General features: G+C 36.1%; 2 protein-coding genes across 4 annotated transcripts in view; both read left to right on the forward strand.

Annotated features, from left to right (window-relative positions):
• LOC129269738 (cystine/glutamate transporter-like) overlaps window positions 1–2302 on the forward strand; it is a 23238-nt gene extending 20936 nt beyond the window's left edge. For all 3 annotated transcript variants that reach the window (XM_054907244.2, XM_054907237.2, XM_064095420.1), the window contains one exon: window positions 506–2302. In XM_054907244.2, coding sequence (XP_054763219.1) covers window positions 506–570 — 65 coding nt within the window. In that variant the 3' untranslated portion in view covers window positions 571–2302. The remainder of the gene's footprint in view (window positions 1–505) is intronic.
• Window positions 2303–20470: 18168 nt separating this feature from the next.
• Window positions 20471–49465, forward strand: LOC129268702 (probable phospholipid-transporting ATPase IIB). Its single transcript, XM_064095421.1, has 22 exons — window positions 20471–20623; window positions 22578–22728; window positions 27093–27206; window positions 28498–28665; window positions 30902–30953; window positions 31437–31531; window positions 32049–32205; window positions 32493–32659; window positions 33066–33136; window positions 34107–34272; window positions 34701–34997; window positions 35780–35941; window positions 36488–36580; window positions 36814–36897; window positions 37676–37846; window positions 40280–40468; window positions 40983–41127; window positions 41729–41793; window positions 42384–42604; window positions 43127–43235; window positions 43985–44246; window positions 44571–49465. The coding sequence occupies exons 1-22, from the start codon at window positions 20514–20516 to the stop codon at window positions 44705–44707; spliced, it is 3186 nt and encodes a 1061-aa protein (XP_063951491.1). The 5' UTR covers window positions 20471–20513; the 3' UTR covers window positions 44708–49465.
• Window positions 49466–72089: the final 22624 nt, after the last annotated feature.

A 72089-nucleotide genomic window follows, 5' to 3' on the forward strand; every position in this document is an offset into this window, starting at 1 on the left:
GCCGGCTTTGCCCTCCCCCTGGATCCGCCAGTGAGTCAAATCATTTAATTTACCAGTGGCTATAAAATAGCCTAATACAAATGTGTATTCAGTTTTAATAGGATAATGTGATGATGTAATTTATGATGATTGTATTACCATTGTCATGACTGCAGCAGGGAAGCTTCTTTAATGAAAAAATGGTTCATAAAATTTACCCTACCGAAACCGGGTCTGTTGATGCCACATGCCGTCCCGAGTCAAAATGACCAGTAAAATAATTTCCGATTTGACAATTTGTGGGTCACTGAGATCTGAACCATCTTACCCTATACCATGTATACCTGCTATATCTGTATCGAACCTTATTCCGGGCCATATATTACCCTGAATGGACCAGGTTATATACCTTGTTGATCCGACCCGGGATTTTGAATAGATTTCGTTGTCATGTTTACTTTCAATATCTTTTCATGTTAATCTTATCTTCCTATTTCTAAACTTTCTTTTATAATTGTTTATACAGTGAAAGTCAACCTGTTATTCCAGAAGTTTTTCTTTGCTATCCGACAAGAAGAGAAGACCTATTAGAAATACCAGCGGTGACGAAGAAGAATTCCACCAATTTCGTATTAATGAAGATACATGTACTTCGAATAACCATAGTAACTTGGGAGGCTGACTTTATTGCTCAATCAAAACTCTCGGTTACCATACTTTAAATGTGTTTTTAAAGTTTTGGTAGCCGAATAAACAAAAATATTTTATATAATCATAATGCAATTAAGATTCGTCAAAACGACAAATGAAAACATGGAAACGCTGGGTTTTGTGCTCCTTACTTTTACTACATGTACGAGGCAAAAAGTACGTTGGCTGTCCGGGGGACCACATCAGTTATTTCACTCCGGTGGTAAATTTCGTGTTCAGCAGTATATATGCTGGGTGTTTTTACAACACCCTTTGTTATATACTTCTACACTCGTTGATATTATGTTTAATTTCTAGGGTGTAATTTCAACACCGCTCTCGGTGTAATCGGTGTAAGTTATAACGTCCCAATTTTGGGCCAAGAAACACACACAGATGACTTTAGTTTTCTTGTCATAACATTTTTAATAGTTCAGTTTATAACACCATGCTAAAGGTGTAAAATCCCGGGCCGGATAAATCGCCTCTGTTGTTGCAACATGCGGTTCCGAGTAAAAAAAAAGAAAAAAAGATCCGAAATAAGATCTGGGGCCATGCAGTAAAACAAAGCTTAGCATTTTAGAACATTTTAAAACAATGTAGGTAGGCAACGTAGCAATGCTGTAGAATATTGTATAACATTTTTAACGATTGATTGCACTGACTACACTGTTATCGATCGTGAAAATCAAGCTTAAGAAAATGGGAATGTTGGGAGGAGTTGTGAAAAAAGAAGCTTACGATTGATCGCTAATCTTTGTGTTACAGACTGACCCAGACCCATTTGCAGGTCATACCCGGAATGGGGTGTAACGCCAATAAAACCGGTCTCATCAATCTGCCCGAGGATTTGTTTTTCTTTAATGAGGGTGTCGGGATTTACAAGTATTATTTAGGCCTATTTGTACATCAGTATTGTTCTAAGCATTGAATTAATGTATACATAATAAGTCGTAACATTGTATGTGTACAACAAAAAATCCCAGTATGCGATAATGGTAATAAAATAAACGGTTATAAACCCGTCACCAAGTAAACAGATAGCTACATACAAACCTTATCAAGCAAAAGAGACAGTGCTTTAGTGCAGCAATTATCAACTCATTTCAGAAAAAAAAAACGGCTTTCCATAATTACATACTATACTAAAATCGTTCGTAAAGTGATGCACAACATTTTATGCCCCAGTATTGATGTCCTTAGACTCGGTAGCTTTAGATATAGAAGATTCTTGATAGAATTGTTAATATGATTATGGTTCTCGTATTCGTGTTTTTTTACTTGCTAAAAAGCTGCGATAGATTTTTTCAACATTTTATTTACTTTTGAACTTTTCTATTTCTATTTTTATGGTTCCAAGAGAGGACGAAAGAAAGAAATTAGTACAATGAACTTACTCTTTTCTCAGACGGTATATAGTTAGACGACATTACAATTTGATTTGATTTTATTGTTTTCTTCTGCATTCATATTCGTATAATTCATTTTTCCATAGCATAACTTTTATATTTTAAAAACAAACTGTTGTCGACATGCATCATAGAAAAAATTAAATTTCAGTAGCCGGGCCTTGACCCATGTTTTTTGTTCTGTTTGGAGAATACATTGATATAAATAAAATATATTTTCATTCAAAGGTAACGATTTGATATTTTTTGTATCCGTCCAAGTGTAAAGGGAAAGTTGCTAATGATGGGTCCTAAATAGGGGCATTGAAAAACAATATCAAGCTCAATCGGTGGCCTGGGAACGATTTACCAATTAAAAAGAGGGGTTGTGGATTAATAGGGTGTTTCATGCTTCAGCAACCCTGCTTCCCAGTGCCATGCTCACCCATATTAGGATGAATTCAAGCAAGTTAACAGTGGTCAATTTGAAAAAAAAAATGAAATCAAATGGAACAGAATATGATCAGTTAAAAAAGATTTAATTGAAATATATATAGGAGTTAATGATTAGTCATTCGGAACCCTCAGGTTATAGTTTGATAGCAGTTTGGCAGTTTCAATGAGTGTCGAAAAGTGTATGATGTTATCAAATAATTATGACGGCCTATCGCATACCAATGGCCTATCATACTTCCCAATTTCCCGGACTGACCCCTTCCCGATATACCCCTCAGCTGAACCAACAAATAAACAAGAAATAATAAAAATCGTTTCGGATTTGAAGAATAAAAACAGTTCAGGATATGATGAAATCAACAATGTTATATTTAAATCCATAATACCGTTTATCGTCGACCCTTTGGTCCATATTTTTAATCTTTCACTATCGTGTGGTCAATTTCCCAATGCAATGAAAACTGCGAAGGTCATTCCACTTTTTAAAAAAGGTGATAAGCTTGATGTTGGAAACTATAGACCTATCTCTTTATTATCTTCGTTTTCAAAGTTATTGGAAAAGATTGTATATACTCGTGTAATTTCGTTTTTTAAGAAGTTTGATATATTTTCTCACTTTCAATTTGGCTTCCGTGAGAAGCACAGTACCGTACACGCTTTATTGTCTTTTGTTGAGAAAGTCTCTCACTCAATTGATTTATCGTCCCACACTATAGGTATATTCCTGGACTTCTCCAAGGCCTTCGACACCATCAACCATGACATTTTACTTTATAAACTGTCGCACTATGGTGTGCGTGGGAAGGCCTTGGAGTGGTTCAGGAGTTATTTACTAAATAGGAAACAATATGTATCTCTAAATGAATATGAATCTGAACTACGAAACACTAGTTGCGGTGTACCGCAAGGAAGTTTACTTGGCCCTCTTCTTTTTGTTTTGTACATAAATGACTTCTATAGATCATCAAACTCCTTATCATTTATATTATTTGCTGATGATACCAATATTTTCTTTTCACATAAAGATCCAAATATTTTAGTTGATACAGTTAATACTGAGTTATTAAGTATCTCGCAATGGATACATGCAAACAAACTTTCACTTAATTTACAAAAGACAAATTACATGCTATTTAGCAACTCTTTAGATTCATTACCTTCAGATATAATTCTAAACAACACACCATTAAAACAGGTCTCTCATACTAAATTTTTGGGGGTCATAGTTGACAACCATCTTACATGGAAAATGCATATTAACAATTTATGTAAAACTATATCAAGAAATATTGGTGTTATCAATAGAATGAAATTTCTTTTACCGCAATCCTCATTATTCATGCTTTATTCGTCATTGATTTTGCCATACCTGAATTATGGTCTCTTGATTTGGGGTAATACCCATCAAACATTGATAGAAAAGATTTTTATACTGCAAAAAAAGGTTATCCGGATCATTTGTAATGCTCCAATACGCTCTCATACTAATTCTTTATTTTTCGAAAACAAGATTTTAAAAATTAAGGATTTATATTCATTCCAATTAGGTCAGTTTATGTATCAATATAATAGCAATAATTTACCTATTGTTTTTCATGACATGTTTCATAAAAATGAGAGCATTCATAAATACCCAACTAGGCAATCAGATGAATTCCATTTACCGCTTTTCAGGACGTTCAAAGCCAAAAATACTTTCATTTATGAAGGCCCAAAATTTTGGAATTCCCTTCATAACGACGTAAAAAATTCTCCCTCTCTGTACACTTATAAAAGGAAGTTAAAATCTTTCTTACTGAAATCCTATAATCACGTCTAAAAATACATCACAGATTTATATTTCTATTCACCGTTCCTTCTCACTCATGCGCTACTTCGCTTCTGTTTGTCTACACTCCTCTCTCTCTGTAGTTCATATGCAGTTCTCACATTCCTTCCTCACCCCCCCCCCCTTTCCTCTCTCGCATTCATCCGCTTTCTTTCTTTAGTTTCTCATTCCTGAGTTTTTTTGCGTAATTTTCGTATATTTTGGTTATGTAATATTTTCTTTTAATGATGTCTCCTGTTGGCAATCATGGTTTATACTTTGATTTGTATATATAAAATTTATTTCTCGCTTGTCATATTTTGAGGAGCCCACAATATACAAGCTTTTGCTTTTTAGTGGGATCCTCCATTTTCACAAATTGTAAATCACAAATCCTTTACGCAAGATTATTTTGTATGTAACTTTCTTATAACATGTCTTTTTCAAGTTGATTCTATGACCTTGATATATTTTTTTTATGATGTCGACTTGTTATGATTGTATTTGATTTATATTTTGTTGAAAATGAAATAAATGAAATGAAATGAAATGAAAGGTGGTGGTTGATGGCCGAATGTCCCCCCCCCCCTTGGGCATCTCAGATGATTTCAGACTATAAATTTATTTTCATTTATCTATTTTATTGTTTATTTTTATTTATTTCATTTCGGGGGGGGAGTATAATCCAGTACATTGTTGGGTAAGACTTTGTGGTGGTGTTTGAGGAAAGGTGGGGGAGTGATACAGTCAAATGCGCTCCCTTTGTACAGTCCAGTAATATTTTCAGACTATAAAATGTGGTGGCGGTGCGTGGCCGAAGGGCAGCTAGGGCCGCAGGGGTGTGGTCAAGGACCCCCGGTGGTCGGTCAGTTATTGTTGGAGCGGTTGATTTTAGGCTGTTATGTCTGTCTGTTTTGTTTTGATTTTCGTGACTTGTAGTGAAATGCTTTTCATTTTTATTTTTTTTTCTACATTTATTTTTTAATACAAGTGAAACTATGAAGTACAGTATCAACACAATCTAAAGAGGAAGTTCACCTTGCCGATAAGTTATTTTTGACAAAAAAAATAGAGAAAAATGTTGAAGATGAATATCCATCAAAGAAGAGATTTCAAATTGTTTAAATTGTTATGTCACATCATATGCGAGCTACTCTCCTATTATCATGAAATATAAATTCCGATTTTGAATGGAACACGGATGAACAGTGACGTTTTTCTTATGTAGAAGGTGTGTGTCTAATGATCTATTCCCTGCACAAATACAATATCTTTCTTTTTCTTGAGAAAAATACATGGAAATTATATCATATGGAGGAGCTACTTGTCTTTGACGAAACACACACACCCTCGCCCTTACACACACACGCAAAATCATAAATCCGTAGTCTCCGTATAGATGGAGAAAAACTGGATAAAAACAAGTTACGATCATCATTTAATAATTGGCCTACAACCATGGGCGGAAATCTGTCCCAAAGGTAGGGGGGGGGGGGGCACGGGCTGGAAACTTTTACAAGAAAAAAAAAGGTTATCACCCAAAATGTAAGGTTATTCTAACCACCCAAAAAATTGACAAGCAAAAAAAATAGAAGAAAGAAAAGGTTTTCACCAAAAGTGTAAGGTTATTTATTCCAAAATACATACATAATTTCGATTTTGAATTATGTAGTTTTCTCCATCATAAAGGTAAAAAAATAGTAGGGGGGACATTTGATATTGTGTCCCCCCTACTATTTTTGGTAGGGGGGACGCGTCCCCCTGTCCCCCCTGGGATTTCCGCCCATACCTACAACACAAATTAAGCCAAAAAGCTCGTCCTGTGACGATGCTTCCTTAGAACAACGCTTTAAAAACAGCGATTTTTTTTTTCAAAGAAAGAAAAAAAAAGGAAAGGTACCCTCTTGTGGAAGGCACTGACTACACTTTACATGATGTAGTTTCGAGTTCGATATCGAAAAGTATATGTATTTTTTGCCAGGATCCAATTTTATTTGGCCCTATATCTTTCCCCCTTAAATGGCATTCACCCCTCATTCTCATGGGTCCATGGTAAGACATATCTTTGATCATTATATAGGGATCATCAATGTAGGCCTATTATAATCGACCCTTTCTCTGTTTTATGGTACTAGCGAACCCAAAGTTTCACTGTATTTATGGATATTATAGCGACACTCACTCATAACAAATCCTATAATTTTATGAATAGTGACACTTTCTGCTTTATGATCAGGATTTAGTCATCTTGCAATATATGAAGACCTGACATGCAAAAGCGGCTAAATCCATTATTCATTTGGTCATTTGGTCATGATCATCACACCGACTATAGTCCAACTCCAAAATCTTTCAAGAAGTATGTTGATTATATGATAATTGACTTGAATTTTACGTTAATAATGCAAAAGGTACTAAATCCAGGTCTGCTCATTTTTTCATAAATAGATACATGTATATATATATATATATTATATTCAGTATGATTTTTTTTTTTTTTTTTTTTTTTTTTTTGGGGGGGGGGGGGATTTAGTCCCTTTTGCATTAAAAGTCCCGAGGAGTAATATACTGCACAAAAGGTTTAACAGTAACATAATCTGTCTAGTGGTTTACTGTAGCTGTTTACTGGTTACATGTTGTATATTTGCCCGATGTAGCAACAACTTGAAATTAGTTATGCCAAAGGGACTAAATCCAGAAAATTATAAATACATGTATAAACAATTATATGAAACAAAAGACATCTGCATATTTTTTTAATTGTCATATTTGTTACCTATACTATAGGCCTATAGCTTTGGGCGAGATAAAAAATATTGATTTATGAGTAATGAGTAAAAATTTTCATGACTACAATAAGCGACCCCCCCCCCCCCCCAATAAAAAAGAGACGGGGGGCGGGGGATCGACGTGGCCCATGCCACTACCCCCTGCCATGCCACAATCTTTAACATGTTTAATGAGAAGACGATATGGGATAGGCCATGGGCCTGGGGCCGTTGGGAGAGGCTGGGGGAGGGGGGGGGGGATATTTGTCTCGATATCCCATCATGCATCATGATCTAGCGAAATAACCGGAAGTTGACTATGGCGGATCATTATTCGACACGAATTATTGGTTCAAGGAGGAAATATCAACCGAGTTACTCCAGATATCAGGAACTAGAAAGGTAATTACCTCACTTATTATGAATATCTGTAAAAGGTTAGCATGCTAGAAACATATTTTGTTATCAGAAAGTAAAATCATTGTGTTATCAATTGGAAATCGCGAAAAAAGCCTGTAGTTTTGTCATTTTGGAGCCCCTGTCAATGAAGGGTGTGCCTCGCTTTGCGATCGTGGGAGGGTTTCGGGGGAATCGATTTTGCGTTCTCGTGGTCACGTCATGGTCCATGGAGCAGCTGGAGTCTGATGAGACTGAGTCGAGACACTGGCACTGCGACTCCGTTAGTAGCACATTAGAATACATCATGAATGTGTTCTATGGATATGCCGATGATGGGGGGACCTAACTTTTGACCAAAAGCTTGAGCTTCGCCTTTGACTTTGAGTTTGATCTCTGTTAATAGGGTGTCTGAAGCCACACTGAAAAGTGTCAGCATAAAACAGGCTGATTTAGGGGGAAATATGGCACATTTTTTTGGGGAAGTTCAGGCTACTAGAAAAATGTGATCTGAATTGATTATTAACTTGTGTTTGGCATGTATGGAAAGAGAAAATTCAGGGGCTTCTTTTGACAGTAAGGACAAGTTTATATGATCATTTTTAAATAAGGATTTAGAGATAAATTGCAAACCCTTATTTTTGTGTGTGTTGAGATTTCTCCATGCGTTTTCTATGGGAAAATGAAATTTCTGTTTTGCACAATTTTTTTCACTTTGTCGCAATTTTTCATTGTGATCTGGTTTCCAAATCTTTATAAAAATCATACCATCAGATAGAGCATAAAAAATCCTATTGGACTCTTTATGGACAAGTTTTTGGCATTAATAATAATAATAAATTTACAACATGCAACAGCTCTCGGAAGCTAAAAATTTGGATTTGTGTGTGTCCGTTTCTTAACTACACAGTCTACGGCAGAGAAATGCTGAAAATTTACCTAATTTCATTCTTCTTTTTTGCAGCCAATAATTTGATTTTTTTCAAAAATGTTACATTTCTGTCAGTCTGAAGGTCATTTCTCTTCAAATTCACAAAGAAAATGTGATATTTTCTTGAAATAAGAAAAATATTTTTTTTCTCCAGACACACTTCTGTTAATGTTGGCTGTTCCGCTCACTCCACTCCAGTCTAGCCTGGAGGAGTGGAGGCTTCTGGGGAGTAAAAGCCATCTACTCTACGTAGGCTTACTATGGCTAAGCCTACGACTTAGAGTAGATGACTTTTACTCCCCAGAAGCCTCCAGACTACTCCAGTCCTAAGTCTAAGACAAGCGATGCGATGTTTGTGCAGGCTCCACTTCACTACCGCTACGCTACGCTCCACCTACCCGAACCTCGAGACCAAAAACTCGCTCTGATACTCCGAGTGACTAAGTCAAAGGTGGGATTTTATGGGGGGGGGGGGGAAATTCATGCAACATCACGCTCTTTAAAAACAATTTAGGTATGTGACAAAAAAATAAAAATCATGGAATTACATTGTAACCTAGTCCATTGGAAAGGGCTGAAAAAAACATTTAAAATGGTAAATTAACCATTACTCTAGACTAGGCCAAATATCAAGAGAGTTATGATTTTTTTAATATTAAAAATCTGATTTAATTATTGCCATTGTCTTACCATTACGACCATTCAAAATGTGTGACCGACTGGCCAAAAAAATGATTTTTACAAAATTATACAAATTATTCATTTTATTCTATAAAACTGAGTAAAAACAGGTGATGAGAAAGGATATCAATATTTGTCTTAATTGATCAATGTATTAAATATTTGATTAGTAATTATCAATTAGTAAATTGATATGTTAATTGTTCATAATCTCATTACCGAACACATACAAACTTATATAATTTCCTTATTGTTTGGAATTTTTTGACAGGAACTTCTGCAACAACACATCTTCTAAATACAAATTTCAGAATGATAAAACATTGAATACTTACAGAAAGATCTCAGTATTGCAGTATTTGATAAATGTATTGATTAGTAATTATCAAATGATTAGTTATCTATTCAAATCTCACTGCTGCTGCTGCTGCAAAAAAAAATCTGGGCCTATAATTAAAGCGACCAGAAACTGGCGAACACTGGTTGATGCCATCTACGTCTTACTCCATTCACTCATAGGTAACATTTTTCGACACACGTCGTGCGCTAGTCTGACGCACTCCGTGTGGGCTGCCCGGGGGGGCCACTTACATTGACGAGTGGATACCATGCGCGACCAAAAAAACACGTAAAAAGGATGTCTTTTTCAAGATAGGGCACGTTACGTACGTAACGTGATAAGGGTGTCAAAAACACTAAAATAATGAAAAAAGGGTACCGTAAGTAACAGACTATAAACCCCACCCGTGGATTAACCGCACCCCCAACTTTGGACTAAAAAAAAAAAAAAAAAAAAAATCTCACATTTACATGCATATTTGAGGTACGAAGAAACAAAAACTAAGTTAAAGATTTCACAGTATCCAAAGAGATTACCAGAGCTGCCAAATAGTAGGATTTTGTCGTATTCCGTACGATTTTTCACTTAAAATACGACACTACGATTTTTCTAAATAAAATACGATTTTACGAAAATATAGCTATGTGCATCCGTGTATTATGTGTGTGTATATCTCATTGGCATTACGTACGTAATACCGCGCTCGTATATAGCGAGCGCGGTATTACGTTGTGTGTGTGCACAACAGGCAAGTACGATGTTCCCAGCGCTAGCGCAGCCATGGCCAATCCAGGACTCTTGTGTGCGCGCGTGCATGCTTATGCATGTACTGTGTGCGAATCTCGCGGCGCTTTATCATCTTTGGTGCGAAGCTAAATTCACTGTGTATGTAGCTACCGGTACGGTATGTACTAGCGCGCTGGCCTGGCTGACGATACCGCATGTTCCGGCCGGCCTCGTACTCGTCTTGAGCACCGTCGTCGTTTGTGTCTGTGATCATATTGTGAACAACGGACAAAGAGAGTTAATTCTGTAATATTCATCATGGCATCGAAAGGATCTGGATCATCACGGAGACAAACATTCCTATCCGAATATACGACTAGGTGGCCATGCATAGTGGCCAGCAAGAAGAACGATTACACCGCTCGATGTACGGCATGTGCATGTGACTTCTCGATATCGCATGGCGGTGCGAAGGACATCAGCTTGCACCTAAGTCGGCAGAAGCATCGACAAGCTGTGGAAGCCATGAAAAACGTGACAACACTTGCTACATTTTGGACAAAAACAGATTTTTCTGTTATCAGAGCGGAGACGCTGATGGCGAATTTTTTTATAGAACATAACTTGCTCTATTAAGTAAGTGCAAAGGAGCAGCGACATCAGCAGCTGCATCAGGGTCCCACATGTAAATGAGGTAACCTATCAGTCATGCATGTAATTATGTTACTATAAAATGAAGAACCTATGAATTTACCCCCCCTAATCCTATTCAAACCTGTCGTATACATAATATACATGTAAAAATTACAGTTGGCACAGCAAAATAATGAGATGTATGATAGGAAAGTACACGATGGGTATGAATAGGATTTTTTGTCTAAAAATAGGATTTTTGGGGTTAAATAATAGGATTTTTGTTGAAGTGTGGTTGGCAGCTCTGGATTACCGGTATGCAAAAATCTGCTGTTCTTGATCAATTCATCTACAAATGTTAGCAAGAAAGAAAGGTCCCGACGATTTCGGCCACTTACACACTCACCTCACAGTCACAGTGTACACACACACAGCACTGCCGTTCTTGTACATTGCAAACTATGATACGATACCAGTACATCTTATCAAATAATGATCTGTGTCTTTCCTGCCTCACAAACTCACAATCACTTTCAGAATTTGTCTAGCATTCAATGTCTTAGCATGAAATTTTGGATACGGGATTACAGGAAGGTTCAAGAAACAAAGAAATTTGCATTTTTTCCAGTTGTTTTTACGGCTTCGTGCCGTCTCTCTCGTGCGTGGTGTACATGGTATCTTATGAAAAGCAAACAGGAAAGAAAAAATAAGCTGGCGTGAAACGGGACTTTGGAGGGGAGGGGTTAAAATGAATAGCGCCAGCTTAAGTCACACTATAACCACAATACAACGCAAGGTAGCTCAGCTCACTCAGCTCTCGCTCAGCTGTGACAAAATGTTACCGAGTATGCTTGGCGTCTCTTTGAACTTAGCAAGGGAACTTTGAATCGAGAATAAAGTCGAAATTAGTGTCATGAAGGTGGGTGCGTTTGTTATGGACAATATTTGATAAGATCGTAATAATCGCTTCTCATTACCCGCGGCTCATACCCCTCTAAACGACATTGCCCTGGGCAGCTATGCCCGGCCACTCGATGTGTTGTGAACTGGCAGACGTCTTACATGTTCGAGAGGGGTTACGACCGGCTGGCTCAGACCCGTCACCGTGGATAGACCACACCCCCGACTATTGCTTCTATCCCACCAAGAAAAAGGTGCGGTTAATAGACCGTTACTTACGGTATCTATTTTGCTAGGAAAGCTACGTGTTTAGGGTCAATTTTGCTGGGATGATAAAACAAAATTAAAATGTACGTGTTTAGAGTCCGATTTGCGCGAGGTGTGGAAGGTGGGGCCGTAATAAACCAAATGGTGTGTAAAGGGTAAAACCGACGACCGACGGACCCGTCACATAACAATAAAACAGGGCTCCACACTAACCCTTTTTTTCTACTGGTCCAACCTATTCATGTCGGACCAGTAGATACCCAGTTTTTCAATTTTTTACTGGTCCGAACCTAAAATCTACTGGTCCCAAAAAATAAAGAAAACATTAAAAAAAGGCGTGAGTTTATTTTGCTGTCCTTTCTTGTTACCTCCCCCCCAAAAAAAATGAAGGAATGAATGAATGAAAGACAAAAAGAAAGAAAGGAAGAAAGAATAAAAGAAAGGAAGGAAGGAAGAAAAAAAGAACTAAAGAAAGAAAGAAGGAAAGGAAGGAAAGAAAGAACAAAAATAAGAAAGAAAGAACAAAAGAAAAAAGGAAGGAAAGAAAGAAAGAAAGAAAAAAAAAAGAAGGAAAGAAATGATGCAAGCAATAAAGAAAGAAAAAAACAAAAAACAGAAAGTAATGAAAAAAGAAAAAGAAAGAAGGAAAGAAGCAATAAAACAAGAAAGAAAGGGTAAAAGGAGAGATGGAAAGAAGGAAAAAAGAAAGAATAAAAGAAACGAAGGAAGAAAACAGTAAAGAAAAAATGTGAAGGAAGGAAAAAAAAAACCAAAGAAGGAAAGGAAGGAAAGAAAGAACAAAAGAAAAAAAGAATGAAGGAAAGAAGGAAAGAAATGAAGCAAGCAATATAGAAAGAAAGAACAAAAGACAAAGTAATGGAAGAAAGAAGGAAAGAAGGAATAAAAAAAAAAAGGGTAAAAGGAGAGATGGAAAGAAGGAAAACAGAAAGAAAGGATTGAAAGAAGGAAGAAATCAAGAAAAGGGAAAATGATAGAAGGAAAAAAGAATGTTGGGAAGGAATAAAGAAGGAAGGAAGCAAGCAAGCAATATAAAAAAAAGAAAGAAAATGTAAAAGAATAAATGAAAGGAAGAACAAAAAAGAAAGACCAAACTTCAAAGAAAGAAAGAAAAGGAAGCAAGCAGTAAATAAAAGGAAGAAAGAAAAGGTAAAAGGATAGATGGAACAAAGGGGAAAAAGAAAGAACAAAAGACAAAGAAGAAAGGAAGGAATGAAAGAGAGAAAGGGCTGAAAGAAGGAATAGAAACAAGAAAGGGTAAAGAAAGGATGGATGGAATGAGGAAAGAAAGAAAGTAAAGAATGAAGGAAAGAAAGGGGAAAAGAAGGAAGGAAATGAAGAAAGAAAGAAGAGATAAATATAGGATGGATGGACTCAAGAATTAAAGAAAGAAGGAAATCAAAAAAGAAAGAGCATTAGAAATAGAGAAAAATATTAACAGGACAGAAAGAATGAAAGAACGAAAGACAAAGAAAAAGGGAAAATTAAAAAAGAATGACAGTAAAAGAAGAGAGGGAAGAAACAAAGAAAGATTGAAAAGAAAGAAGGAAAGAAAGATTGAAAGAAAACAAAGGAAGAAAGCTAAAACTATCATCATAAATAAATTATCAGTTTCTTTTTGGCTCAATTAAAATATAATAGTACTAGCTACGAGAAACCAAGTGTATCAACACACACACAAATGCATATGTGGGGCTATCATGTATTCAGACGATATCACTCGAAACCCGATCTCTTTGAACTAAAACAGAAGTGAAAATTTCTCCTTTTACTGCTTACAAATGACAGAGTTACCCCAATTTTGGCAAATTTTTAGGAAATATGGACATTATAAGAGCTTTTCATTAGTGTGAAATGTGAATTTTGACAGTTCTGTGAGAGATTTCTGCCAGAGGTTAGCCAAGCTTCGTTCGTGCAGCCAGTAGGAAATTTACCATGTGGGCTGTGTGGCTGGCTAGCCATGTGTACACTGTATGTTACCCTATTAAAAATTGCATGCGATTCATTCTGTGTGTGTTCTGTGTGTGAATGCCAGAATTTAACGGGAGGAAAATGGTTCGCAATTTGAGTCATGGAATATTTTTCATGTTTATGTTGGACTAGCGAATTTGACCATTTCTGAAAAAGTTACTGGCCCAACAATAGTTTTTATTACTGTTTATGTCGGACCCATAAATCTTGCTATTTTTGGAAAAATTACTGGCCCGACAATGATATTTTTTACTGGTCATGTCGGACCAGTAAATCTTGCTATTTCTGAAAATCTACTGGCCCGACAGTGATTTTTACCGGTCTGGGACCGTCGGACCAGCGCTAGTGTCGAGCCCTGAATAAAATATTGCTGTACTTATTGTTTAGGGGTTCATTTTAAGGAATTCTTGCCAAGAGTATCGTTTTGTTTCCAATACTTGTTAAGGGTAGGGTTTCACACGCCAATACTTGTTAAGGGGTGCATTTTCAGAATATGGAAAATACGTGTTTAGGGTGCTTTTCGAGACCCCATGGTCGCGCATGGTATCCACTCGTCAATGAGTAAATGGGAAAAGCCATAGATGGCATCAACCAGTGTTTGCCAGTTTCTGGTCGCTTTAACAGATGTTTTTATTGAACAAAATTTTGATGACAGTTTCTACTTTTAATATATCAGTAACAAAAATAAAATCTTTTATAATTTATAATTAAACTGTGTATGAGCACATGATTCAATGCAGGACCTAGAATTATATTATTTTTTATTATTTTTTCTTGGGTGACCTCAGGCTAAGTTTGCCTAAATAAATGATAAATGACATCCCAATTATCCTACAACAAAATACTGAAAACAAGCTAAAATTGTGTAATGTGTATATTTATATTCATCAAAGGATGTAATAACTAATAATATAAATATAAACAAGTAGACTCTAGATCTCAAAAGCAAAAAATAATTCAATCAATGCGATGCACAAACTGCTAGCATAACCCCTCTGAGCCGGTGCACCCATGCTAGGGCTCCCGGCGACACTGCACTCATGATGGTCGCGTAGCACGCAACTCTCGCGGCAGTTCGCTATTTCTGACAATCAATTTTTAGGATGTAGAAAATAAATGATCGGATTTTTAGATTTGATTTATATTCACCACACACTAAGAAAAATATATGAACAAGCTGTTAAAATAGGTTTAAAAACTGTCAAAACTTACCTTCAGGGCCGGTCACTATGGTAAAGACAACATTAGACTTTCACATGAGCAAAATCCAACTTCCATGCGTCCGATCTTCAAAATTTAACATCGAGGCGAAGGATTTTTTTCAGCTACGTCATCAGTGAAAATAAGCCAAATTGGCGAGAAACCGCCAAATCTACACCCATTTAAAGCCGCCCCTTACAGAGCAACCCAAGCTCGTTTTGAAACTGCTGCCGGTGCCGCGGTATTGAGATCACATCGCGCGGTAGTCACATACCTAAACAATTAAAACTAATAATATTCTTACTTTACACAAAGTTTCACTTCTTTTCCATGCTTCTATCAGTCTCAAAATTGGTGATTTAGAGCCAACATGGAGTTCCTCACACGTAAAAATAATTTGCTGCCGATTTCAAAACATCGCATGCGCATGCACGAGGGTCCGAGCTCAGACCCTCGCGCATGCAGACGTCGATAATCATAAATTTTATTATAAAATAAATATAGAATAAAATATTGTATATAAAATATCATATAAAATATTGTATAAAATATTGTATATAAAATATCATATAAAATATTGTATAAAATATTGTATAAAATATTGTATAATATTTTATACACCTCTACAATAAAAAAATACCCTATGATACAACGTTCTCGCTACCACGCGTCACGGTGGGCGGGCGCCGACAACCCTGAAAATTTTCAGGGCAAAGCCGCCAACCGTGAACTTCCCCGACAACCGGGGCCGACAACTGTAAAACAGGCCTAGATGATACACCAAAAACTGAATAATATATATATATATAAACAATTTGCTTTTCAGATCCTAAAATAAACTTGTCGATTATTTCGTCCACGATTTCTTTGACTTACTCAGAGCGAAGTCTATATACGCTAGCCTGTAAGATACGACCTCGACTCGAGGCACAAAACTCTTTGTCAAGCGCGAAGATGTTTACCTCGTATTGCTCACATTTACATCTTAAAACGGTAGTTAATACGCTCAGAAATAAAGTGAGGAGAGAGGGGTACCGAGGGTTACTGGGTTGGGCAATGTAATTCAGATGTTACGATGTTTAGTTGATATTGTCACTTATTTTGTCAAAAGTAAAGTGTGTCCAAAATAATATCAAGATTCAATCGAAATTTAGTTTCATCCAGTCAGTCCCGCCAGCCTTAGTACATGAATACTTTTCCGATGACACTGCCGGAGGGACCTTATCGAAGATCACGTTAATAATGACAAAGCCAAAGGAATGGATTGATATAATGTCCAACTCATTTACTTACAGAAAAATGATTTATTCACATTTATATTCCGATTTTAATCCATAATTTCCAAAGTCTTGATCTCTACATCGATCTTTTGAAAGTGTTGATTAATTTCGAGACTTGCCACATGCCACACATCAGCTACAGTACAGAATACAAATCGCACATGGCATCAAAATCCTTGATCTGAGTCTTCCAAAATTAGATGGGGTCCAAAACTAATTTCATTTGAATGTTTTTTTTTCCATATATTCATTGAATCTATTATAATTTTCACAAGTAATGATTTTTATGAATATTATTCATACTTTTTTTATTATGACTCATTTTTAATGTGAGTTATACATCGGTGTATTTTCATTTGTATTGTTCTTTAAGTGTTTTTTTTTTTGGACCTGACTATTAAATAATGAACGCATCCTTCACGGTCCTGAGAATTTTTTCTAGTCATCACATCGTGAATACTTCATGAATTTGTTGTACATGTGAAACAATTACGATTTGAAATAAAATATTATTTGAAATTAATTTGTGTAAAAGATCAAGAGAGAATAATGAGGGGGCGGGGGGTGGTCGTGGGCAATGTAAATGAAAATGGTGGATGTTTGTGACTTTGTGGGGAGGGGATTGGCAAAAAGAAGTAAATGTTCGGAGCTAATGAAATTAATATTCATTTTTTAAATATGGATGTGTCTACTTTGATTGTGGCTGAAAAATCTTTATGGCGATTGGGAAATCCACCTTGGGTCGGGAGGGGTACGTGATTCAATAGATTTCGATAGAAGTACACATTCAACATAATAACAATACTTCGTTAAACATATTTCTGATAAAGTGGAATTGACACAGATATTCATTTGAAGTACGAATTATTGGAAGTTGATATGTGTGAACGTTTTAGAGGATATGTATTTGTTTGTTCACGCCCACATGAGTTGCTAGTATAATTGGGGATATCGTTGGATGAATTGTTTAATTTCACTTATGTCTTTATATGTTTTATATTGGAATTATGCTTTATAAAGAGTTATCTTTACAACGCCGTCAGCTTAATTACTGCGAGTGGATGATATTTATGAAATGAGTTGGAATGTGAACGAGACGCGCCAAAGTCGAAGGCGCGTGATCGAATCGTATTCACTTTCTGGGTTGAGCCAATCATTGTGCTTGAAAACGGGTTTCCCCGAATTCCTGCCCTTGGAATGTGTGCCACGTGTTTGAGTGCGAATCAGCTGATTTCGTGACCTCAAATATTCTTCATGTTGTTTACGCCAGGTGGGGGCAATAAAATTAAGAAGATCTTTCTGACTCCTTTTTTTTTTCATTTTTAATAATCTGTTCGTGAATTTCTGTAACTGTAAAACTGCACCTATGGTTATATTGTGTTGCAATTCATTGAATCACGTATCTCTTCCAACTCATGGTGCAAGAAAACATTTTTAAAATTTAAAATCGCCAAAATATACATGTAAAGAAATATTATTCAGCCGTCATCATAATCAGTAGTATAGACACGTCTATAAATATGCATTCGCTTCGAATGTTGACTTCTTCACCAATCCCACACACACGATCTCAAAATCCCCTTTTCACTGTCCACGACCCCTCTTCTTTCGCTCTCTCCCTTCGACCATCCTACAACCCCCCTCCTTACTCTCTCTTTCACACACGCTGTAATTGTACTGTGTATTATGTAAAAATAGAAATCTGCTTTCCTATCCTGGTTTTCCATACTTTCAAAACATATTTTCAATTGCAATTAATTTTATAATACATGTAAGAACAACAAAATCGTAATATTAAAGTATTCTTTATGAATGACTAAAAATATTTCTCACGCTCGCGGTGAGCACATTCATTATTTTATAGGTGAGTAAAGAACAATACAAATGAACATAGCAATAACTGATAGTGAGAAACAAATCTTGATTGGATATTATTAGTATTAACATCATCAAAAGAAGTCTAATATACAGTATATGAGAATTATAGTGAGAATCTGAAAAAAAACAAAAAAAAAAACATGCAAATTATATAAGTTGGGGCCCCCGTCTCATGAATACCAATGTCCGATTTTTTTGGCAAAAAAAAAAAGGCAAGTATATGTAATTGTTATTTTTCGTAATTTGCATAATTAATTATAATTAATTAGAAAAAATTATTATACACATATTAAGAAGAAAAATTACAAATTGACATGATTACACATCAATTGAGCTTTCTTTCACCTTTCCATTGATACCTACATTGTACATTACTTCAAAGGGCTTAAAAACAAAGATGTTAGAGCCTGTTGAAGACTTGGGTTCAAAATGGTCACAAAAATCGGTTATGCATTCCATTGACTTTTATACATGTACATTACGACAATGGCCACAAATATATTTGGATGAATATGCGCGACTTAAACTGAAATAATTTTATAATTCCTTGATGGAAATTACAGTTCTTGGTATCATTTGAAAGGTCTTTTTGAGAGCTTTTAAATGACACCAAATTCATTGATATTTGATGATTTTCATTTTTTTTGTCACATACCTACAATCATTCATAAAATCTTGAAATGTATCGCCATGTTTCATGGCCGAGATTCTACATCCCCTGCCCTTCGTTCGACATAGCGCATCGTGCGTTCAAAAGTCAATGCGTGCAAGAGCCGCTGAATTGCATCGCAATCCGCATGTGATGTGCAACCCGGAAGTTGCAGTGGTCATTTGCTTCTGCATTGTGATAGGGGCCCCTGTCGAATGAAGGCTTGTCACACGCTTTGTCGTCAACTTGATTTCTGTGCTAATTCAATGCCGTTGAAGTTTTCTTTTTTTCTTTTTTGATTGGAAATTTGAAGATAACTAAATTTGCTAAGATAATAGAGGCAGGGCAAGCGCAACTACTGTACGTGTAGTTGGAACTGGGCTGCTTGTTTTTGGTGAAGATTTTTTATATGCCATTTTAGACAAAAGAGTTATGACAAACTTGTGTATAATTATCTTTTTTCATATTACATGTAGAAGGATGCACAAGAAAAATGTACATGTATACATCATATTGGTAATAATATTATGTGAGAACTGAGAAGTGAGATTTTATAGATAAAGTCAATGGCAACAATAGTCAAATATAACTAATCGCCACTCAAACCAACATAAGAAGAAGCTATAAAGTTATCGTATTCGGAAGGATTTCTTCATTTTCGGCGCATATTTTGGCAACCCTGCTTGGTCTCATTTCATAAGTTGGGTATGCAAAAAGGGTGGCGAATGAACAATTTTCCGCCCGGTGCCATTGATAAATTGTTGCTACATCACAGCATCTTGACCAAATTTATTGAGTAAGATCTCATTTTGAAGCTAGGACTATAGGCTAAATATATTACTATAAATTAGATCAATACATTATCAGGAACAAAAACTATAGCACATTAAGTTTGAAGAAACGGGTGGCGGAGACGATGGATGCGGTAAATGATAGAATGTTAATTAAACTTAATTAACAACTTAATATAATATGTAATATTAGCCTCATTTTTCTAGGAGGTTTAAAAGCAGGGAATAATAAAAAAAATGTTATAAAAATTTGAAAATTTTCAAAATATTCAGGAATGAAATACATGTGTATGTCAGCTCTGACCTGCAACCCAATCAATTAGTACATGTAATCACTGACAAGTCTTTAGGTCACATGATCAAGGTCAAATGTGATTTAGAGTCAATGAACGTAGTATTGTATCATTATACAATTGGTGCTTTTTGTGAATGATTAATTAGTAGTTTTCAAAGTCAGCACTGTTGCTACCTTGTATATTGAATTGCGTAATACAGGTGAGACTGCCAGAGGCGCTCCACTTGTTCAGCATATTTCATAATTTCACAAAGTTCATTTTTTGAAACTACCAGAATGATATCTAGGATTCTATATCTATCTACCGTAAATGTACACACGTACATGTAAGATCGACATTTAACATCAATTGGTTTGACAGACTTTCTCATGAAATTAGTGTTTATAGCAACTACATTCATTTGTCTTTAAAACTCTTTATGACAGTGTTGGATCAGAGGAAGATTCAGTTGAGGACCTCCCTCTGGCCATGGGAGAGGACGGTTTCGACAACGAGAATGAGTCATTGACTCGACGAGGCACCCACAGGCAGGACCCCTTAACACGTTTTCTCTGCAACATTAACAATGCCTGTTCAAGGTAAGCAATCAATGTGTGAGTTGGCAATTTAGACCATACATGTATATCAAAAGGGGATGATTTCTTGATTGAAAAAAATTAAGTATTTGCTTGTTTTACATGCGTCAGCAAGGTACATGTATGTTTGTTATCTTGGTGATGAACTTTACAAGTGTACAACTGACTTGTGTAGTACAGTCATTTGAAATTCTTAGGGTCATGGGAGAAAGCTGCATGTATATGACCAAACACCCCAAAGCCAACACTAATTCGCCCAAAATGAATATTGCTTTTTTTTTATTGAGCTAACAAATTTTAGGCAATTCTTAAAGGACAAGTCCACCCCAACAAAAACTTGATTCAAATAAAAAGAGAAAAAATCAACAAGCATAACACTGAAAATTTCATCAAAATCGGATGTAAAATAAGAAAGTTATGACATTTTAAAGTTTCGCTTCATTTCACAAAAGAGTTATATGAACATCTCGGTCGGTATGCAAATGAGGGAACTGATGACATCACTCACTCACTATTTCTTTTGTATTTTATTACATGAATTATGAAATATTTTGATTTTCTCGTCATTGTCATGTGAAATGAAGTTTCATTCCTCCCTGAATACGTGGAATTCCATTGACTTAACATTTTGTGGTTCAGGCAAGGAAGTCCTAATCGTCAAATTCGTAAAAATTGAAATATTGTATAATTCAAACAATAAAAAACAAAAGAAATAGCGAGTGAGTGACATCATCGACTCTCTAATTTGGATGTAACAGGCTCGTTCATATAACTATTTTGTTAAAAATAAGCGAAACTTTGAAATGTCATAACTTTCTTATTTTACATTCGATTTTGATGAAATTTTCAGCATTGTGCTTGTCTGATTTTTCTCTATTGATTCAAATCAACATTTTGTTGGGTTGGACTTGACCTTTAAGAGGATTGATCGACAATAACCCTCACAATTACTTGATTTGAATGGAGAAGACAAGGTTTCAAGTTGAGGGATTACTCAAGCATGAGATCTGTGCAATCTTGGTGAAACAAGCAGTCCGAAAAATGGTGTCAGGGAAACTCTGGTTTCTTTTCTTTTATTCAACTTTTCAACTTCAAATTTTGACAGTATGATCTTGATCTTTTAGATTTCAGATCAGCTAATTTTTACTTTTTGGAGACCAAGAGAACCTTTCCGTATGACTTACATGTACTGTTGGTTTTCTACCTTACATAACACTTTTTATCGCCAATGCAGGAGTTGGGGAAGATTGCAACTTGTCAGGTCTATTTTTACATTTTTAGGTTTATCACTCTTAAATTGTATGTTGTGAAAGTGTACAATTTACCGAGGAGTGACCTTTGACAAATATGAAAAAAATGAACTAATGGAGTCTACTGGTAAATGAGGATGTAGTTTGATAGCATACATGCCAAGTTCATGCAAAATAAGCTTGGCCATATGTATACAAAGTTAGCAGTATTCTTGATCAATGGTCATAAATCTTTGCCCTTATTCATTTATCAGTACTAATGGCCCGAATTCACAAAGGTGGTTTTGAAAACCCACGGTTGAATCCATGGTTTATGCAGATTTCCTGTTTAAATTACGCTTAATTTAGCGCGTATCGGGCGCGAGTATAAAAATGTCCAATGCTGATGCGCGCTTTTGTCACAGTGCGCCAAGTTGACGCCTGTTGCCGTGGTTATCCAAGCTATTTTATTCATGAGTCCACTGTTTGAAGAGTGGACTCATGAAAAAAATAGCGTATCTAACCAAGGTAACAGGCGTCAATATGGCGCACTGTGACAAAAGCGCGCATCAGCATTGGACATTTTTATACACATGCCTGATACGCGCTAAATTAAGCGTAATTTATACAGGAAATCTGCATTAACCATGGATTCAACCGTGGGCCAATGAGTCTTTATCCACCTCCACTGCATGAATTCTAACTTTTCAATGTCTATCATTTCCTAGGTGCTGTGCATCATTCAAACTGAGATGTAAACCAGAGAAAGAGCTGTTTCCCCGGACAGTATGGCTTGGCAAGCCAGGCCCACAGCAAGAGAAATATCCCCCCAACAAGATCTGCAATCAGAAATACAATATCTTCACATTTATACCTCTGGTAAGTCACAACTGAACTTGGATTTGATATTGTTTCTTATTTTTACTAATGTGTGCAGTGCAATCTTTACAAAATGTGTCCATTCCACTAGACCTTGTTTGACCTTTGGGTAATGGGTGAAAAAAGAGTGGTTTTGAACTAAAATCTTGATATAAAAGTTTTGATAAAATTTTTATGTCGTAATGCTAGTTGTTTTCATGAACATTACATTAATTGGTATACAATGGGCCTTGTTGCTGAATATAAAATTTAACTTTTCAATCAATTACACTAAAAATATAAAATTTAACTTTTCAATCAATTACACTAAACACTACTCAACTGCAACTGCCTTTAATATTAAAGTACTGTAATAAATCAGCATAGGACATCAAGTAACTGGTATCTACATGCACATACACCTGGATGGGAGACACTCACATTTGAAGATTCACTGGTCATCATTAGTCACTTTATAGCAAACACACACACACGCCCATAATTAATTAAACCCACAACTAAAATTATCAATAGAATTCATTTTTGTAACCTATCTTTTTTTTTTCGTGGAAGTGGATTACGGTACACTATGCGGTGAGTCCTAGAAGGATTAAGAAAAGTAGATAGAGAGGTAGGAGTGAAATGAATAGGTGAGAAAGTGGAAGGTTGGTAGGGAAAGTATTTTCTCTCTGAAATGAGGTTCGTCCTTGAAATGGCTGTAAAGTGTAAACGAGAAAAGTTGAGAGGCTTGAGTAGTTGAAGAGATGAGGGAAGGCTTAAAGAGCAGGAAAGAAGACCAGGGAAGTGAGAGAGAGGGGTCTAACCTCCCACTTCCCTTAGAAGACAAAGTGTGCTCTGCAACAGTGTATGGTCAAATGTACAATGTAGATTACACAACAGTGTAGATTACACCAGGCCTGGATTACACACAGGCAAGCACATGAATAGCCAGATGATGCTAATTACTGTAAGATGATGATGATGACAATGAAGTAAATCCTCAGTTTCCACAGTATCTGAAACAGAAAATTTACACAGAATTATATAAGAACTGCAAAGTCACAGAATTTAACAAAAAATGCATATTTTGAGGTAAAAAAACTTGAATTGCAAAAAGAGCTGTAAATATTTATAGTAGGCCTACTGTATGTACGTGTATCAGTGTAACAAAAAATGTACATCAGAGTTGCATAATGCTAACTGCCAGGTAGTGTCTTCCCAGCTGTTTCCATACATTGTAAGCTACTGTATGTACAGGGTTACTGAACCTGTATTTTTCTGCTGATATACATGTACATGTACATCCCTTGTCCATGAATTGTGTGAGCTTGGATATTACAGGAAACTTTGGCTTAAGCTTTGGCTGTATGTTGACTTGCTCCTCTTCATCTATTACATCTGTGCTCTTTCCTCTGCAATGTACATTGAGCTAGAAATTTGTGACTCACAAGCATTATGTTTACATTCATTCTTGTGCAAGCACAACTCATCTTTGAATATTGTATGTCTCGAACATTGACCTTTATTCATGTATGCACCTGTGCTTTAGTACACACACTACCTGTTTCAAGTGTCCATGGTCTCGCTACTTTCTTAAAGGTCAAGACCACCCTAGCATAAGCATAATTTGAATATACTGTACATGTATGTTTGAAGATAGAGAAAAATCTATCCATGCATTGTGTAGACTGTACATACATGTAAAGGCTTTACTGTATTGGTTTGCAAATTGCAAATAATTCTAGGTAAAGAAAATAGACTTAAAAAAGCATTTTTAAAGATTTGTTTGTATACTGTAGTCTGAAATTTTCATACTACACATACCTTTTCCGATCAGCCCAAGTTGTCTAAGTTTGAATTTTTTTGCTTGATCAGACCAAATTCCCCGAAGTTTGGAATTTTTAGCCGAGAGTATTTCACAAAGAAAATTATGTTTACATGCATATAAGTGCTGATGTGAACATGATGCAATCTTATATGTGGTAGCGCACATCCAATAATTGTGATCTGACCAATATTTGTGAAATTTAAGTGCTATTTTTATACAACTCGATCTGTTGACAGCAGAATTTGCCCAGGTTTGGATAATTTCTTGCCTGACCAGCCGGAGTTTGCGCCAGTCTGACATTTTTCCATACAGGGTTTGCCAAACTCATAGCACTACATTCTTCATGTCAGGAGATCATGGTCTGATGCAAACATGTCTATGTTGATGAAAAAGTAGGATACTGTAAATGTCATTGAGGTACAGGGGGTATGCAAAGGAAATTGCTTGATGTCAAGGTTGTATCATCATCTTCATCACAGACTATCTATCCTGTGTGCTCTCATGATGGAGACTCCCTTTATTTTTCATGAAATAATGCCCTCTCGCTCTTTTTCAACATGTGGAAACCCTTTCACACACAATGTTGCATGAACTTTTGTATACATGTGGCACTGATTTTTTTTGGGGGGGGGAGGGAGGGGGTTGCTGTAGTGGAAAGTGTATTTTTTGTTCGATACAGTGGGGATTGTTATTCTGTGAAAGGGTCCTCAAAGCTTCAGTTGATACGAAACATGCAATTATCCAAATAACTGAAAGAATCATTGTTCCCATGGTTGCTATGGTGACCTAGTAGAAACTGCTTTCCGTGGTAAGTAAAGGTAAGTAGTGAGTGATTCTTGTAAAGAAGAACAAATTGATAGGTTGTTGGTAAATGTTTCACCTCTAAGTTTCATGAAATAAACGCAAGAAAACTATTTAAATAGCAACAATTTCACTCAGAGGATAATGATAGCAAATCACCAAATAAAAACTTACAAGGATCCCGATAAATTTGGGACAAGATGCATATTTGCAGCTCTAGGTTTCCCGGTCCTGCCCTTCCCCTATTGAGATTGATAGAGAATAATCCAATATAATCAATTCAAATCTCATACTTGTTGTTAAGATTTGAATTCTGGTTTCTTGATTTTAGTTTGGATTTTATTTGAACTTGTAATAAATAGTTTAAATTCTTTTATGTCTAATTTCTCTAAGATGTTTTTCAAAAGCATTTGTATTGTTCATTTGTAGGTTTATAAGGCTTTAAATGCAGGCCTAAAGTACTTGTATAATGTAGCAGTTCTTGGTTCATAAAATGCAGGTTAAAGGAGAAAACCACCCTTACAATTGATTTGTTTTAGGAAAAGCAGAAGAATTAGAGGAAAATATTGATATATTTATATAATATTGACTGGTCTTGAGGAGCACATCAAATATATTGCCAGCAAGAGAATCATATTGACCCGAGTCTTTAGAGAGGGCAATATGGGTCTTTTAAGGGTAATATATTTTTTATGTTTCCCGAAAGAAGAGCCAGTCAATAATTTCATTATCATCCAAATCAGATATATCTAGAGCAAAAATCATGATAATGGTGATATTTATTTTAAGAATAGAGTTCTATTGTGTCATGTTAATATCAGGGTCTAGGCTCTGCACTTTACCATTATGACGTAATTGTAAGCGCCCAGATCCAGCGTTGTCTTTATTATGACGTAGATCGTTGGTGCGCGGAACATTATGAAGCGTATCACTTCATTCGCATCCTCAACGGCCCGGATGTGAGACCAGGGAAAATACAAAGGTATATTTTGCGTCGTCTCTGCATGCAAAGTCAATACGCGCATTGAGACCGAGGAAAATACAAACAATATACCTACATGTATCCCTTCCTGATAATAATAAATACAGGGAAATACGGTTTTGTAAATGACCAGCTCAGATGTCTGATACGGGTGATGATTATATAATATTGACTGGTCTTGAGGGGAACATCAAATATATTGCCAGCAAAAGAATCATATTGGCCCGAGTCTTTAGACGAGGGCAATAATGGGTCTTTTAAGGGTAATATATTTTTGATGTTCCCCGAAAGAAGAGCCAGTCAATATTTTCATTATCATCCAAATCAGATATCTAGAGCAAAAATCATGATAATGGTGATATTTATTTTAAGAATAGAGTTCTATTGTGTCATGTTAATATCAGGGTCTAGGCTCTGCACTTTACCATTATGACGTAATTGTAAGCGCCCAGATCCAGCGTTGGCTTTATTATGACGTAGATTGTTGGTGCGCGGAACATTATGAAGCGCATCACTTCATTCGCATCCTCAAAGGCCCGGATGTGAGACCAGGGAAAATACAAAGGTATATTTTGCGTCGTCTCTGCATGCAAAGTCAATACGCGCATTGAGACCGAGGAAAATACAAACAATATACCTATCCCTTCCTGATAATAATAAATACATGGAAATACGGTTTTGTAAATGACCAGCTCAGATGTCTGATACGGGTGATAATTGACAATATATTGAAATTTTCAAATGTTATTTCCCTTGTATTTTGTCATCTTTTAGGCCCTGTACTACCAGTTCAAATTGTTTCTCAATCTCTACTTCTTGCTGATGGCTTTATCTCAGTTGATACCTTCACTTAGAATAGGATATCTATACACCTATTGGGCTCCATTGGTAAGTACTCTACCATTGTGTATTCATGATAATTATCTCCATGTAGATGTCATATTTAAATTGTACAATTCTATAGGTACACATGTATAGTGCTCAACAATAAGTTTTGTTTGGGGAGATTTTTTTGTGTGTGTGATGACAGTGGTAAGAAAATTGATGTCTCTTCTGACTGATTTGGTAATTGGCTGATGGATTTTTCCTGTCAACACTTTCTGTCTAAATAATCATTGCAGTTCATTTCATTGAAAAAAAAATGTAAAAAGTGAACAACATGTAAAATACATAATACCGGTGATGGTTGTTGAATATCATTTGGATTGAAACATGGCAAAATTGTAATTTATGAAATATTGAAAGAACTAAATTTCATGTTTATTTTTGTTTGTAATATATATGTATGCAGATATTTGAAATTGTTAAATAATATTTGTACATAATATCTAATATTTGAATATTGTCAAATGTTACTTGTATTTTATTGTATCTGATATTGGAATATATTTTTAAAAATTTACAGCCAACACAGCTTATGATGTTAGTATGTGTAAAGAGAATAATAGACAGTTGTAAGGTCACAGTGATTTGTGGCAGATTTTGTGGCTCATGGAGTATTTGATTTAGTGTAATCCAATTTGCTTTGAACTACATACATGTAGATCATACCAGGTATTTATTTTTACATAATATACGTGTAGCACTATTAATCTGATGTGATCATAGATATTAACTAGTACATAATGATATGAGTAAATACTACTTGTGTGTATTGCATCTGTGTGCATCTGTCTTTTTAATACCGAGAAATGTAAACCCTCATACAGTGTGCATGTACAATACAAAAGAGCCCTTGCAAATTGCTATATAATTCGACCCTCCCCCCCCCAAAAAAAAAAAAATGCATCAAAGCCCCTGCACAGAAAATTATTTTCCAAATTATTTGAAGATACATGTACGTGGAGAAGATTCATGCTCATTGTATCACCCCCTTCCAAAAAAAAAAACATAGATGAAAATGAATAAAAACCTTTCATGAATACATGTATTTGCACTCACTGTTTTCATAGTGTGTGTATTTTTATCTGACAATTCTTTCTCTGCAAATGTATTATAATTCATGGTATGCTTGGTTTGGATTATGTTTAGAGTGTCAGTGTCAGTACTTCATACACTGTTGTCAGTTACTCAGTAATAATTTCAAATTGAAGAATCCGTAAGATAAAATGAGATTGTAACAACAAGCTTTATGAAATAGAGGCTTGAAAATATTTAGAACTAATGACTTTCCTCCTAGGGTTTTGTCATCTTTGTGACAATGTGTCGCGAGGCTCTTGACGATTTTAGACGATACAGAAGAGATCGTGAGGTGAACATGCAGCAGTATTACAAACTGACTAGAACGGGACTGGTGAAGGTACCTAGCTCAGAGTTACAGGTCTCAGATCTTATTGTTGTAGAAAAGGTGAGATTGATGCTCCCTGATATTAATGTAAATGTGATGAATGTATCTGGCAGAGAGAGGGGGAGAATGATAGTGAGAGAATTATAGAGAGAATGAGAGCAAGAAAGAAGAAAAAAAAGGAAAAGAGTAAGGAGGTTCGGAGAAGGATAATAGAAAGAAGGAGGGGAAGACAGCATATAAGAAAGCAAATGAGAACAGTATTGGGGGGGGGGGGATTTTAGGAGTAAGAGGCAGATACTTACAATCATGAAATTATGAAATTTTCATACCCTTCTTGAACTTCATAGAATGCTTAATATACATGTGTATTCATGTACACATATATATGCAACATAAAGTAGACCCCTATATTTTGGAAAGATACCAGCAAGTTTGATATTATTTGAACTACTTGTAACCATTGCCCAGCCTAATGTAGAGATATGGTGTCTTGCTTAGCCTACACTGTACTTTCCTTTGTTATTTGAGCCATGCTCCTGTCCTTATAAATTCCATTACATAATGCTGTCCATGAAAGTTTATGAAACTATAAATTTTTACCATCAGTTTAAAGCATGGATATTGTTATTGCTATGATTTGGGCAATGCTGCAAGTTTGCAACCTATGCAATAGGAAATAAACAATACCAAAGAATGAAAAGGTGCATTTATATTATAACATGTATAAACATATTTGTAGAATATCAAGTTTTATAGCACTTGCTCTCTGTATGTATTACATAATCATTTCGACCCAAAGCCTTCACCAAATCATAATTCATTGAATGGAGTTGATAATGTTTTTAAAGTGCCCAGGACTAAAATTATATAGGCAATGGCCACAGATACCATGGCCTTGGTTTTAATGCCCCTCTCATTATCAATGAATATTTTGTGCCCTTTCTTACACCTCCCCCCAAAATGAAAATAATAAATAAATGAATGAATTTATAAATAAATAGATAGATAAGTAAGTAAGTAATCAAATTAATAAATAAAGTGATTAATTTATCTAAAAATCTCAATTGTTCTGTACCCTTTACAATGTAAATGTGGCCAGGTTGCCCTCTAAATGTCAAATTTTGATGCCTGAGCCTAAAAATAAAAATGCTCAAGGAGTAGAAGGAGGAGGATGGGATCAATTAGAAGGGGATGAAGAAGAGGGATGGGGAAGTTGAAGGAGGAGGAGGAGAAAAGAGAAGACGGATCAGGAGGAGGTGAAGGAGGAGGAAGAGAAAAAAATGAAGAGCAACATCAACAAAAAAGAAAGAGAAAGAAGGAGCATTTATGACATTGGGTTCATGTTTAGTACCAGTTATTGGGTTTCAAGTACATGTATGATGTCACAGTTTAATCACACAATTACAGTATTTAGAGTAACTGTGAAATTACTCCCTTGAGTCTTCAGTATGCCAAGGGTCTAGGAAGAAGAAGAATCTCCTGATATGGTTAGTTCTGATCTCTGTCAGTGCAGATTGAGATACCTTACACTATATCTCATAGGGCTGTGCATTCAACCATGTATTGAACAGTACATCGATCAAGCATGAGGGATACCTGACACCATCTGGTGGTATCCCAGTATTAAAAGGATAAAGTCCCATGTGATATCTAGCATGCAGGCACAAACTCCTTCATTTGTCCAAACACTGGGAAATTAGAGGTCAGCAGCACATCAGGAAATCTTATCACGAGGGGCATATTTTATTATTCTTTAAAGTAAAAGGTGACAGCCATTTATGAATGGACCCCCCTAAAAAAAAGTTGATAAAAAAGTATTAAAAAAAGTAAAAAGAGGTCAGAGGTTACTGACATTTATAGATTACAGAAGCAACCATTGATTCTGTTCTGACAAGCAAGTGTTCAGGGCATCTAAATCATATTGGAGAGAGAGAGAGGGGGGGGGGGTGCACTCTGCCCTTTCTTTCCACCTCGGGTATGCTATATTAGGAGTGATCATACTATGATCACTCCTGACACACAATGAATGGATGAGAAACCAAGCATGTACATGTAGGTCTGCTGCAGCTCTGGAAGGATACTTAATTAAACCAAAGAATCTCTGCATGGACAGAATACTGTACCATTACCCATATCATTTCACTAGCTTTTTATTATGATGATGCGCTGTATATATAATAGTAATTTGATAAACTCATGAATCACATTTTTTCCTATATTGAGTACCTGCATTTACAATGAAGTTTTTTATTGAATTAATGTTTCTTTTTTTTTTGAAAAAAAAAATTCATGACAGAATCAACGAGTTCCTGCAGATCTTGTTTTACTAAGAACAACAGAAAGAAATGGTAAGATATCTAAACATGTTTCTCCAGTACTTTCGAACAAAGCAATATATATGATAGGATTTTGTTGCAATAAAACTATCAGAGCATACAGAATCGCAAGCAGTTCGAGAACTGATAAATGTGACATTTACAAATCATAGAATCATAAAAAACAAAAATTTTAAGATCACATAATATGCACAGATTCAATCAAATAATAGGGAATTACACATTTTAAATGTCAAAACTACATGTAAACAATGAAAATTACCTCATTTTATATTTAATAAAACTATATGTAGTTATATAACTTAAAAATTGAACATGTACATGTATGCTTTCCAATATATGTGTATGAAATAATTCTTGGCAGGGGTTAAAAAAAGGAGAGGATGGGGTTTCCTGTTTCAAAATCTGTCAATGAATTACCAATATATATCTTTGCAATACGTATGATTGGATGAATTGTGTGAATTTACCAATACATTTGTTTGCATTATACAGGAGCATGTTTTATACGCACAGACCAGTTGGATGGGGAAACAGACTGGAAACTTAGACTAGCAGTACCGAGCTGTCAAAGGTTAAACAAAGATGAGGTAAGAAGTGTGTCTATTTCTTGTATATATAATCAGGTCTTTTCTCTTTATTTTTATTTTTGTGCTATGGCACATGCTCTAGTCACCATTTCTCTGGTAGCAAGAGAATCGATTCTATCAATCCAAGTTTCAAATTTTCTAGTTACATAATGTATTTCTCTTCAATTAAATGTTCCTGATCAGAGCAAGTTTGACATTATTTGTGAAGAATAGGCAGTTAGATGGTTATTTTGTGGATTCCTCCTTTTTTATACTGCAAAATAGCCTGGCATTTGCCAAATTACCCAGCTAGTTTTTGGATGAAAGCACACTTGGCTTCTTGCTCAGGACCATTCATGATACTAAACTGTTGCACATTATTAAAACATTGACCCCAAAGTGTGAATGCTCCGTAGTCCATGGTCACATTCCATGCTCAAGTAAGAGTTTTTGCTTGGCCTAATAGAAATTGGGTTCTTTGAATCTAGATAGAATTGGCATTTCATTCAACGATATTTCATATTTAATCCTTTCTCAGGATCTGCTGAGCTATAATGGCAATGTCTATGCAGAGAAGCCTCAGAAAGATATCCACAGTTTTGTTGGAACATTTACGGTGCTAGAAGAGGGTGTTTCAACACAAGATGCTCTTGGTATTGAGAATACATTATGGGCTAACACCGTTGTTGCGTCAGGTGAGTTTAGTGTTATGGTGATTGCGATGGTGATAATGATTACGATGATAGGTCATGAGGTAATCATGATTAGATTTTAAATTTGCATATATTTTGAAATATTCAGCAATTGAAAATGACATGGCCTTTTTCAACCATTGCAGGCTTATTTTGAACAATCCAGGAGGGACATGCCCTCTTTGTACATTTATCTGTTTTGCCTGCTTCTGTTATATTTGCAAGCAGTAAATGATTTGATCACAATTTTAAATAGTTACTTTATCGGCCATCCTCTGTCTCCTATATAGGTAGGGCACTGGGAGTTGTCATCTACACTGGAACGGAGACGAGGGCCGTCATGAATACGTCCAGTCCTAGGGTCAAGTATGGTATCACTGACCTTGAGGTCAACAATCAGACCAAAGTGCTCTTCCTCCTGACCTTGGCACTGGCCGTCACCATGATCATCTTGAAGGTAACGCATCTTCTGTTTGCTGATATTTTTTTTTCTCTCTTCAGAGTAATTATTCTGCTTTAATAGCTTTTATGTAGATCTAGTACTTTTGAAATACTTCAGAACAATATATTTAAGTGTATACAGTGTTTGTTGAGATTCTTTTAACTAATTCAATTTAAACAATGGATGATCAATACAATCAGTGAAACAAACTCTCTCTAAATATCATGTATTATCCACCATAGGGAAATCTAATTAAAAATTCTGTGATTCATAGAGTACATGTGTGTATAATTTATATTGAGGGCTTATGCATTGAAATAGAAAGCTGTGTTTTGCAAATGCATATTATCATTATAGATACATTTAAGCACTTAATTCATGAACTTCATAGCATTTCTTTGCTTTTTTTCTGTTTCCACAGGGATTCCAAGGTCCATGGCTGAGATACTTCATCAGATATGTGCTTTTATTTTCTTCTATTATTCCACTCAGGTAAAGCAGAGTAAAATGTATTCATAGTCTTATACTATTAGTGGGGATGGAGGAAGTCTTCTCAGTAACACTGGGCTGTCCTTCACCTGGTTTACAGTTTAACACAAGTTTTTAAGAAAGTGGGCTAGCTCTATCCACTACAGGGAGGGCTCACAAAAATGTCTGACTGAAAGATAACATGAAGATATTAATGAACTGAAAATTAACGATTGCAAATACCGAAGTAGATAGTCCAAGGTTGATTCATGGTAAAGGATTTTCTTGAGCGTAGAGTGTGAACTGTGTGTTACCTTTTAATATTGTTCTTTGTGTTACGTAAAAATTCTGTTTACACTATTGCACAATTAGTGAATTATTGTTTTATCAGTAGAGTAAAATTCTTATATCTGTAGAGTAAAAGTTAATCTCTTTGTTAAGCAATATATATATATATATATATATATTATTTTTTCTTCTTTTTAATTCCTGAATGCCCTATTGCACAATTTATAAATTATTCTCATAAGCACAATGGAATTTTGTCAATTCATCACTTCACCCATTTTTCTTCCCATTTTGTGTCTCATGTGCACTTGTGTTTTAGTCACATAACAAAAAATTGTATTTTCAGGTGCGGTATGGTAGGGGATGTGAGAATTTTGTAGTTGGACATTTTTGCTTGAAGCTTTACTGATGTGGTTTGAGGTAATTCATGTGTTTTGGCCATCCAGATTTTCATAGCAGAACTTGGTATACTGTACATTCTGTATACATGTATTTCTTTAGGGTCAATTTTATTTTTACAATTAAAAGTTTAAAAAATATAAACCTTTTGCAGTACAAAGTTAATAAAAATAAATCATTATTTTCTGTCTTGCAACATTGTACTTAATCATGTATGCTAGTGATTATGGTAGTACCAACCATGGTAGTAGAATTAAAATTTTGAGGCGAGGGTGAATACTCTCTATTTTCTTTTTCCGTTGAACAGTTTACGAGTAAACCTTGACATGGCAAAGATCGTCTACTCCTTTGTCATCATGCGGGATTCTGACATTCCTGGTACTGTAGTTAGATCAACGACCATTCCTGAAGAGCTGGGGCGGATCACATACCTTTTGTCTGATAAGACTGGAACACTCACACAGAATGAGATGGTGAGATTGCAAGAATCCTTCCTGACAAATTGCTATGATTGAGATTATATTTTCTTTGCAGCATTGGAAAATACTTGCTCTTTTGAATGAATATATTAGTTTAAAAGATGACAATTGGCCACCCTTGAAGTCGATGAACGGTTGCTTCAATATCACAAATATCACCTTTTAGTGAGGGAGAGGTCAATTCTTAGTGAGGGAGAAGAGATTTTGACAATTCCATTAAATAATCCACATTTTTGTCTGCCGACTGCATTTTTTTTCATTCTGAATTTGTTCCATGATCTGCTAAAGCCATGATAATTTGATAGCATAATCACTCTAAAGGATTCCTACAAATAGGACGTTGGACGTACAAACTTTCATCTCACCTTGTAGCAAGTTACACTGTGAGATGAATGTAGTAATGTTTTTTTTCCTTCCTATAGGTCTTCAAGAAATTGCATCTAGGTACAGTATCCTTTGGCAATGACAGTCTGGATGATATCAAGACACACCTACTCTCTGCGTACTCTCAGAGTAACCATGCAGGGTCGTCAAAGACCACACCCGCACGTAAATCAGCGGTCAGGCGGACTGTCGTCACCAGGGTGTTTGAGTCGGTCAGGGCGCTGGCGTTGTGTCATAACGTGACACCGGTTGAGGAAGAGGATGCTGAAAGGTTGGTGATCAACGATGGAGATCAGGAGGCTCGAATTGTCTATCAAGCATCAAGCCCAGATGAGGTACATCTTGGTGATTGCAGTTTGCTGAAGTTATCTGAAGTTGATTAATAAATAAATATAACAGGTTATGAGAAAGTATGTGGGAATTATCAGAGGATCAACAGGCAATCACTAGTTTTAGTTCGCCCCAAGGAAAAATAATTATTAACTGCCAGTCCATCTGAAGATATGTATTTGATAATTATGATGATGATGGTGGTGGCGGTGGTGGTTGTAATGATGGTGATAATTATGATGGTGATGATGGTGTTGGTGATGATGATATTGATGATGATGATGCTACAGAGGATTAAGTTTCACCTAACTTGCAAAATCTTTTTAAAAATCCAGACACATGACCTGAAAGAATTATTTTTCTTCTTTGTAAGGATGCCAAAAACATGAAATTTTGTCAATATTTAGAGCAGCAATGGCTGAATAAAAAGAATTGTTTTACTCCGCACCAGGATCATTAAATATGCAAAAACCTAGTCTTGAATATCACTTGGATAAAAGAACCTGCCGACTGACAGTTCTGATGATGATGATAATGATGATGGTGATTATGATGAGGAGGATGATGATGATGATGATCACTAGGATAAAAGAAGCTACTTTTTGAGGACCTGCTTACTGACTACTGATGATGATGATGATGATCATGATGATGGTGCTATTCTGATAATAAATGATGATGATGATGGTGATAAAAATGGTGCTTCTTTATGATGTTGATGGTACTACTAATGATGATGAAAACCCAAGAAAATACTAATTAGAATAATTTGTTTGAATATATACAGGTTGCTTTGGTAACCTGGACAGAAACTGTGAACCTAACCCTGGTGAGACGAGACCTTAACTCCATGCTCCTTCGGAACCCTACAGGAGATTTGGATGAGTATACCATCCTTCAGATCTTTCCTTTCACCTCAGAGACCAAGAGAATGGGGATCATCGTCAAGGTAAGTTATGAATCATTTTTCCAGATATTGAAGGTCAATATCTCATGGTTACTTTTTTTACTTGCAATTTTTTTCCTTTATTTTCCAGGTCCTGTTTCATTAATACTTGTAATAACAGCAGATGCACAATTTTTATAACAAGTTTACTTTCGGTCAATCAAATCAAATCATTTCACTAGCTTTAGACTGTTATTGCAAATTTGTTATTATAAAGTTTTATGAAACAGGCCCCTTTGCTAGTTTTATTTTTCTCTTCCTCCATTAATCCCACTCACTCCCTCACCCAGTATATCTCTGCCTTTCTCTCTCTCTCTCTCCCTCTGTCTCCCTCGTCTCTCAATTTCCCCTTCACATTTCTTTACCTCACTTGCTTGTGCACTTTCTTTATCTTTTTTATCACTTCCTTTTACTATCTAAATAATCTCAAAACATCAACTTTCCTGTTTAAGATTGCCCTGTATTCTCCCCTATTCAATTCTTCACCCTCACATCCAGGACAATTTCAAATTTATCTTTTATTCTTTCCTGCTTATATTTCCAATTTAGGAGGAGAAATCTGGTCAGATCATATTCTTCATGAAAGGAGCGGACACAGTGATGAGCTCCATAGTGCAATACAATGACTGGCTCGAAGAAGAGGTGAGTGAATCTCTTTCCCATTTACTTTCTCAATTTTTGTTACATACATGGTGATTGCAACTGCCTCTATTTTTAATTCTCTTTTTTTTGTCTTAGGTCTTTCTACTTTTCCATTCATAGAGATGATATATTATACAATTTTTTGAATATAGGAAATGTATGGTGATTTTGCTAATTTATGTTTGTATTAGTGTATTTCTGTGTGAATATTAATTTTGCTGATTATTTTACAGAGTGGTAACATGGCAAGGGAAGGATTGAGAACTCTTGTTGTCGGAAAGAGGGTCCTTACAGAAGAACAGTATGCAGATTTTGAGGTAAAACCCTGCATTCATTATACTTAAGATTTATCTTATTGAAAGTGTTCTAGGATGTATAAAACGTCAAATTAACCTGTAGTATGTATTTGTCATGAATCATAATTTCCCTAATTATAAAATGTGAAGTTGTCATCTGTTGGGTGTGTTCTGATTAAAGCTACATGAAAGATAATAGCCTCTTGCAGCTGTGCTCTTGTATACAAAAATTGTCGTCGTGATTAGAGTAGGGTCTGAGATGTTTGATGAATGTGAGATGCAGATGGAGATATATCAAGTTCTGTTTTTTTATTTGATATTTGCTATTGTGATTGCTGCAGAAAAAATAAATTACATGGGGGCTAGGGGCTGTTTTGCCCTCAAAATACTCTAAATAGCCTTAGAAATTTGAATAAGGAGCCCTGGAAAATCCCAGTCCATTGCAATATATAGCTTATCCAATGATGCAGATTTATGCAGTGATTTGCAAAAAGTAGCCTCCTAAAATAAAAAAGTATTTTTTTTTAAACAATCGAGTCATGAAAATCTTGTTGGAATGCTCCCCAGGGAGTAAAGTGCTTACATTATGTGCAGGCATGCAAGGATCTATTGACTGGGGTAATAAGAATTACCATACAAAGCGCTTTATAGAAACACAAAGTATTAAGCGCTATATAAATGCAACTATTACTGTTAATACTCAATAAACTGATCATGGCGTTCAGTGTCAGTTGTTGGAGACAAAATCTTAGATCTCCCAAATCTGTGCTTTAAAGAATCATTGTTCTCTCTTGTCCAGAATCGATACACCCAGGCCAAGCTGAGTGTAACGGAGAGAGCCTCAAAGGTAGCAGCAGTAGTGGAGAGTATAGAGAGAGACCTTGAGCTCTTGTGTCTTACAGGGGTAGAGGATAAACTACAGCAAGATGTACGGCCAACGCTGGAGATGCTTAGGAATGCTGGCATTAAGGTAAGATATGATATGACTTCCACCAATTAAACCTGTCTACTATTAAAGACCACCCAAGGGAGACAGATTTTTTTATTATTATTATTGATTAAAATCAAACTCAACTTGCAGTCAATTTAAGTTTGTAAATTTAAAAGATAGGAATTTGAGATCTATGTCAATTTAGTTGAATTAAAAAACTAAAATTATGCTTGATTTAGATTTGTGTACCGTATTTTTCGGTGTATTAACCGCACCTTTTTCCGTCGGGGAAAACCTCAAAAATGGGGGGTGCGGTTTATACACGAACACAGAGAAATCCGACCTCAGAAACTTGATTGACTTGACGAAAATTTAGCATATATAATGAATGTGTGACATGTTTGAAACGTGGACTTGTAAAAAGAATGAAATAAAACTCACTTTACATCATCTCTGTCTTTCTCTTTTCATAATTTAATGATTTTTCCATGTTCGGTGAGCGCTCCTCGGTAGCGCCTGCTGGCATGGCTGGCCGGCGCTGGGCGCGCCGCAGCCTAGCGACTTAAGGCGGAGCGTCGCGCAGTACCGTAGACGTAGTTAAGATTTTAACCTCTTCTGTTTGACCGATCTGCTAGTGTAATTGACAGCTAATGTCATACCTCTAATACTGAACAGTAGGGCACTAAATTTTGAAGCTGTCTACTATCGCTTTTCCAAACCAAAAATAAGAAAAATCCCAGAAAGAAACAGAAATCTTGCTCGAGGCCTTTCTAATGTGCAGCTAACTAAACTTGAAGACTGTACGTGTTGAAGCGCCATCTACCGGTATTGATTGCTTTTGCAGCAATGGAGAACGTCGCCAATTAATTCAAGGAAGCAATGATTTTAGGCCTTATCTGCAGTTGATAAGATTTATATTTTCTTCGTGCATTTATGAAAATATAAATTTACATTGAATTTGAGTGATTTTTAAATTTGTAGTAAAATATTGATTTCATATGAACAACGTCGACTCGAATTGGATATAGAAATAATTGAGAACAATTATATTATTATTATTATTGCTAGTGTAAACTGGTATATGTAATAATTCGAGCACCAAAGGAGACGACCAAGTCTGGGAGGACCAAGAAGGTGGATTTGGCGACGATCTGTGGATGGATTCTGGAGGTGTGGAACAAGATGCCCCCTGAAACTATCAAGAAGGCATTTCTGAAGTGCTGCATTTCCAACAAGCTCGACGGGACCGAGGACGATGTGCTTTGGGAAGATAGCGATGACGCCGGTGATCACTCCGAGTCCTCCAGTGATGATGATGCTGACCTCATTTACAACGACGAGAGGTTGCTTGACATCTTCAACGCTTCTTCATCCGACGAGGAGTTCCTAGGATTTTAATTCCTCTGGCCCATATTATGGGCGGGCCATTTTCAGGGCCACCAATTCTCCAAGAAAGAATAATCTTAATACCCCATATGAAATAAATATTCAATGTTCCCTTAATATGATATACGATATCATTACAAAATAATAATATACGATATCATTAACAAAACTATATCAAGAAGACAACAAAACAATATAAAAAAAATTGTATTTCATCCACATCTACATCACATCATTTTTCTCATTAAAAAAAAAAACTTAATATCAATGCAAGATGCAATGCCCGATCGTCCCTTCCGATCCCCCCCCCCCTGGCTGCGGCAACTCACGAGCAACGCGCATGCGCTCCCTCCATGTATGCTCAGAAAAAAAAAGTTAAAAGCCGACGTGACTGCTCGTCTCGCTCGGCCAACAGTCCGTTCTCAAATTATTTGGTCATGTGATGGTGATGAGTTGCTTAAGTAAACACAATCCCAATTCGTCGTCAACAGGTAATAAGTCTGTTTTATGAGTATTTATGCAAAATTCATACGTCAGGACGAATCACTTTGGACGTACCAGAGGCAGAGCTTGGGGCAGCCGGCAGCTGCCCGTAGACTCAGCACCACGCACAGGCATTATCGCTGTGTATTGCATGAGCGAGATAATTTCGTCAAAATTGTCGAAGTGAAAACACTTTGCATCGAACAAATAATATCTTTTTGTATATTTTATTGCTTCAGTATCAAGGAGAGTGCATGAAGATATTCCTTCAAATATATAGAATATTACACAGATTTCACTATTTCTGGTTTCCTCAATTTTTTTTTTTTTTTTTCCAAGAGTAAAAAATTGGGGGTGCGGTTTATACACGGCCGCGGTTTATATACCGGAAAATACGGTAGTCAAGAGATAGGAATTCTGTTATTACTGTTTGTAAGAAGGGGCACAGGTGAGATTTGACTTGGTAAATAAAACGTGTTCATCAAGGCCACTCAAGGGAGACAGAGAATATAGACATCTTGAGTTTTTGTGTCGCACAGGAGTTAAGGATAAACTACAATAACGCATTTGATATAGTAATAAATTTTCCATGTTTTTCACCAGATTTGGATGTTAACTGGAGACAAGCTGGAGACGGCCTGCTGTATTGCCAAGAGTGCTAAGCTGGTGTCAACAAGACAATCTCTGTTTGTCTTCAAGAAAGTCAGCAACCGTTCAGAAGCCCATTCAGAGCTCAACTCCTTCAGAAGAAAGAGTGATTGTGCCCTTGTTATCATGGGGGAGTCATTAGATGTAAGTCAGAGGTAGAATTGTGATGCTATGTCAGGAGTGTCATATTCGATTGATGTAGACAGTAGTAGGCCCCTCTCCTTACGTCAGATCTGCACTTTTCCCCTGCAGGAATGTTACATGCGTCTTTTCATTGTTTATCCTAAAATCCTGAGCACGCTACTTGATCATCTTGCAAATCGATTTAAAAAAAATAGTTGTAATAGCATATGAATATTCCAACCTATAAAATCTTATTATAATAAAAAATTCCAAAGAGTGGTGTGAAATATTGAAATTCAAATTCAAGTCCATTTCAAGTCTCCTTTTAGAAATAAAAGCAAATTCAATACCAAATTTTAATGACACCATCATCGGCTGTGACTTGAAGCTGATTTGGACTTTACTCTGACCGCAAGGCTTGAAGCAAAGCAGAATTATGATTTTACGATTCCTCGCATTATACCAAACTTAAATAGAAAAAACTATTTTGATGTTCTGAAATTTCATATTTGTCATCTATATTTTATTGACATAGGTTTGCCTCAAGTTCTATGAACATGAATTCATTGAGCTTGCTTGCCAGTGCCCAGCAGTTGTAGTTTGTAGATGCTCACCAACCCAGAAAGCTGACATAGTCAACCTTCTCAAAACGCATACAGGGAAGAGAACATGTGCAATAGGTAAGATGAATGGGGATGAACTGATGGAAATGAAGAATTTGGTGATGAGGATGATGATGATGATGATGATGGTGGTGGTGGTGATAATCATGGTAGTAGTGGAAATGGTGGTAAGGATGTTGATGGTGGTGGTTGTGATGATGGTGATGATGGTGATGATGATGATGAGGATGATGAGGAGGATGATGATGATGAGGAGGATGATGATGAAGAGGATGGTGATGATGATGGTGATGATGATAATCATAGTGGTGATGATAATCATGGTGGTGATGATCATGGTAGTAGTGGAAATGGTGATAAGGATGTTGATGGTGGTAGTGGTTATGATGATGGTGATTATGATGATGATGATGATGATAATCATGATGATGATCTGGAAAATTACAAATTAGTACACAGTAATACTAAATCAAATATATTGTAAACGGTGTCTCGACAATCCTCTTTCATCTCGACTATATTTATTTCTGTATATGAATTCCACAAGAAAAACTCCCTTATTTTGAATAAGGAGGTGTAATCATTGAATATGTATATTCTTTACAAAGTGTAAGGAAATATTTACTTTTCATCAGTTATTTCTTCTTTTTTTTCTTAGGTGATGGAGGAAATGATGTCAGCATGATTCAAGCAGCCAATGCTGGAGTTGGTTTAATTGGAAAGGTAACTTATTCCACATTGTTTGATACCAGGGTCCATTTCATAAACAGATACAGCTGTGTTACCCTTTGCAGTTACCTTTAAAATGGCAGCAAGGCTCATGGTGGTAACAAGGCTCAGCAACCAAGAGTAATTAAGGATCTTGGTACTTGCAGTTACAATCATCATCATCATCTAGTTTTGTCACCTTGAAAAGGGTTGGCGGATATGTACCTCCCTATGCAGATTTTTTAAACATAATAATGCTTATTTCATAGCGTACACAAAGTTTAATCTAATTCAATGCTCACTTTTGGCAAAGTGCGCTTAAAATGAAGCATGTTAATGAAATCTGAAATAAATAGTCCATGGTTTTATACCATGGTACAATTGAAATCTCTTTTGAGAATACGGGCCAATGAGTTTTGAGACAAGATTTGAAGATCTGCTGTCAATTTCACGGAGCGAAAAGGGAGGGAGTTTTTATGGCGTGGAGCAATAGATTACAACATACAGTCTCTTTTTCTTTTCTTATTTGTCATTCTCTTATACTCTTCCTCTTACTGAGAGAATTTTTAATGTTGTAATTTTACCCTGACTCTAACTCATACTAGGAGGGAAAGCAAGCCTCGCTGGCCGCTGACTTCTCTCTGACTCAGTTCCGTTACGTAGGACGACTCCTCATGGTCCACGGTCGTAACAACTATAAGAGCTCCGCCTCTTTGAGTCACTTTGTGATGCATCGTGGGTTGATCATCTCTACCATGCAGGTCGTCTTCTCATCGCTCTTCTACTTCTCCTCTGTAGCTCTCTATCAGGGCGTGCTTTCTGTAGGGTAAGACATGGCCACCAGAATGGCTTTAATCATATACCAATTGAGTCATTCATTCACACTTGTTGCAGAAATTTTCAATTAGTTATGTGTGTGTAAGCAATTATTGATTATAAACTATGAGCTCTTGGTTGACCATTGCCTATTGTTCTGAGAGTTGTTCATATTGCTCATATTGTTCGTATTGCCAATATTATTGCAAATATTGGCAATTAAAAATAATACATTGTATAGTGGTTCTGACTCCCATTGTGCCATCTACAGTGAGTGACTGGAACACTCTGCAAGTGTATAGAACATACATTGTGAGTGCCCTACACATCAACTGGTGAGAATACTCCCGAGGAGTGGAAAAAGTGCAGCGTGAGTGTCTTGCACAACAACTGGCTAGAATACTCCCAAGGAGTGGAGAATGGGCATTCATTTAAAGCGGGCAAGGTTAATGGTATCCAATGGCTGGTTAATGATGTTCTGCAAGTACCTTATTCAACTGGGTTATTAGTATTTGTTTGTTTTCATCCCTAGGTATGTAACAGCATACACAATGTTCCCTGTTTTCCTGTTAGTAATAGACAAAGATGTAACACCAGAAACAGCCATCAAATACCCAGAGCTTTATAAAGACTTGCAAAAGGTAGGAACAACTTCAAACAAACAATTATTAAATACCTATGACTACTGAGTTCTTTAATTCCTAAAGACTATATGTATGACTCCACCTGATTAAAGTAGACCTGGGGCCCCGTTTCATAAAGAGTTACAACTGTTGTAACTTTGCCATTATGGCAACTACCATGGCGACAGGGCTCAGCAACCAATCAAAATCAAGGTTACCATGGTAGTTGCCATAATGGCAAAGTTACAACAGTTGCAAGTCCTTTATGAAACAGGCCCCTGATGTAAGTGTTCCATGATATTTGCTCTAGCAACAATTGCTCTAATGAAAAATCTGCGGGTTAAGCAAAACATAAAACCTCACCTCCAAAACTAAATAAACCCTTATCATAATTTGATACATTAATCTGAACTAAAAACTATATTACAATCCTACCTCTAACCCTATGCCCTCTGAGATATTAAGACCAGAGCAAATATTGCAGGAGCAAATGTTGTGTCACTGATAAAAGACCTGATTAAAAGCAGACCGGATTCAGTGAGTGGGTTTTAATACAAAAACAAACATAAATATGAGTTAGGCTTACTGTACGCTCAGTGAAAACTTGTTTTAATGAATTTGTATTACATGACATTACAACAAATATAGGGGCGTTACATGCGTGTAATATATAATATTCCTCGAATGCACCGAGCACTGAAAAAGAGACGAATTAAAACCGGAGTATTATCATCACAATTATCAACATCTGATTGCTCTTCCTCTAGGGTCGGATGTTGTCCTGGAAGATGTTCTTTGTTTGGATCCTGATCAGCGTCTACCAGGGTGGTATCATCATGTACGGCGCCCTCTGGTTGTTCGAAGGAGAGTTCCTTCATATCATCTCCATCACGTTCACCTCCCTCATCATCACCGAGCTCCTCATGGTTGCGTTGACCATCAGGACGTGGCACTGGACGATGGTCATCGCAGAGATCCTCAGTATCGTCATCTACATCGCTTCCATGTTCATCTTCACAGGATACTTTGGCAAGTCTATTTGGTTTAAATTCATATAGTCTGTAAGCAGTAATAATAATAACGCCTAATGAATTCTAATCCTCATTTAGTCCGTTGTCCAGGTGGTTTGTTTTGTACTTTGACTTCTGATTATTTAACATATTGTTAAATGATAATTTTATTCTTAAACGGTTCAGCTAAACATTTAAACAAAATGGTGTCAAGCTATTACAAGATGAATTATACTCACTCAGTCATTGTAAACATAGCTCTAACTTGTGGCAAAGATCTTACTCAGGAAACTCTTCTTTTCTCGCCTGTTTTCTAATTCTCTCTCCATCTCTCTTTCTACAGATCGGGATTTCATTACCACCTTCACATTTTGGTGGAAAGTTGTGGTCATCACGCTTGTCAGCAATGTGCCTCTATATATCCTCAAGTTCCTACGAAGACGCTTCAGCCCTCCCAGCTATTCCAAGCTATCAGAATAGGTACTTATCTACTCACACCAAATACATGTTTATAGTGCCATTTTCTATCCTCAACTTGGTACAACAACGACTCGGCCTTCCCAGTCACTCCAAACTTGGAAAGCAGAGAATTTACAGACACCTTACCTTAGGAGTGGGACTACATTCACATTTTTGATCAAGTTTCCTGTAGCCAGGGCCTTGCTCCATCCCGACCGGTTACTGACACCAAATTTCATGGATGGGACTGCAATGTTGGATCACAGAAATATTCATCCCCAATGGAAGCTTGCCTGTCCCTAAATCGTATTGAGTTGAAAATCAAAGCATTTATGCATGTCAATGCTCCTGTAGTTATATTATATTTATGTTTGTACATTTTAAGTGAACTTCCAAACTTATTTCATCTGCAAGGTGCAATTGAGTTTGCTATTCAAGTGATTCATATGTTGTATTTGCATATAATGCTGTTAAAATGTGTCCTATTAAATAGAAGGAAAAAAACACTGTCTTTCAATTTGTTTTACTGTCCTTGAGCAGGTAACCTATATAGATTTTCCTCCCAACCCTTCCCTCTCCAGCTATATCTGACTTTCTCTATCTTAATTCACAATTATATTGGTATTCAAAACAGTGCAATCTTCTCATAATATTCATTGGATACATACACTTTGTGGATTGAAATTTTGCTTATCTGATCTAGTAAATATACAAAAAGATCTATATATATTTTGACTTATGATAATATGCATGGTACATGTATATTCAAGGAAATTTGAATTAACGGTTGATTTCTATGAATTGGATGCCTCTAATATACCAAAGCGTGTTAAATAGTAATTGTCTTTTCTAAATCTAATGAATAGTTTTGAACCTAATTTGGACTCCAATATCAATTAACAGTGATCGACATGCTATTTCAAAGCAGATGTGTACATTTAATTGTGGACCAAAATAAATTGAAACCTTTGTGTGGAAAAATACTGAACAAAGTGAATTTTTGTTTCAAATGCCAGTTTTTAGTCAACAATGATTTGTTTGGAATTTTTTATTAGGCTACAGGGTTCTTGAGTGTAAAAAACACATTTTCTTCCAAGTTCTTCTTATAATTACACAAAATCTGTGAATCTTGTAGGAAAGGTCACAATGCCCACAACAAAGCAGTTTCATTGTCGGAAGATGTGTCTTCATGATTTTTGTTTGTTTCATTTAAAAGACACATTATTCCTCTATGAAATTATACAGTTAGTATGCAAACTAATGTATGTCTTTAAGGAATGTCATATGTGTCCTTGAGAATTTATTTCTTACTGGCTTAACTTGTGTTGACATCAATTTGTAAATACCAGGCGGAATGAGATACTTAATTCATCTCCGTGGGGATGCATCACAAAGAGTTCAGTCTGACCAAAAGTAACGTGTTAGTAACAACGGGTAATGTTATTTATTGCGTGATCTAGGAGATTAAGCAGTCGTGACGTGTTATATACCACACGCAACCGGCAAATTAGGTTGATTTTTTTTTTTTGGGGGGGGGGATTTTAATCAGACATAAAGCTTTTTGAAACATCCTCTTGATAAGGAGGTGTTTTGGTGAAGGGTTCATCGACCTTGGCACTCCAGCCAGAAGGCTAGGGTTCTAATCCTAGCTAGGCTTTGATGTCCATTTGCCTCACCCCACCCGGGAGTAGATGGGTGGCTGGTCATTTGTTGGGTTAGAGATATTAACAAAGTCCTTTGGATGAAAAGTACCTTTACTTGTGAGGATACTCTAGTTAAAGCTTGTCTTTAGCTTGACGAGCAGAATGAGTTGAAACTAATTAGATATAGACTCGTGTCAACTAGTTCTTGAATATGAAGATATGTGTGCAAGACCATTTGTATGGTGTTCCATTAAGTTGTTCGTAAGTTACACACAACTTTACACACAACTTTATGAACAACTGCTGACCCTGTCATGAGTGATAGATTAGATTCCTGATCATTTTTTATTCCAATTAACACAAGTTGAAATCTGTTCATTGTAGATTAAAATTCTCATTATTAACAAACATCTGTTGAAAATTCTGTGTTTTCCTACATTTGATTAGGATTAAACAGGAAATGCAATCCCATTATGGTACAATGGAGACCAATTGAGGTTTTCCCATTTGTCACAAGCTAGGGTCACCAGTCATGCGTAGTAAAGTTGGGCGTTATTTATGAACTGCCTTTTGAAAATGCACCCAGATATTCCTCATATGACTTCCAGAGAAAAATCACTAGATTCCTGGAATGAGCGCAAGTAATTGAATGGTGACCTTTGACCCAAGGGTTTGCTGCATGTGATCTCATTGTGAATCCAGGGTCCCGATTCATTATGACTTATTATGATAACAAATGCATGATTTATTTAACAAGTTTCCTTTCGCCAATCAGGTTGAATGATTCCAGTAGCTTTAAATGGTTATTGCAAATTTGTTATTATAACAAGTTTTAGGAAACACGCCCCTAAAGTGCACATGCACAGGGAATTGTCATTTGTTTGACCTATACAGCAACTCCCTTGAACTCATTAAAGGTAATGGTTACAGGGTTTGTATAATACTACATAGTAGACCCTATGTTTGGGCTTTTTTTCTTTCTTTTATATATTTTTTTACATAGTTCAAATTATTCATTTGTCTAGAAAGCACCGCTGCTAGAAAGAGTTCCCAAAACGAATAAGGACTCTATTTTCAGACAAAGTGAAGTTTCCCCCATTGCCACAATCCTATAATACCCCCTTGTTTTTAGTTATCCTTGACAATATATCAAAATTTTGAGATACAAGATTTAACAGCCAATGATATGTAGTAATTGTCGTATGACTTCAATCGGTATTGAGATTATGATGTTGGGATGTACTGCAAGGTTCTAAGTGATGACAAACAGAGAACAATTGTATGGCACTAGCAAATAGGGACCTTTTTGTAGAAGCAGGTCATGTGATGTAGTTATTTTTTTTTAGAAAAGAGTGTAGAAAGCAGCTAGAATTGATTTTCCAATGGTTTTGAGTTGCATTAACCGGAATACTGGAGTGTAATAGATATTAATTTAACATTTTTTCACTGATTTTTATTTAATATTTGAAATGCTCTCATACTTATAGATGAAATATGTTCAGTACAAGCATAAGGATTGCACTTGGTGCTTCATATTTCACTTGTTTGTGAAATCATGCTTAACTTTATGATACACACACCAAGGATCTGTCTAACAAAGAGTTTCTATGGAAAGCCAGCAAGTCATCTAGGATGCATACATCTGTTGCAAAGTATTTCTAAAGAATGATGTTAACCTGTGCATGCATCAATATATTGGCAATATTGTATGCTGCTCTTTGTATACCAAGGAGGCATTGTGTACAGTTGCTATGTGAAGAATTATGACATTGCAGGCTTTCCATAGTTGAGATTTCATGGAGACTTTTTATAGCAATAACAAATGCGAATTTTCTAAAGCATATTTACGATCAGCCAATCAGATTAAAGCTTTTAACTGCTATTACAAATTTGTTATTATAACAAGTTTTATGAAATGGGTCCCTGATCTATGGGGACCAGGGCTCCATATCACAAAGCTTGGTAATCGATTGTACATTTGATTTGTGTGATTGATTGCACTAACGATCAATGCAATCAATCACTTAGGTCAGCCTTTTGTCAATTACTATGTTTTTGGTTACAATGCACAGGAATGAGATCGGGAGAATGCACCTCTTCTCTCATACGATACCTGAGACAAAATGTAGAAATCCTCTATGTATTAAATGCTCACTGATTTTGTAACAATACCTTGACATTCCTACTGTGCAGTACACAACTTGTCATCCGCAGACCAAGGATGATTGCAAGTGAATGCATGAAAAGGAGCAAAGATTCTTTATATTGAAAGATAATGGCGATGTATGTGTCAACGCGATCAAATGAACTTTAGTTAGGATTTGTAATGTATCATATTTTTATAGTAAAATATTGAAGCATCTCATTGTCATAAGGATTTGTAAGCAGTGTATTAAGGTCACAACTTAAATGTAAGATAGCTTTGAAGTGCCATCGACTTGTTGAGATGGCAAGATGCATTATTTCATCAAATCGACTTATGAATGTATGTCAACATGGCGAGACAATGTTTGAAAAGTTGTATGTCAATATCACCAGATACGTTACCTAAGACGACTTTTGATGCACCTCGCCATGTTGACACACAACGTTGTATATGTCGACTTGGCGAGATAATGCCATTTCGCCATCTCTACAAATCAATGAAGCTTCTGTATGATTATGATTCCTGAATAATGATTGGGCAATCCGAAATTATGTTAGTTGCGGATCTAGCCAGGTTGAACACAATATCATTTCAGGGGCCATATTGTTTTTGCAAAATAGTGGGCCTCTCAAAACTACCTTGTCTAATACGGCTGGATCCGCGCCTGAATTATGTAATCAAGAGTTGCAAATGTTGAAATATGAGACAAATGTAAAAGAGAAGGAGAAACAATGTGTTGATGATATGTGATTATATATGCCCACATACATTCTCTTTACTGTTATTTCTATAATTTGTATGTGGGATGTTGATGTTTTGTGTCTATTTATTGATTGTCCAACATGCTTTTAATGTGTTTCCTGGTATGTAAAAAATTATTTGTAGTTCTTATTGTTAGCCAGATTGAATCTGATGATTGGGGATGAGTAATCTATGGAGCACTTAAGCACTGTTATGAAATAAATATATATAAATATATCAAAACTTTAATTTTCGGTATTATTACTTTTGTGATTATTCAGAGTAGAAATCTTGTCATTGAAGAAACTTCTATATTTCTAGAGATTCTGCAGTTGAATCATATGTATGATATCAAAAGTCTAGGTGCTTTGGGGGTAGTTCAAGTGATAAAGAAAAAGGGAGAGGACCAAAAATTAAACAAAGAAGGAAGGAATAGGGAAATATGACATGGTTTTGTAGTGTGTACTCTAATTGCTCATAAACCCCAATTTTTTTCGAGTTCAAGTGAAACTTAAAATTCAACTCATTTATTCTATTCTAAGAAATAAATTGAAATCACTTTTGGATACTATAACCCTCCCCTTCAGGATTATCTGCTAAGGCCCCTTCCTTAATGTTTGTTATTTCAGGATCTGTTGTCATACCAGATGGTCGTTATTTTTAATTAATAGGCTATAGCATATCAAAACCTGGCGGTTTCTCTGGGTAGATTTTGCACTCGGTGTTAATGTATCCTTGATTTGATAACACAGCTAGTCAAGATAAATAGTTCAAGTGGTGGCTTTTTTTTCATGGTATGCTCAGTAACTTTGAATTAGAGCTTCTTCCCCCCCCCCCTAAAAAGAAATTAGAAAAAATATAAAAATCGGAGAAAAGAAAAAAAGAAGAAAAGAAATGGAATGAAATGAAACAAAATTTGATAAGGTAAAACCAGATATAAGTAAAATAGAATATAATGATATAAAGACAGAGCTCTGTCACACCGGTCTGTCACATCGTTCCGTGTAAGCCTTCCGGGTGAGTTGCGGGTGATTGCCTGCAACTCGCCCGCAAAAATGTTTGGAGCATGTTCAAAACTTTTCTGCGTGCAAATCAGACTTGCGTGCGCTTCTGTGGACAACTGCGTGTGAGTTAGGTGCGAGATACTGTAAATACGGGCGACCTGCGGGTATCAAAAATAGCCATCCGCAAGTCACACGCAAGGCTTGCACGGAACGATGTGATAGGGCCTTAAAAATAGTAGCATTAAGTAACTGAATAGGTAGATAGAAAAAATGAAATATTCAAGATAAATGAAAAGAAACTAAATCTGAAGCACTATTTATCAACTTGATATCAAAAATAAAACTAAATTTATAATTTTCAGATTGACAACACATGAAAACAAAAACAAATCCAATATATTTTTACCTGATGATAACGCTTGGATATTGTGTAATCAGTGAAATGACAGATTTTATGAAAGAAGGTTAATGTATAGTATTCAAAGTAGATATGCAGTACTAGCAAATAAATTCATTTGGATAGCAGAGACATACCGTAAGGGCACTAGTATTCAACCCGTTTGGAGAGTTTCCTCAAATATATAGAAATATAGAATTTACCTGAATTTCAGACCCGTCTTATTTCCAAGAGCAAATGCTGGTTATTCTTTTTCCGTTATTTTTTTCTTCAACCAGTTGACTGTGTGCGCGGGCGATCGAATTATACGGCGACGGATTTTGGTACTAGTATTCAACCCGTCGGCACTAGTATTCAACCTAGCGATGAAAGATGGCCCTATCTCTCAATCTGCCCTTGTCCCATCCGACTATGGACTAGACCATTTAAGATGAGACCAAACAGGGAATTAATCAAAGCCAGAGATTTACATAGATCTAGATCTAATTTAGCAATCTAAACCCTTTTGAGATTTGCTATCAATCCTCACTAGGTTGAATACTAGTACCATTCAGTGCAAAAGGCCATCGCCGCATAATTCGATCCTCCGCGCATACAGTCGACATATTGACAAAGAAAATATCGACAACAGATTACCCTGGAAATAACAAAGGTGTGAAATTAAGATAAATTCCCTATTTCTAAATATTTTGGGGAATATGTCAAAATCTTTGAATTATGCCGGGTTGAATACTAGTACCCATACGGTACTGTTATTTCTAGAAAACATAAATGCAGTTGCCAATTTAAAAACCATTAATGTGATACATCTTCATAAACCAGCCGTGAATGGGCACATTTAAGATAAAGTCAATATTTATGTTTAAATATATATTTGTCTACCTCTACCTTTACTCACAATATTAAGACAAAACCATGTTTCATTTTTGTCTCGCCTGCATAGCAGAGAGAGACTGGAGGCGCCGCTTTTCCGACGGCGGCGCGCGGCGGCGGCATCAACATAAAATCTAAACTTACTTAGAAAATATAATTATGGAGCTAGCTCATGAAACCTGGACATAAGGGTAATCAAGTATTACTGAACATCCTGCCTTGGTTTTAGGTCACATGACCAAGGTCAAAGGTCATTTAGGGTCAATGAACTTTGGGCATGTTAGGGGTATTTGTTGAATTCCCATCATAACTTAATTTTTTTATGGAGCTAGTTCATAAAACTTGGACATAAGAGTAATCAAGTATCACATTATTAGCATCCTGTGCGAGTTTCAGGTCACATGACTAAGGTCAAAGGTCATTTAGGGTCAATGAACTTTGGTCATGTTGGGGGTATATGTTGAATTAGCATCATAACTTAGAAGGTTTATGGATCTGGTTCACGAAACACAGACATAAGGGTAATCAAGTATAAATGATTGTTTTGCACACATCTTAGATCACATGATCATGGTCAAAAGTCATTTTGGGGTCAATGGACATAGTATTTTATTATCATAATTTTATGAATATTTTCTCTTGTGAATAATCATTCAATAGCACTGCTGTTATATCGAATCACGTAATGCAGGCAAGACTGCCAGAGGCGTTCCACTTGTTTTAAAAACCAGTACAGTTCCATTTTGCCCATGATCAGAAGAAGGTCATTTGAAGTCAAATGGCATGGTGATTTAATATTCCTAGAGATAAGCACCAACTTTGATGTATTGACTATTCATATATTCTTTTTAATTTGGCTTTTAATTAGATCTACTGGACAAAAAACTATGCGTCCATTTGTATTTTGCACCCTTTTGCACTTAGCCTAGTACATCGTAAGACTGGCATGCTATGCATTCGAAGTAGAAATTGAACATTTATGTGATATTTTATAGTCATTTATGCACCCTGTTATATCAGAAATGCTTACATCAAACCTTGCTTTTAAATTTGCCTAACATGATGAAAGAAAGGAACTTCAATTTTGTACAGGCTTGCCATGAGGTGACTATATGAACTGGCTCAATTTGGTCCTTTTGAATAATAGAGATAATGATCACTTAACCCACTCTGTAGAGTGCTTATGCCTTTGACATCATCTGCTTATTACATTGTGATGACCTGTGTGAGAAAAGAATCTTCGATCCTATAAGGGTTTGGAATTTGAAACTTCGGGACAAAACCGGATAATGAGAAAAGATTTAGTGTTGTTTGTTATAAACATCCGATAAATAAAGGTTTTAGGGACCTCTTCATGATAAATTGAATTCTCATAAAATCCAATGCCATGTGTCAACATAATACAGCAGGTGGTCAATAATGAATCAATACAGTGGTTCATGTTTGAACAACAAAATCTTCATCCTATAGGAACAAACATGTCCGATCTGAGCCATATCCCAAGCCTAACATCTTACTTGCCTCAATTTGATTACTTAGTTTTTGTGACACACGTACATGTAGTGAATATTAGATTAGCACCTACAAAATGCACAGAGATTGTGGTTGGAACCCAAAACAACTGTTTTCATCGTTCATTAAAATGTGATTTTTGTTATTTTGGCATCTCTAACGAAACATATTTCCATTTTTTTTAACCGCGATAATGATTCGCCAAGAGCCGTCATGTAGAATAGCGAATGTAGTATGCCTAAAAATATAGGAAGCGCTTGTTCTTTTGCTTCCTAGATTAACTAGATTAACTGTAAAGTTAGCTACAAGTATTCAAAACTGTTGTGTTTTTGTGTGTCTCATACTTGCAAATGAAGTTAGATCAGAGTTTATGATCAGGAAGTTATTGTATTATCATCCCCAGTCAGTTTTTATTAATTTGAATAACTAAAATTTTGATGAATATTAAATTTAATACTTTTAAGATTTGGCACCCCATATACATTTGATGTAAAGCAAATTTTACTCTTGGATCGTTTTCTACAATGCTGAAGTGCCTTGTTAGAATTCAATCAAACAGCCATTCTGATGGCAAGATTAGCGATGTTGTTTTGAGCTCTTTAAAAGTGATTAGCAAGCATACTTTTGCAAATATATTGGGAAATTTTACACGGGGCTGTTAAGAAGTAAGATTATAAACAATAGCCATTATCAATTATTGTTAAGCTTAACAGAGATGTTGTTAACATTCAATGTTTTAGCAGCTTATGAGCTACAGGGGTTTTGGATTTGATTCTGGCCTATATAGCTTATCTGGTGAGAAACAAGCTAGATGTCTGGCATTATGAGGCTTAGAATTAGGACATAAAGTACATTAATGTTTAGTGAAGGCTATAAACAGGAAATCATCGGAGAGAAATAGGACTGATAAAAATATGCATGGATAACATGGATAATATACAAATGATTATGATATACAAGCGAGGTGCGCAAGGGGGGGGGGCTGAGGAAAGAGGAAGAGAAGGTGAATAAAGAGGAGGAGGAGAAGGTGGAGAAAGAGGAGGATGGTCAGGAGATGGTAGATAAGAAGAAGAGGAGGAGAAAGAGAAGAGAAGAAGAAGAAGAAGAAGAAGGAGGAGGAGGAGAAAAAGGGAGCAGAAAAGGAGATGATGAAAAAGAAGAAGAATAAGGAGAAGAAGAAGAAGGGGAAATGAAAGAAGAAGGAGGAGAAAAATGAATAGAAGATAGAATTGAGGGCACAGGAAAGGAAAAAAGGGAAGAGGGGTTGAAAAGGGTTACTTACAAAAAACTGTTGTCTTGGGACGCTTTCAGAAAAGCCGTGCAGTATTCATGGTATTGATGATTCACTTACGTTTCAACCAATGATCAGTGAAAAATAAATCTAGGCAACAAACGTTTCTGATAATTTCATTTGTTTTGATGACCAGGTAGTGCATGAAACATCATTATCATGATTATGCCAAAGGAAATTGGAAGTTTGAGTCAAGCCCTAAAGATTGTCCTGGTGTAGTGTAGCAGACCACATCCTGTTTTAAAGTATAATTTAATTTGTATTGTGTTAAAAACAATGAATGTAGATAGTGGGGCTATTGGTGAACATAAACTGTTTACATTACCCAGGTAGATTTCCCCGGGGGAAGGGGGGCTACTCGAATTATAACATGATACCTATGTGTCACATCAAAGTAAAACAAATTGGGGGCTCTGGAACTGCATGAATATTAGTCTTAAAAATGGACGTCTCCGGAACGGCCCTTGAATCAATGATTGTTGAAAAATGCATTGCTCTGGAACTGACCACATAAAAAAAAAAAAAGGGGGGGGGGGGTCTCTGGAACTCCTATGACTCCGCGTCGATCGAGCTCGCCGCCCCGACCGGCTGAGTAGCTCATGATGGGCGCTGGAACGAGAAACCACAAATTTGAGGGTATCTGGAACGGGGAAATTAAGAAGTTCTATGGCTTTCTAAATTGGTAATGGTCTGGAATGGTAATTTAGGCTGAAAATTGGGATCTCGACCGCGGCTCATACGGTTCATACATTTATGCTAAGTAGCCCCAACCCCTCCCCGGGGTAGATTGTGTATATTACATAACATAAAAGCTTACTAAAAACAAATATGATTTTAACATGTCAACTGGGTGTCGAAGCATAACACTCAATCTCCATTCAGTTGCTCTCTACATTCAAAGATAATGCTCTTTACCCTCTGCCCTTATGTAATAGAGTAAGGAAAATATAGTAATTTGCAAATAATACCAACACAGAAAAATAAATTTATTTAAAGGAGGAGGGGGGCTATTGAATTAGAAGCAACTGTGCAGTTATTCTGAGCTGCCGGAAACGGAAAATTGTCTCATTAGTTTGACTTTTTCATATTGCAGGCATGTCTATCACTAAGTACTTTTTTAAACAAAAGTAAAAATGTGACTTGAATACCTAATCAAAAATATTTCTCCCTCCAATAAAAAGTTACAATTAATCAATTACGAATTGCTAACACTTACTACTCCCATTTGCTCCGTAGTATTAAAATAACATTTTTATCATAAAAAGTGTTATGGGATGAACATTATCTGACATCATTTATAAAAAGTGGAGACATAGGCGAATTTATTTACATGGCACACAGGAAGCAGAGTAAGCAGAGTGTGACAAAAGATCTATGATCAATGACATTAATTGTTATTGTTGTTGAAAATCTGGAATTTAAGTTAAAGTTTGCTAACCTTTTATTCTTTTTTTTAAAGAAGTTAGAAAGGTGAAGTTCCCCTTAAATTTATGTGTTAATGTTCATGGTTGCCTCATGTGTCACCATACTGTAACAATGTCAAGGAAATGTCATATTTCCAGACAATGGTTATCCAGAAATAAAGATAATGACTGTCACCACAAAACCCCAAAATAGACCAACCATTCATTAAAATAGCGGGATGCCATGTCATGATGTTTCTATGGTGGTGTTGTTTTGGCAGATTGCGATTCGTCTGGAAAATCAGGGGTGTTTTTATTCTTTTTCATCAAAGTTTGGCACACAAAGGTTTAGTTCTGTTTTCATCGCGATTAAATCTTGTGAGAAGATCCTAGTAAACACATCTATAGATAATTTCAACAAGAACACAAGTCATTTATTAGTTCTTAGGGAATTTTTTCATGTGTACAGTAATAACAAAGGGGAATGAGTGACAGACAGAGAGTAGATGTGTGTGTGTGTGTATTTGAGTTTTGTCAGACGTGTATCAATCAGATATGATTATTTACGTCTGGGACCGACCTTTAACGTCACCATCCGAAAGACTTGACCAGGGCTCGAACCTCTGCATCAATTTGTAACTTCCCCACATAGCTTGGATTACAGGCGCACGCCACAACGCCCAGAATAGATGAAATGTTTTGTCGTATATGAACAGCAATAATAATTATTACTACTAGTTATCGTGATCGATAGCACTAATAAAAAATAATGAAAATGATAAGTAGTAATAGAAGAAGCAGTAATGTGAATGATAATGAAAATAACAATGATGATGATAATAACGATGATGATGATGATGATGATGATAATTATAGTAATAATATGATGATGATGATGATGGGTTCTTGTATAGCGCCGGTATCCGCCTCAGCTGGGCGCTCATGGCGCTTGCTCAAAAATAGGAAATATCTCACAAATTTCAATGTCTTCAAACAGTGCTTAGGATCATCATTCAGTAGTTGTAATAATAATAATAATAATAATAATAATAATAATAATAATAATAGTAATAATAGAAATAAGATTAATAATAATGATAACAAAATAATCACGATAATTATAATACAGAAAAAAATAGTAGTAATGTTATTGACTTATGCTTTTGATACCGAATGAGAGAAGGAGGATGTAACTTGCAATAGTAACAATGATAATTATGACGTCATAATGATGGTAATAACATCAAAGCCATCAGTCAATATCTCAAATTACTGTTACTTCACGTTTTCACCTCGTTCGCTCTTCGTGTTGAAGGGTCAGTGCGTATCAAAAAAAGTTTACACTTAGAAGAAATCCTGCAATACTATACATTGGTAATATCCTGGTGATTTTTCCACATTTTAACATTGGTGCAGATCCATTTAAGCAAATGACGATATAACTGTCAAAAATATTTCCGCTTGAGTGAGCACCACTTACTTTTGAAAAGTTTATGAAAAATTATTTGCGCAGAAATTTGAAATAGTTATGCGAATAAAAGTAGACCTTAATCATGAAGAACACGTGGAATCTAGCTAGTAAAATTGATTTGAAGATATCTTTTTCCTTTTTCAACTTGTTTCCTTGCCCAATACACTTCGAAGAGTGCGTTGTGCCCCACCCCACTCCCCACACACCGAGGCCATCGTGAAGATATTTGGTTTACACTGAGCTGTGATTTACACGAAATGGCTTAGGCTTGATTTTCATTTTGTTAATCATTGTCAAGCTTGGGAAGAGGGTGGAGAAACAAGTATTAAATGAAAAATGAAATACAAACCCACTTTAAATGATAAAAACTTAGTGAAAAATGCTGGAGATGTCTGATATAAACTTTTGTTCAGATTCAGTTATGTCCTCAGATTCAGCTGGCACAAAAAGGGTAGAGGTTGTGCTTACTAAGTGTTGAAATTTCAATTTGGGTGGCAAAATTGTCACAAAATGCTTGAACGTATCCGTTTTCTTTCAATTGACTTAAAGTGCAAGGGAAATGTATGATAAATGTAGCTCAAGGTATGTTTGATTTCGCCCTTTCCCCTTGACACAGCGTGAAAACGAGCATTTCTGCGCAAACAGATTTCTACGAGCTTTACAAAAATGGACAGTGTCCACTCAAGTGTAACATTCTGTCAAAACTATTACTTTCATTGGATAGATAAGACCCAAACCCAAGATTATATGTGAAAATATTACCCACATGTTGTACATGTTTAAATTCCCAGGGCTTTTTTCCAAGTGTAAACTTTTTTTGATACGCACTGTATATATACATGTATAATAGTTCGCCTATATATTATTCATTTAAATGCATTTTCTGCACTACGTGCTTGTTGAGTGGATTCATTTGCCCGGTCAATTGCTTCAAACGAGAATCAAATAATTTCTCCATCGATTTATTCTCTTCTTTAACCTTATTCACTGATAAAAAAAAATCATTTTATCTGCATGTCATGTTGCGTGGATATATATGACCTTGCACTGTTAATATGTTGATATAATTATATAAGTCTGTGGACAATAAGAGTGGTGAAAACAATATATCGACTCTATTTGAAACTACAGAATGTAATTGAAAATGAAAAGCAATTTCTTTCATCTTTCAGGGTTTTTTGTTGTTGTTGTGTTTTGGTGGGTTTTTGGTGTGTTAAATATAAAAAAAAAAATCGTTTGTCTTTTGTATATAATTTTTAGGAGGTTGAAGGGGCGGCGAGGGGGGGGGGTACAGGTACTCATGTCTTAACCCCCTCCTTTTCACCGTGCTTGTTTAATTCATATTATTAGATTAATGTGAGTTTGGATTTGATTCTGTAAATGTCGAAATATTTAGTTAACTTGTTACCATTTTGATCGACGCCAGCATCCTTGTTTTAAGTTCTCATTTCTCACTATCTCCTTTCTTTCCATATCAATCATGATGATGCATGTAAGGGGGTGATGAGTGTTGAATGGTGATGGCAGTAGGACATCATCATGGTTTTGATGACAATGATTTTGACGACAACGAAGAAAATTATGATGATGATGATGATAATAATGATGATGATGATGATGATGAAGATGATGATGAAGATGACGATGATGATGAAGATGATGATGATGATGATGACGATGATGATGATGGTGATGATCATGATGATGATGATGATGAAGATGATGATGATGATAATGATGATGATGATGAAGATGATGATGAAGGTGATGAAGATGATGATGACGATCGTAATTAAGTCAGCAATGATGGTATTTGTATGCCTCTGATAGCGTTGACGGTTCATTGTGGGTAAACCCGGCATTTTTGAAAACAGCAATGTAGAGGGTGGTGGTCATGTATCGGGACGACGGTTGGGATGATAGCAGCCATCGTGGATCTTGCCAACAACCATCGCTGGCGAAGATATACGAGCTCATGACGTCATCTTTCACGACCATCCCCATTTCGAAATCGGGAAGTGGGTCATCCGCCTTTTTGTGTGTTGTTGGGTGGCATGCGTGATAAGGTGCTAATCTTGATGGGTCGATGTGTGGTGCTTTATCAACAAACTTGCAAACCTGGCTCCCCATTCATGCCGACTGATTGGCGACGGAACATTGACAAGCAAGAAAAGGTGGAGGAGGGGGGGGGGGTCATCTTGTATCCAATTTTAATTACTGATTCATCACTTCTATTCTGTGATTTGATCTAAATTTTAAGTTGGTCCACCTTTCTCATTTAAGATTCGAGATCCAAGACTTTTACTCCATCTCCAAATATGTCAACGACATTCCACATAGGCCCTATACAGTTACATAGTTAATTATATTTAACTTTGTTAACTCGTACAAAATAAATAAAAGCAAGGCTTGTAGAATGGATCCCTTAATATTTGCGAGCAAATTAATAAATACTATTTAGGCCTTAATAGACAATTTTGTAAACATATTCAAACGGAAATACTTAAACACGTGCATCTTTTCCAAAATTGAATTTCATTCGTTGTTGTTCACTTTTTCAAACTCACTCCTTTTAAATGTATCCCGTTTGCACCCCTTTTTTACTCCCATGGACTCTCTCGCACGAGGATGATAAAACAGATAATGCTGATGAAGATGAACAACCCATTACAATTATCAGACAAGATAAATAAGCAATAATGCTCGTTACCCAAAAGCACCCTCCGTTTGAACCATGTAAAATAACACCTTGTCTAATCTTAACCAAAATTGGAATGTGGGTTCGATGTCTGTGCATGTAATTGATTGCAGAGAGTAGCGATGTCACAGGGGCGGGCGGGGGGCGACTACCCCCTTTAAATTTTCAATTGCAACAAAACGAAAATAGACTCAATTCTACGCCTCCAAAAGAAAGCACTCCGCATTTGCTCCCACTCGCAATTTTTAGCACATACTGATCCTATTTTTCGGAACCTTAAAACATTAAAAATTCATGACATTCATACTTTCCAAACTGCCATTTTCATGTACAAGTTCTCAACTAAATCTATACCTACACCCTTTCAAGATATTTTTGTTTACAACAGCAACATTCATTCATATCCTACACGCCACTCATCCAACATCCACCTCACAAACCCGATAACAATATTAGCACACAAAACGATCAGACATCTGGAATGATTTGCCCAATGATATTAAACTCACTGCATCTATCTTTTCTTTTAAAGCTTCATTAAAGAAATATCTTTTATCGAAGTATTCTTAAATATCACACCTGCACATTCACCCACTTGCATGGGCGGAAATCCCAGGGGGGACAGGGGGGACGTGTCCCCCCTACCAAAAATAGTAGGGGGGACGCAATATCAAATGTCCCCCCTACTATTTTTGGTCTTTTATGATGGAGAAAAATGCATCAATCACATTTGAAATAATACATGTATTTTGGACTAAATGACCTTACATTTTGAGTGAAAACCTTTGTTTTTTTTTTGCTTGTCAAGTTTTCCAGAGTGAATAAAATAAGATGAGGGGAAGACTTGTCACTATGTAAAATGTCACTATATAAAATTTTCGCTCACACTTCGCGCTCGCATTGCCTGTTAGATGATTTTTCAATATGGAGCTTAAATATCAAGTTTCGAAGTCAATATACATTATACATTTCACCTCGGAAATCGGACTTTCATTATTTTGTGTGAATATACAAACTGATTTTTCAAAAAGTGCTCTGTAAAAGAGACAGCTTTATGGTCTGAATATTGACATTTTCTACTCGCACTGAGCGCTTGCAAAATTCGATTTATTCAGAACCTATTATTTTTGTGTATTCCATTTAGTTTTGAAAAATATCCCTTTGCAAATCTGATTGTCAAAACGTAGCAGATAGCGCTACTCGCATTTTGATTGGCGATTTATGTATGTCTCAATATTGATTTTCATGAGAGTTTATCAAAGATTTTGGCTCGCGAGTTGCGCTCGCATTAACGGTTAAAAATATTTTAACTGATGCATTCTATTCATAATTACTTAAGTGCTTGAAATGTCCAGTTTTCAAGCCATAATATCATCAGATTTCTCGCCCTCATTAGGCATTAATACATAAGATATTAATTTAATGATCCATATCCACCTCACAATTTTCCTACAAAGTGCTTGAAATATATAGCTGAAATTGACTCTTTTTTCAGATAGGAATATCAAATAGTTTAAGTTCGCGCTTCGCGCTCGCTGATAGATGTGTAGAATGCCGAGATTCTAGGTCTAAATCTGAAACACGCGCATGTTTATTCAGATATTCAACTTGTTCTCTATTTCAATCATTATCCAGTTTCAGATCACAATATAAAAAATTTTCTGCTCGCGCTTTGTGCTCGCATTATTAATGTAGAAAGATCCCCTATTACCCTTTTCATGATTTACAAAACATGAGTAGAGTGTCCCGTTTTTAGGTCCCGTTTTAGGTCTAAATCTCGAATTGTTCTGCTCACGCTTCGCTTGCATCAATTGTTTAGTTAAATAGCTACCCTGTTCACGATTACAAAAATTGATTAAAATTGTCGATTCTTTTTGTAGAAATGTCAAAAATTTTCAGCTCGCGATTCGTGCTAGCATTATTTGATTGCTGAAATATGTAACATCTTCATGGCTAACTGCAAGCAGTCTTTAACAGGTACCTCTTCCATCAGTTACCCTCTGCTCGCACTTCGCGTTCGTAGTTAATATTTAGTTGTATATACATCTTTTTCAGGATAACAAACATTGCCCAGAATGTTCAAATTTTAGGAAAAAATACATAAATTTGCCCAAATTTTTTTTACTCGCGCTTCGCGTTCGCATTATATAATTAAGGACAATATTATATATTTATGTTGATTTATAAGAATAAAGCTAAAAAGTGACCATGAGGACTACTCCTTCAATGAAACAGACAAAAATTACCTTCAAGCGGCCGATCGGGGATTAACATATGGCTGAAAACATTTTTCGCCCCCCCCTATATTGGCGAAGGCTGGATCAGCCCCTGTTGTCCCCCCTACCTTTCGGGACAGATTTCCGCCCATGCCCACTTGCACACACACGCACACTTCATTTCTTCTTTCTCGTTTTCTTCTTTCTCCTTTTCTGATGATTTGTGACGTAAGATTTTCTTCCAGACCTACACCTATAGAATATTTGGTTTCCATGTAGCCCCTGATCCCCCTTTGGCTGCTATTACTCAAGCATTTTTTTGCTTATATAGTTTGCCACTGCATTTGTTTTTCACTACTTTGTCTTATCTTTAAATTGTATTCATGTCTTAATTTTGTCATAACACTGCTATAAATTTGTCACTTTACAATGTATTTTCAACGATTATGTTTATGTATTGTAAATTGTATTATTGACTTTACAATAAATGCAGAAACTCCTGCAAAAAAAAAAGTAGAGGGGGGGGGCGTGAAAAAAATGGGAAAGAAAATGCAGGAGATTAGAAAGAAGAGCATAAAAAAAGAAAGGTGTATTTGTCGTGTATACTCTACATCATGTCTGTAATTGTATTTTGATTGATTTGATTGATTGATTTATTGTTTTCTTCTGCATCTATGGAACATTCGTATAATACATTTTCCATAACATAATAAACATATTAATTTTTAGCATGAATCATAAATAAAGTGTACTAAAAAAAATAATTCCAGACAAAAATGATTAACTACCAAATCATTATATAATATTCACAATTTGCAGGAGAAGGATTGTCATCATAAGCAGATTGCTTGAAAAAAAATGACAATCCCAAACTGAAACTAATTAAATTAATTGATACATTTATAAGCAGAATGGGCATATATTTTTAAATACGAAACATCAATTCATGCAATATTTTTAGTATGAATATAAAGATGATAAAGGTGAGGGTGACGGTGATATGATGATGATGAAGATGAAGATGATGATGATGATGAAGGCCATGGAGATGATGGTGGTCATGATGGAGATATTGGTAATGACTAAATCGAAGGAGGAATGAATTCACGATAATAAAGGATACAACGACACAGAAATTTTACTTCAAATATTCTGATAATAACATAGATTTAACGTTTGCCTTAAATGAGTGGAGAGACGAAGATTGTTTTACAGACTCTGGTAGAGAGTTCCACAAATCTGGACCATGGTGTCTAATGGATCTCTGCGCAATAAGCAATATTTGGGGTTGATTAAATGGAAATTTGAAGAGTTACGAGTAGGGTATGAATGAATAGATGTATTCAGAGTATATTGTAGAATGAAGGTGGGAGCATGTTATTTACATACTTAAACATAAGTAGTAAACTTTGAAGTGAATTTATGTCAAATACTGTTAGAGTCTTTAGTTTATTAGTTAGAGTCTTTAGTTTAGTCTTTAGTTTATTTTTTTATGTCTTCTTGCCCCCCTCGTAACATTTAAGCGCCAGAGAGGAACGGCTTATTTTAACTGGGCTATTTCAGACAAACCATGGACCTACTAGAAGGTCCATGGACAAACATAATTATACTGGGGGGTCAATTTGACCCCCTCCCCCTCAGATCTCGGCCGTTGATTGCGCGATCACCGCGAAAATTTGCACGCGCATACATAGAACCGGATGTAAACTACAAGACTGTATCTTAAAATTTTCAAAAAGAAAATTGCTTATATTTTTTTATTTATTAATTATGCAAATGAGCGTATGAAATTTGCCCTAATTTTTTTGTGGTATGTTTTTGCCTTTAACTCACTTAACATAGCTAGTAGAATGCTTATTTTTGGCGAACATATCAATTTTTACATTTCTAACAAAAATCTACAATGTACTTCATTGTTTTAGACCAACAGAAGTAAAAATAATCATACATTTATGATTTTTGGTTGAAAAACACAATTTGCATTGACTTTGTACACGGAATCACGTTTTGACCAATTTAAGACTGACATACTCTTACAAAACGTTGCGTAATTTCGGAAACGCATACCCGGGCGTCGCAAATTTTGTCTCAAAAGATGCGCAAGACTCGACGTAAAAAGTCAGCGAGTGGCGCGGTCAAAAAGAATTGCGCAGCGGTGTAGCCAGGGGGGGGGGGTCAAATTCACCCCTCCCCAGTTTAATAAGGGTTAAGGTAATAAATAGGTTTTAAAACAATAAAAGTAACACAGGCAAATCAGTAACAATGAACCTTAATGTCAATCATACCAGCATGAATAATAAAAAAAACCCAATAAGTTATTAAGAACACGGTGACGATTTTTATCTCTAGTAAATGATGATGATAATGACGATCATCATTATTACGATGATGATAATAAAATAATATCGTTAGTAACGATGACGATACTGTTGATAGTGTTCTTTGTTGTTATATTATCCTCGAAACCTACTTGGTTATGACGATGAGAGGGATATAGAGAACGAGGGTGAGTGAGGGGGAGATACTTTCTCGCAAAAATAATAATATTCGAAATTTATTATACTCAACTTATCGTTCTCTGACGAATATGAATTCAAACAAGAAGAGGAAGAAGAAAAAAACCCGGCCGGCAGGTAAAAAATATTGGTTCATCAGCAGGATCACCTGACTCACGTGACTTTAGTCCAACATGACAACGGATCCTACATCTAAAATTTAAGCCAGTAAATTACTCCCCCTTAATCCACAAAAATGAGCAAATCCAACCACACCCGTTCATAGCATCATTCATGTTCAAAGGTGTACCAAAATTAATAGCGCATCCGGAAATGGCGGGAAATATACCAGAGACCCAGAGATCCAGAGAAAGAGACAATACATTTTTGTAGTTCTGCATGTTTGTTGCGTCACTGTCGATGAATCAAATTAACATTTGCCTTTTTTTTGCTCGGTCTAATTTGCTGAAATCGTTTATCTTTAATAAAGGGGTACTCTGGGTTGAAAATATTTATATCTAAATAATTAAAGTAAACTTCACAAAGCATAATGCTGGAAATTTCATCAAAATCGAATAACAAATAACAAAGTTTGAAATATTTAAATATTTTAAAAATTTTAAAGATTAGCAATATTTTGTGAAAATAGTTATACGCACGTCATCATGAATAGTCATCAGGTGGGCTTCCTTTATCTTATGTTATTATATGAAACCATAATTGTTTCATTTTTTTCATAAATGTGTGAACACTACATCTCCCTTATTATCAAATAAGTTGCAGCAATGAATATCTAATGCATTAAATCAGTTGTCAATCAATTCCTTTTTAGTTCTTGGTAGAAAAAAATTAATAAACGTAATTTCATATAATGGAATACAAAAGAGCAAGTGGGGATATGACATCATCAATTTGCTCATTTAATATTCATAAAGACATGCCTAGAACGGTTTCACAGGAATAATGCAAATTTTAAAATATCATAACTTTGTTATTCCTTGTCCGATATTGATCAAATTTTCAGTGAATCATTGGTCTGATTTTTCTTTATCTGTTTAAATCATATTATTTTCATCCCGGAGCATCCCTTTAAGTTCAATCAATACCGATAACCTGAATTTCATGTGCATGCCATTTGCTTATATGATTTATAGTGATTTATCAATAAAGAGGGGATTTATATTTTTTTAATGACGTAATACATCATCACACTTCATTTAGACTTTATTTCCTTTTGAGACCTCCAACAATTTTCCAAGTGTTTAAGATGGCGATCTCTCGCATCTCGCATTTCTATTTTTAATTTCTCTTTTCTCTTTCGTAATTTTGTATAAAGAAAGCCAAATGTCAGCTGTCATAATTGTGCAGTTTTTGTTTGATGATCGGTATCGGTGCCTATTAACATCTATTAAAATAAAAACAAATAAAAAATAAAATCCGCTGATGCTCATCAAAGTTGGGGGAAAATAGGAAAAGGTTTGTGAAACATCCCCACACCACTCACATCATAACTTGTTGCGCCGAATCTTGGAATATTGGAAAGCGGTATGATTTGATAACCGAAGTCATCTGTTTTGTCGATCAGCATCACTTATCTTTGTCCCAGCATTCCTGAAATACGACACGAGATGGAGGATGAATGAAAGGGCAGACTGATTGCGGTCATGCATGGGACGGTGTCGGGGAATGGATAGAGAGGGGAGGGGGAGGGAGGTTGGGGGACGGGGAGGGGGGTGGGTGGAGGAGGGGGAAATGGAGGGCTAGAGGGAGTGAGGGAAGGGAGAGAAGGGGGCGGGTATCGTGGGATGGGGTAGAAGAGATGACAATGAGTGAATATATTCTGTGACAGTCCATCCATGGACCCTACTACACGTTTGCTTTGTTTGGGGAACATAAAACCCGTTAACAACATTTTATACTTGTATTACTTAGATTTATACTTTAATTTTATTAACAACAGAAATCGATAAACAGGTAAACAAACAGTAAAGCAAACAAACATAAGTACACAGAAAAAAATCAGGCGAACAAACACTACAGAGACGTCTTCTTTGATTTGATGTTTGATATCAGTCTCCGTCTACATTATATAGGCTAATATTTTGATATAAATAGAAAATTGGAAAATTGGAAAATCTTATAATAAATGATTTGATTTGTACATTTCTACACTGTTTTATTTTTGTATATATATAAACAACCCGTGGGAGCATAAAGTTTACTTCCTGTTTGTGTACTTCCAAAACGAGGTCAAGGTCAGGTATAAGGTCAACCCTTCCAGACGAATACTACCGGTATCGTTTATGATCGGTAGTGAAAGGTGCAGCACTGTCGTCTGTCTGTTTATGGGAATCTAAAAGCACCAATGGACATGATAGACAACTGATATCTGGGGATGATATTTTTGTCACGTTAAAACATTTCCACAGGCAACAGCACACCATCATTCAAATGACATGATAATAACGCAATTAAAAATAATAATTGATAATCATCATCAGCATCATTTTTATGACCACTACCATCATCATTGCCATCATCATCGTCATCATCATCATCACCATCACCATCACCATCATCATCATCATCACCACCATCATCGTCATCATCATCGTCGTCGTTGTGTCGTTATTCATTAAAAATTGTTTGCTCGGGGCTTGTAACTTTCTTCTTGTTTTTTGCTTCAACATGCTTTAAACTGTACCCATCATCACGAATCAAGACATAAACATGGTAAACTGGTGTTGCGAGGAAGCTCGAGTTGCAACTGAACACAAATCAATTACAAATTAAAGTTTAATCAAAGGGATTCGGTAGCTATATGTTGACGGTGGCTACAAGGGTGATTATCCGTCCGTGTACTCCGAGATGAAAGATTAATATGTTCAATTTTCTCCCTGTTATGCCGGTACATCAAGGATGGCCCCCGATGAGTAGCCGGTGTGTACACGGTAATCCAGGACTGTACACGGATGACCCCGGATTGACTAGGAATTGAAACAAACATAATAGTCGATTGGAACAAAGGTATGTAGACATATCCACCAAACTGAAAATTACCAAAAATCCGAATAAATGCAGTAAAACGAAAAAAAAAATATATAACACCGATTGTAAACACACATCGAAAGCCGTATAACCACCCTGACTGTATAGCTAACTATCGATGTCTTCCTTTAACATCTAAAAATTAGTCTATTTTCAGACAAAGTTCAAGATCATCCGAAGGTCAAGGTCATTGCGTGTGCCAGACATCGGTATCCCGTTAGATACGCGAAGAATATCACATCAACCTTTCTTTATTTCCGTATGTATTTGATGGGAAAGACCTGGGAGTGTTCAGGGCCATTTCAAGGGCAATCCAAACCCAAACTCGAATAGTTTTAGGGATTTTTAAGACCGACATCGTAAGTGTAAAAGTCTTATTCTGGACATGTTATGGGACAGATGCGGCGGAAACGGGGGAGGGGGTCTTGGATGTATTTAGACCCCAAACCTTTTTTTTTCTTTCAATTAAAAAAGACGTGTATATCTCATTGTGATTTTGGCATGTCAGCCTCCCCAACACGCACTTTCAAAACCGCTCCGCGGCCCTGGAAGCTAAATGTGAATAATAACAGATCAGTTTACTTCCGGTATAACTTTTTTTTTTTCTTTCGGAGGACCATTATTTAATATTCTAATCATTTTTACTATCTCCAATGGACAAAAAAAATAAGTTGTTGCTCAGTTGTTTGTCTACACTCCTCTCTCTGTAGTTCATATGCAGTTCTCACATTCATTCCTCACCCCCCCCCCCCCTTTCCCCTCTCTCTCTCTCATTCATCCGCTTTCTTTCTTTAGTTTCTCATTCCTGAGTTTTTTGCGTAATTTTCGTATATTTTGGTTATTTAATATTTTTCTTTTAATGATGTCTCCTGTTGGCGATCATGGTTTATATTCTGATTTGTAATTGTATATATAAAATTTATTTTTCGCTTGTCATATTTTGAGGAGCCCACAATATACAAGCTTTGCTTTTTAGTGGGATCCTCCATTTTCACAAATTGTAAATCACAAATCCTTTACACAAGATTATTTTGTATGTAACTTTCTTATAACATGTCTTTTTCAAATTGATTTTATGACCTTGGTATATTTTTTTATGATGTCGACTTGTTATGATTGTATTTATTTGATTTATATTTTGTTGAAAATGAAATAAATGAAATGAAAACCAAGGCTTCCAGATTGTTGAAAAAATAAATTCGTTGGAAATGATGTATTTTGCGAGTCGTAAAGTATAGACATCTCTGGTATTTTGGGGGTCGAAGTGCTTTTCTATTTTGTTCGTTATACAAGGGACGCTATTAAGGGACTTTGAAAATATTATCATTTATTGCAAACAAGCCTAAGCAATTCCCTTCATCATTTCAGATTTATAAATGGATCCGGGAAATGGATGCTCGAATCGTCAGTCAGTAGTACGTCTCTAATCGCTTTACATATATATTACCCCGGTTATGGCGTCCACTTTTTCTTCTCTAGCCAAATCTAGGATTCGAAGTCAGTGACATATGTTTGACCCCCTGGTGCCATTAAAGTGTGATAGAATTAGAATTCGATTACAGTAAATTTTCACACCCATTGGGTTAGGCAGCAACCAAGAGGTGAATGTTATTTTGGGGGTAGACATGGTGTGTCGCCGGCAATCATCATCCGTAATGATTCGGATCTGGTATACTTGGCTCCAAACCTGAGAAAGAAAGTCTTTGTCTGTGCATGCGCCATCCCCCCCCCCCCTCCTATTTATCCCAGGACCCACATGTGGGCACAATATAATTTGATACAATTAAAGACCGTGTAAAAATGTTTAGAATATAATGTAGACAATTGTTGAAATATGAGTATTAGTGATTTCATTTCTCGCTTTTCTCCATCATGGTCGCGTGGAAAAACGATTTCAAGAATCTGAGCAGAGTTTCTATCGATAGTCATCTTCTCTCCTCCTCGTAGTTTTTCTAGACAGTTTCTGGCCATATTAATACTGGGCATAACAATTTTATCTACTTTCCAAGTACTCCATATTGAAATAGTATCCTATATGACAGTATCACAGATTAGCATTGTTTATACCATTGACCTACTACAACGGTCCATGTTTATTCCGATTCATCCCTAACCTGTCTTATCCCAATTCTTCCTGTCCCCACTTTCTCTAATTTTTTTTCCATCATTTTTTTTATTTTGAAGCTGTCAAAGCACATAGCAATGGAACCACCCCAAAATGCACACACACACGCCCTCACACACACACATACACGCAAACACACCCTCACACACCATCAATTCCACCCATTAGCGTACCTAAGGGGGGGACGAGTATCCCTGCCCCCATGACGAGAACGTGAAGACTTTTTTTTGCTTGTCAATTTTTTTTTGCGCTAAGAAATCCTTTATTTGTGGTTGAAGACCTTTTTTTTTTTGCTTGTCAACATTTTTTGCGGACGAAAATAAATCCTCCAAAAAATTTGCCCCCCTTCTCGAAAATCCTAGGTACGCCAGTGATTCCACCCTCACGCACACTCTACGCAGTTTGAACTGAGTTAAATCCTTATCCATTTGTAATGGTAAATCAAAATATTTAAAATCGGTTTACATTATACAATTTAGCGCATCTATATATATTTCCAATGAGAAATGACTCTATTTAAGCTCGGTATTTCATCGTATTACGTTCTTATTTCATGAGAGAGAAAAATCTAGAGAAAGAGTATATTATTATACGCATCTTTTCATTCCTGAACAAAATAACCCATTTGATTTCAGGTAAACCAAGTTTGTAGTAGACGAGGGTATCAAACTACATGTAAGTTGTAATTTCTGTTGTTTGGATTCTTAGTGTATCATTCTCATCCATCTGCCAATTAACATTCGATTCATTTGGAAGGTGATATAATGCACGAGGTCCCAGTTCAGACAAAACAATTTTTTTTCATGGCTGACCTTTTATGCGGTATAACCGAAGCGACCGAGCATACGATTATAATGCGCGTGACTCTTCTATAGGGCAGTAGTCACTTAATATTTACGGTGAATTATCTAATACCACTTGGTCTACTTATGGTGGTAGGAAGTAAAGAACGCCTAGCTTAGCCGGGTAATATAGGAGCGCCTTGAGCACCTAACAAGGTGGATATGTGCGCAATATAAATACCCTATATTATTATTATTATCAGTTCGTCCAACTTAACTCATTTCGTCTACAACCAGTTCGTCTAATATCCAATTCGTCTAACACCATTTGGTCCAATTTCCACTTGGTCTAATTTTCATTTCGTCTAATTGTCACATGGTCTAATGAACTTTTGGTCTAATTTCCACTTGGTCTAATTTCCATTTAGTCTAATTTCCACTTGGTCTAATATCCAATTGGTCTAATGACTACTTGGTCTAATCGCCAATTGGTCTAATACCCAGTTGGGCTAATCGTCACCTGGTCTAAATTTCATTTGGTCTAATTCACACTTGGTCTAATGTCCATTTATTTTATCATAACATCATTATTATTTATTTGATCTAGAATTAACAAATAGGGTACGTAGTGGATAAATACCATGCATCACTATACATGTCGCCAGGATCCGGAGGGGTAGAGCCGGGGTAGGGCTGGTGGGGGCAAAACCTGCACCGTGAAGGACTATCGTTGACGAGATAGTCGCTCATTATTCTAATCAAATATAATTCATATAATTAGGCATACATATCGATTATATTGATGATGATGATGAAAATTATATCATAATTATAATCATTACATCACCGCATGCACATTTACAGAACAATAAATTGGGGACCTTGTAGCTCATAATGGTCAAATGGCGGGGTTTCATCAGAATAACATTATCATGATGAAAGGAACGAAAATATGATGTAATTGATTGTGTGGATACGTATCTGGTAAACATGTTTATGCCTTTTTTAAATCATTGTTATATATGCACCATTACCGACGATACTTGAATTGATGGAAAATAAGCAATATAGTTATGCAGTTTGGGGATTCCAAAAGTTACAAAGCCATTAGACCCGGGGGCCACCATGCGCGACCAAAAAACACGTAAAAGGATATCCTTTTCAAGATAGGGCACGTTACGTAATAAGGGTGTCAAAAACACTAAAATAATGAAAAAAGGGTATCTATTTCGCTAGGAAAGCTTCGTGTTCAGGGTCAAATTTGCGATGGCATAAAAAAGACTAAAATGTTATAAAAAGGATGTACTGCGTGTTTAGAGTCCGATTTGCGCGAGGTGTGGGAGGTCGGACCGTATACCCAATGATTGTAGGAATATCGATGTACTTGTTTAGGGGTTCAATGCATGGAATACTTGCTAAGCTAAGGGTATCGTTTTGTTTCCAATACTTGTTAAGGGTAGGGTTTTACACGCCAATATTTGTTAAGGGGTGCATTTTCAGAATATGGAAAATACTTGTTTAGGGTACTTTTCGAGACCCCATGGTCGCGCATGGTATT

The sequence above is a fragment of the Lytechinus pictus genome, chromosome 2 (genome assembly GCF_037042905.1).
Source record: "Lytechinus pictus isolate F3 Inbred chromosome 2, Lp3.0, whole genome shotgun sequence".
Classification (NCBI taxonomy): domain Eukaryota; kingdom Metazoa; phylum Echinodermata; class Echinoidea; order Temnopleuroida; family Toxopneustidae; genus Lytechinus; species Lytechinus pictus.

Excerpts from the sequence above, each read along its gene's own strand:
- LOC129268702 (XM_064095421.1), top strand. The coding sequence starts at position 20,514 with ATGGGAGAGGACGGTTTCGACAACGAGAATGAGTCATTGACTCGACGA. Across the intron at positions 22,729-27,092 it reads TCTTCACATTTATACCTCTG|GCCCTGTACTACCAGTTCAA; the intron begins GTAAGTCACAAC and ends GTCATCTTTTAG. Across the intron at positions 43,236-43,984 it reads TTTATAAAGACTTGCAAAAG|GGTCGGATGTTGTCCTGGAA; the intron begins GTAGGAACAACT and ends CTCTTCCTCTAG.